The sequence below is a fragment of the Apium graveolens genome, chromosome 5, assembly GCF_009905375.1.
Source record: "Apium graveolens cultivar Ventura chromosome 5, ASM990537v1, whole genome shotgun sequence".
Lineage (NCBI taxonomy): Eukaryota > Viridiplantae > Streptophyta > Magnoliopsida > Apiales > Apiaceae > Apium > Apium graveolens.
In genome coordinates, this window is record NC_133651.1 from 42,577,420 (window position 1) to 42,649,508 (window position 72,089).

The 72,089-nt window shown below is 35.1% G+C and overlaps 1 protein-coding gene across 4 annotated transcripts; it reads left to right on the forward strand.

The window, feature by feature from the left end:
* Positions 1–34,771: 34,771 nt before the first annotated feature.
* On the forward strand, positions 34,772–37,839 carry LOC141723907 (protein IQ-domain 26-like). 4 transcript variants are annotated; one of them, XM_074525857.1, is made up of 4 exons: positions 34,772–35,217; positions 35,968–36,371; positions 36,817–37,023; positions 37,110–37,839. In XM_074525857.1, the coding sequence occupies exons 2-4, from the start codon at positions 35,973–35,975 to the stop codon at positions 37,659–37,661; spliced, it is 1,158 nt and encodes a 385-aa protein (XP_074381958.1). In that variant the 5' UTR covers positions 34,772–35,217; positions 35,968–35,972; the 3' UTR covers positions 37,662–37,839. The 4 variants fall into 4 exon arrangements, with proteins under 4 accessions (XP_074381958.1, XP_074381957.1, XP_074381956.1 ...); XM_074525856.1 differs by having other exon boundaries at positions 34,774–35,217; positions 35,973–36,371; XM_074525855.1 differs by lacking the exon at positions 34,772–35,217 and adding an exon at positions 35,241–35,765.
* The last annotated feature ends 34,250 nt before the right edge of the window (positions 37,840–72,089 follow it).

Consider the following 72,089-nt stretch of genomic DNA (forward strand, 5'->3'; position numbering starts at 1 on the left):
TATGAGTTTGAGTAGTACGGAATGAAGGACTAAGGTAATAACAACCTGTAAAGATCGGTGGGGAAAGTTTTCAGAACTATATAGACAATGATTCTGGTATTAGTAAATGGTATTTTGATATGCCCTGTATCTAGGGAATACAGAAGGAACAATTCAAGGATAACCTTAGAGGTCTTACAAGGAGAAAAGGTAATATTCAAAGTTCTCAAGAATAGAAATTTTGATAAAGGAAATATGACGTAATTATAATAATGCCAGGTGGGGCACGTGTTGAACCATAAGAAAGTATAGATCGACCCAATGAGGGTCGAGATTGGTGAAAACAAGAAGGACCCAAGATAAGAGACATCCTAAGTATGATCGAGAGTCAGTCGTGGCAATGTTCACATCTAAAGACTAAGGCAATGACTTATGGAAAAAAAATGGTGATTTTTTTCTTCTCACCAGGACTTAAGAAAAGCATTTTCACATAAGCAGTGATTGAAATGAAGTAGAAAATTTATTTGGAGGTGGTTAAAAAAAAGACATTGATTGTAAGGAAATTTTACTATCAGGAAAGGTCAAAGAGGTGACCGACACTTTAAGTGTAAGAGGACAATTATAAGCACACGTGCTAGAGGAATACAGTGATGATGGTTAAAACCGAGAAGGTTGTATTATGGTTTGAAAGATTGAAATTTCTTCTGATGATTGTACGATACTCAACCGTAATAGTAGTTTGGTAAAGATTTTATTCATGTTAGCACTGTGAGCGGGCTATCTATTTTAGAAGGTCCTATCTTGAGATAAGCCAGGACCATGTTATGAGAGGACTAAATGAACCTTTGAGCTTCATGTTTTCTAATAAGGACATATGGTTAATAATGGTATTAACCAGCTATCGTTGGTTTCATTGAAACTCTTCTGCAATTTTATCTGCTTCGTGGCATATGTACGCCAAGTTCAGGAGTGTTCTTCATGAATCATGAAATGGTGATTATGTTTCCTTCTTAGAAGAATTCTATACGACATGTATGGACTCCGTATGGTTAGCTATTAAGATTTCATGGAAAGTGAATGACGATAGTAGGTCAGTGGTGGACCATAGTAATGCATCAACGATTCTTTGAATAATGAGCTGATTACAACTGTGAGAGTTGTAGTGTAATGGATGTTGAGACTGAGTACCACTAATCGGGTCGTGGTGATGTATAAGTTATCATTGATAGACTTACTAGTGGATTATTTACATATTGTATATTTATTCCTTCGTATCGATAAAGAGTAGTATTACTATATGAAGAAGGTTGCGGTGTAGCAATGGATTTTAATAATGATGATGTCTAGAATGAAATCCCAGATTCGATTTTCGATGTCGAGGGAGTTTCAAAGGTGATTGTTTATAAGCTCGAGCAAGAGCATGGGTCCATAGAATGATGGACGGATAGCAAAAATATTTAGGCATGTGAAATGCGATGCTATAATACTTGATGTTGAGATATATACGTATATATTTTGTTCTCCTATGACAAACCTCTATAGTTCAGAGGTAGATTCCAAGCCAGATATTTTGTTGCAGTATATTTTATATATATACAATTCTCTTCAATTCGTTCTTTTCTCTCCTTTTCATTTCATATAAGCTGAGAAGAACAACCCTTCCAGAAGGGGAGGTATTGCCGAATGACTATCTATCTGTGTGATAGAAGCCTAGTAGGATACCATCTATTGTTTAATTGATTGTTAAGTACTAAAGGCTGACCACCTTCTGTACTAACTATGCGATGTAACAAGTGTTCATGATCATAGTGATCTCTCAATAAATTCTTTTACTTCTATATGAAGGACCAAGCTTTCGAAAATGGAGGCAGCTAGAGATGAAGTGGTACCAGTACGGTGGTATTCCGATTCTAACGTGTTCGTGATACTAAGGTTGACACGATTATTAAAAGGTTATGGAACGCTAACGAGCAAAAGTGTAATCAATATAAAATTTGGTACGGAAGATAGTAACAATTACGAACTAGAAAAGAGTGGGTAATGAGAAGCAAAAGCTATAGATCTAGAAGATATAATGAGAGTTTGTGCGATAGACTTGAAAGAAATTTGGAATGATCACTTAGCACGGATTGAGTTTTCTTACGACGATAGATGATATGACAGTGTCAGAATGTCGCCTTACGAGGCTCTGTACAAAAAAAACTGTTGATCTCCCTTGTATCAGAATGAAGTTGAAGAGCGCAAGATGCTCGGACCTGAATTGGTCCAAAGGACCAAAGACATAGTGGATCTAATCAGAGGACGGCTGGTAGCAACCCCAGGTTGGACAAAAGAAGTATGCTGATTTGACTCAAAAGGACAAAGAGTATGAAATAGGGGACCTAGTGTTGTTAAAGGTATCCCCTTGGGAACCCTTGGAAAGGATTGATGAGGTTCGGAAAGAAAGGAAAACTAAGTCCACGATTTGTTGGACCCTTGGATATATTATGATGTTTTGGGAAGTTATCAAATGAACTAGCCCTACCCCCGAACCTGCAGCAAGTTCATAACATGTTCTACATATCAATATTAACTTGAGAGTTAGAAAGTGCAATGCTTAGAAAGTATTCCTATTCATTTTCTATCTGATTCCGGGACGGAATCCTTTTAAGGAGGGGAGACTGTAATAACCCCAATTTTTGGAATTTTTGAAACACTGATGAATAGTAACTTTTTGCTGATGATGTTGATTAAGAAAAATTATCAGACAACACTATATAGGAGTACTGTTATGGAAATTCTAAGATCGTATTGGTATTCCATAAAGTAAATGAGTGTATGTAAAGGTCGTCAGAATTCGAATCCGAACACTTTGATTTTTTCCCGAAAATCCACCAGATACTGAAAAAATTGAGTATAAGGTAACGTGATTAAAAGGATTTATATTCAAGGATTATAAGAGAGGATCAAAAAAGGAATATAAAATATTGAGAAAGGTTTAGGGGAACCCAAGTAATAAGATCCCAAATATGATCCCTCATACGACGAACGAGAACGAAAGTTAAGCGAACCGTATAACAAATAAGCGGTCATTAGCCAAGTAATTAAGGGTTAATCAAAGAGGTTAGTGGGTGATGATGTCATCATACCACAAAGGGAAGACAAGTGTAAAAAGATGACACAAGCTTGATGACATAAGCATGACAAAGGGATTTTGTTTTGTTGGTTGATTTTGGACCATGCAAAATTAATCATGGTAAAAAAATTTAAATCATTGGCTAAGACAAAAAGAGAAGCAACCAAGCATTATTTCATAAAACAAAAAGAAGGAGAGTTGACTTTTGCTTCCAAGAACAAAGCTCTCGGCCAAAACAAACCCAACAACTTAAAACTCCCATATCTCCTTCAATACTTACTCAAATGTTGTGTTCTATAGCTCGTTCGAAAGGTATTGAGATGGCCTACAACTCTTGTTCACAAGTCTCATCCAAATAATCAAGGTAAGACCCTCATTTTTACAGTTCTTTCAATCAGACTTTTAGAAACTTCAAAGACTAACTTTGTGTTCTTGATTTCTTTGGAAAGATCAAGCTTGTAGGAGGTTCCCTAAGGCTTCCTAGCCACTTAACACCTCCCAAGGAAGGTATAAACTTCAAACCATAGCCTTTACTTTGATTATTAGTGAGTTTGATGGTTGGTTTTCTAAATGAGAAGCATGATCTTTGATTATTAGTAGTTTGATTTGAATTTGGAGTGATTTGGTGAATGAATCTTGTTATAGTTAATAGAACTTGATTGTGGTTGGTTGAGATGAAGAATCTGGATAATAAGGACTGGTATAGTATTATTTAGTTGAGGTTTTGATGTGTTAATAATTGTGGGTTGTTTGGTGAGGTTTTGGTGTTGTGAGAAACTTGGTAATCGCGTAAACATAGCCGTCGTAATGCCCATTTTATTCAACTGCTTGTACTTAGGGTTCGGGACATAAAGCTCACTGATTAATCTGTAACCTTGCCATGTTTATCTAGATCATGTCGTAAGCTTCGTTTTGGTATGTGGTTCGCTTAGATCCGATTTACGGTTTAGGAGAAACGTCTGTTTTAAGTAAAGGCGTTTCGCGACCGAACCATTACCCCTAGCCTTACTTTGAAACCTTGTTTAAGGCCCTTAAATGACTAATGGGAGTATAAAACAATTATGTAAAGTGGATTAGGCAGTTGGGAGGGTACTCGCGAAAGAATCTCCTTAAAACTCTTAATATTTAATTTATTAAAAATGGAGGAGCCGAGGGTACTCGAGCGACTTAAGTGAATCATTAAGCGCAAAGCGAGCGTTAGAGTCTAATTGGTTAAAGTATAGATTCTTAAGCGACTTTGGTTTAATTCCAACTTATATGTGGTTTATAGGTTACCAGACTCATCCCAGGACTTTTACCACCCCCAGTCGCTCAGGCAAGTTTTCTACCCGTTATACTGTTGTTGTGATGTATATATGTATATGCATTATCTTGTGATAGATGCATGTTGGTTAATTAGCAAATTTTGCGATATATTGAAGCATGCTGATATGGTATATATATGCATGTCTGTTTCGTAATCTTGATATATATCTGTTGATTCAAATGCTTATAGTTGCATAATACCTATGCTAGAGATAAGCAGTAGTTGCGTATACCCTTAGTATAGGGAACCCAAAGGTGAACATTTTCTAAAACCGGTAGTCGATGTTCCCGAGTATATTATATATATTTATATATATATATATATATATAGATATAGCTTTCAAAACTATTAATTGAATGAGGTTTATTCGATAACTTTATTTTATTTAATGAATATTATTTTGAATATTCATTCGAGGGCTTATGACTCCGTTTATTTTATTAATGAATATTATTTTGAATATTCATTCGAGGACTTAAGACTCCGTTTATTTTAATTAATGAATATTAGTTGAATATTTATTCGAGAATTTATGACTCCGTTTATTTACTAATTAATATTCTTTATTTTATTAAAGAATAATGTTTCGATAATCAAATTTATTTTCGATTATTCAAATAAAGATCATACTTTCGTATAAGTATATCTTTGGTTATTTAATATCCATTTCAAGTATGAGTTTTAAAACTTTTACTTCAATTATTTTTATAAGGATTATCCTTATGGGAATATTATTTAAATAATAATATTCAGATATTTTCTAATATATTGGGACTGATTTATTTTATTAAATCGGCATTACTCCAAACATTCTTAAAAATGTTTTCAAGTCTTCAAAATGATTTTTAAAGGTTAGAGCGGATCCCAAAACTCATTTTATATTTAAAATCTTCCTTTCAAGGGGATTTAAATACTCGCTCAAAATCTGAGGGATCCGGCTATGTGGTGTATTTTATATTCGCAACGTGGTTGCTGTTTTGAGACAACAATTTGATTACTTGCCCAATGTTCGGGAAGTAAGTCCATCTGATTGAGTCGGCATAAGCGACAGGCCGGGGTACGGTCTATGAAGGTGTAAGAGGCTGGGTGACAGTCCATCCACGCGTGAGTGGCCGGGTAATGGTCTAGTGCGAGGTCCGAATGCGGCCAGGGTGATGACCGGCGAGGAATTCATCCATCTACAGTAGAAAAGGTTACTTATTGGTATCTTTGCCTGATCAGCAAGATATCGGGTTTATGCCAAAATTCTTTTCCTTTCCAAAATTCATTGGATGTTACAAACTCTGTTCATACTTTACATAACAGAGGTTTCCAGGAAATGTATAAGAGATATATATGTGAATATATATATCGGGACTAAATAAAGTATCTCGTAACTTCATTTCTTTTGAATGATATTTCAAAGATTTAATCTATTCAAACCTTTTCTTGTAGTCTCATCTATGTGATGAACTTTTGAAACTGATTATAAATTGAACGGTGGTAGTTCAAGTAGTATTTCGAAAAGATATAAGTATATTGGGGTATCGTGTAACTTCATCTTTTCAACTTATATCTGGTTAATGATTATCTTATACACGACAAAGATTTTCAGAAAAATGTTGAGACAATGTTAGATATATGAGATCACCTTACAATGATATTTTTATACAGTTACAAACTGAAACTCTGTATATATTATGCATGGCAGAGGATTTCAAAGATTATGAAAAGTATATATACTTATATACTGAATATTTTGTGACTTGGTCGCGTTAAGATATCAACTTGGTTCATTTCTTCTTGACCAAGACTTTCATGAGTACTATGAGAATACTCATATGTTATTAATTATTATACATATTATTTCGGTGAGCTTGTTGCTCACCCTTGCTTTCTTCTTCATCACACAACAACAGATAGAAAAGATGAACAAGACCAAGCTTCCAATTCGCAAGCGGTTAGGGAACGTTCCGCAGTTTTCTGGAAGCGTTGATGTCGTCGTAGCTGAGGTAGGAACTACCAATAGGCTAGGCTTTCAACTATTGATGAACCAGACTTATGTATATTATGAATTGTAATAATGGCAAGGAATATGTAAATTATTCAGAAACCCTTTTGAGGTGTAATGACTTATAATTGTGGAATAAAATGTCTTGTGTTATTTTTGGTATTCATCTCTGAGACTATAACTTGTGGTGTGTGTGTATATTTTGTGGGGTCACAGTACGCAGTAGTTGGTTGACTGTTAAGATTAAGTATTGATAAGGGAAATGGAACTCGTGACAACCTGAATCCCCGACCCCAGATTTAGGGGTGTTACATACAGTACCTCTTGTGAAGTGATTTTCCAAAAGGAACTTTGATAAAGTGTCATACCAGGCTCTAGTTGCTTGCTTCAGTCCATAAAGTGCTTTCAGTAGATAATAGACATACTCTAGAAAATTTGGATCTTCAAAGCCAGGAGGTTGACTAACATACACTTCTTCCTCCAAATCTCCATTCAGAAAGGCACTTGATAGACCTTGAAATTGGCATAGGCTGCATAGGCTAAGAAGATTCTGATGGCTTCAAGTCTAGCAACAGGAGCAAATGTTTCATCAAAATCTATTCCTTCTTGCTGGCAATAGCGTTTAGCAACCAATCTTGCTTTGTTCCTTACTACTATGCCATTTTCATCCATCTTGTTTCTGAATACCCATTTGGTGTCTATTGAATTCTTTCCTTTAGGCTTGGGTACCAGATTCCATACTTTATTCCTTTCAAATTGGTTTAGCTCCTCCTGCATAGCTAAAATCCAATCAGGATCTAACAAAACTTCTTCTACCTTCTTTGGTTCTTCCTTTGACAGAAAGCTGTTGTATAGACATTCTTCCTGAGTTGCTCTTCTTGTTTAAACTCTAGAAGATACATCACCAATAATCAGTTCAAAGGGGTGATCTTTTGTCCATTTCCTTGGTTGAGGTAGATTAGCTCTAGATGAAGAGACCTCAATGTTGTCTTGATGTGTGATTGAGTTTTGATTGCCAGAAACTCCCATTGAGTTTGTGGATCTTTGATTTGAGAAAGGGGTACTTTCTATGGGTGATCTGCCTTGACTTCCTGCTCCTTTTGATAACCCGATGGATGGTGAATTTTGAGTACCGACGGATGAGGCAGGTTGTCTACCGACGGATAACACAGATTTCCTTCCGACGGATGAAGCATTTTGCAACTCGACGGATGTTGAGTTTTGTGCTTCATTGGTGGTAGATTTGTCTGTATTATCCTTAGACATTGTTTCTTGATCACTCTCATCATCACTTCCATCACTGACCATCTCAACATTGTCGAATTTGAGGCTCTCATGGTAATCTCCATCTTTCAGTCCTTCAATCTTTTTATCATCAAACACAACATGTATAGATTCCACAATAATATTGGTTCTTAGATTGTAGACTCTATATGCTTTACCAACAGCATATCCAACAAAAATTCCTTCATCTGCTTTAGCATCAAACTTCCCATTTTGATCAGTTTGATTTCTCAGAATATAGCATTTACAGCCAAAGACATGAAGAAAGTTTAGAGTTGGCTTCTTGTTCTTGAACAATTGATAAGGAGTCATGCATCTTGCTTGATTAATCAGAGAGATGTTCTGAGTGTAGCATGCAGTGTTTACAGCTTCAGCCCAGAAATATGTTGGTAATTTTGATTCTTCAAGCATTATCCTTGCAGCTTCAATAAGAGATCTGTTCTTTCTTTCCACTACTTCATTCTGTTGTGGAGTCCTTGCTGCTGAAAACTCATGCAAGATCTCATTTTCCTCACAAAATGCTCTCATGACATAGTTCTTGAACTCAGTTACATTGTCACTCCTGATTCTTCTAACTTTGAAATCAGGATGATTGTTAACTTGCCTTATGTGATTGATGATGATTTCACTAGCCTCATCTTTAGATTTTAGGAAATATGTCCAAGAGAACTTTGAGAAATCATCTACAATTACTAGGCAAAATCTTTTCTTTGAAATTAACAATACATTGACTGGTCCTAACAAATCCATGTGAAGCAGTTGCAGAGGCTCTTCAATTGCTAAATCAAGTTTCTTCCTGAATGATGCTTTGATCTGCTTCCCTTTTTGGCAGGCATCACACAGTCCATCATTTGTAAACTCCACTAGAGGAATGCCTCTTACTAGTTCTTTCTTTACCAGCTCATTCATGGTCTTGAAGTTTAAATGGGATAGCTTCTTTTGTTGGGAACCACGGACTTAGGGTGTTACTACGTTTTACGATAAAGATTACGAAAAGAGGATTACCTTGTTAATGGTTGATTCCACGCACTTCTATTGTATTCCCAAATTCCCTTGAGCGAAGTGTGGTCTCCGTCTTCTCAAGTTATCCTCTCTTCTTGCTCCTTGGTGGCTACAATATGTTTTCACACAATCGCCAAGCAAGAAGAGAATAAGAATATATATAGGCTACAATAGGGACCATGGATAATTAGGTTGGGCCTTCTAATTACATCTTGAGCCTAGCCCAATGTAATTAAATATTAATTCAATCCACTAAAGAATTAATATTTGCACTACCTTTCCTAATACCGTAATTTAATTAATTCGGTTCCAATATTATTTGCTTATTAAATTCCCCATGTTTAAAATATCATATGTCCATTAATTAAATAAATTACTGATAATTTATTTAATTAATATCTTTTATCCTTGATTATCCACTCAACCTTTATTTAATTATGCCAGAATAAATTCCACCTGCAGGGTTTCACATAATTAAATCTTTTTGAGCTTTCAAGGGGACATCATTAACCCGAATATTATCAGGACATGGATTTCTTCAATAAATAATATCCACCATGTATATAATTCCATCACCCAAAATATAATGATATAATTCAAAAGAATTATTTCATATATAAATCAAAGCATGTAAATAATATACACGTGTCAATTACTATTTCCGGATTAAGAACCTAAGCATTAATAATAACATAGAATCTTAGTTCTCCTTCTTAATCAGTATTAAGGGAACAATTCTAAATTTGATCATGTTCAATATACACAAAGTATACTAGTATTATTTATTAGTCAATATAAACTAATCTAAATAATACTACAGCCATACCAGTGGATTTTCCAACACCACCTGTGTTGTGAACCTTATTATATTATATAACCGTATTTAACAATCTAATATTCAGTATCCCATTTGATACTAGATTGTTCACAATATATAATATTAGACAACATGTAAACATTCAAATGATTCTCAAATAAACTGGCCAGAAATAAATGTACATACTTCAAATAAATATTTTCAGTATACACTAACAATCTCCCACTTATACTCAAAATATTCTATGTGTACATCAGTGTTTATTTAATCCACTATTACATAAAAATCTATGTGTCCATCCATCTGACTCCTATCGCTTCCACATGCTTGTCAAAAACCTTGGTTGGCAAGCTCTTTGTGAAAGGATCTGCTCGGTTGTCTTCTGATGATATGTGAGCCACAACTATATCCCCTCGCTTTACGATTCCTCGTATGAGATGATACTTACGTTCAATATGTTTAGCTGCTTTGTGGTCTCGCGGTTCCTTTGAATTTGCCACAACACCAGTGTTATCACAATACACCGTCAAGCTCCTAGGCAAATTAGGTACCACATCTAAGTCCAAAAGGAAGTTCCCGAACCATACAGCCTCCTTGGCAGCCTCAGAGGCCGCCACGTACTCGGCCTCCATGGTGGAGTCTGAAATACATTTCTGCTTTACACTCCTCCATATAACGGCTCCACCTCCCAAAGTAAAAACATATCCCGAGGTTGATTTCCTCTTATCCCTATCTGATTGGAAATCTGAATCAGTATATCCCAAAGGAAATAGATCTGAGGCCTTGTAAATTAACATATACTCCTTAGTCCTTCTCAGGTACTTGAGTATAGTTTTTACTGCACTCCAATGTTCCTGACCTGGGTTCGACTGATATCTACTAACCATGCCTACAACAAAGCAGATGTCAGGCCTCGTACATAACATAGCATACATTAAGCTTCCACATGTTGAAGCATAAGGAACTGCTTTCATGCTCTCTATATCCTTAGGTGTCGAAGGACACTGCTTCTTAGATAGAGCAACTCCATGCTTAAAAGGTAAAAAACCTTTCTTGGAGTTCTGCATGTTAAAACGAGCTAATACTTCATCAATGTAGGGCTCTTCAGATAAAGCCAACATCCTTTTCTTGCGATCCCTTATAACTTTGATCCCAAGGATGTATGCCGCTTCACCTAAGTTCTTCATGTCAAATTGTTTGAACAACCATGCATTTACTGATGATAACATCTCAACATTGTTTCCAATGAGTAAAATATCATCTACATATAGTACTAGAAAAACCACTGCATTACCTTCACTTCTCTTATACACGCACGATTCGCTTGGACTTTGATCAAATCCATATGACTGGACTGCCTGATCAAAACGAATATTCCAGTCTCTAGAAGCTTGTTTAAGTCCATAAATAGACCTCTTAAGCTTACATACCAGATGCTCTTGGCCTTCCTTAATGAATCCTTTTGGTTGCTGCATATAGATGGTTTCTTCAAGACTTCCATTAAGAAAAGTTGTCTTGACATCCATTTGCCAAATCTCATAATCGAGATGAGCTGCTATAGATAAAAGAATACGGATTGACTTAAGCATGACTACCGGTGAAAAGGTTTCCTCATAATCGATACCTTCTTTCTGAGTATACCCTTTCGCAACAAGTCTTGCTTTCCAGGCTTTCACCTTTTTATCTAATCCCCTCTTTTTCTTGTAGATCCACTTACATCCAATAGGTTTTATACCTTTGGGTGGTTCCACGAGCTCCCAGACCTGATTAGAATACATTGATTCTATCTCAGATTCCATCGCCTTTTGCCAAAGATCTACATCTTTGTCTTGTACTACCTCTTCGTATGTACGGGGATCATCATCATGTTCACCAGGGACCAAGTCTGAAGACTCTCCAAAAAACATAAATCTATCAGGCTGTTGAACAACCCTCCCACTACGACGAGGCACTGGTGCGGTATTAGTGACAGGTTGTACATTATGTTGTGGTTGTTCTACTTGTACTACAGCTTCATGGGTATTATTTGTCCCTCCCACTAGTTCCTCTAAAATGACACTACTCATGGGTTTGTGATTCATTATATAGTCCTCCTCCAAGAATCTTGCATTGGTGCTAACAATGACATCCCGATTCTTCGGACTATAAAATAAATATCCTTTCGTTCCCATGGGGTAGCCTACAAACAACCTTACTTCTGTACGAGATTCTAACTTAGTCACGTTCTTGTTCAGCACATGTGCTGGACAACCCCATATTCGAATATGTCTTAGACTCGGTTTATCCCCGGTCCACAATTCTAAGGGGGTTTTAGGAACCGACTTAGAAGGTACTAAGTTCAGAAGATAAGTTGTTGTCTCTAAGGCATGTCCCCAAAACGACTTGGGTAAATCCGAATAACTCATCATTGATCTAACACTCTCTAAAAGAGTCTGGTTCCTTCTCTCTGCTACACCGTTCTGCTGGGGTGTGCCTGGTGCAGTTAACTGGGATTCTATCCCATTATCTGATAAATATTCCCTAAATTCTCCAAGCAAGTATTCGCCACCACGATCTGATCGTAGTGACTTGATACTTTTATTAAGTCGCTTCTCCGTTTTAGCTTTGTACTCTTTGAACTTATCAAAGCACTCAGACTTACGGCGCAACAAATAAACATACTCATATCTAGAATAATCATCAATGAAAGTGACGAAATATTCATAACCACCTCTTACTTGGATATTCATGGGTCCACATAAATCAGAGTGAACCAATTCTAATACTTGTTTGGCTCTATTCCCCTTTGCCTTGAAAGGCCTATTAGTCATTTTACCTTCCAAGCAGAATTCACAAACTGGAAATGGCTCCACTGCCAATGATCTTAAAGGCCCATCTACTACCAGTCTTTGAATCCTCCTCAAGTTAATATGACATAATCTCAAGTGCCAAAGATATGTTTGGTTCAAACTAGAAGGTTCCTTTCTTTTAGTAGAGTTAGAAGATGTGTTGTTCAATTCCCTAAATTGCAGTTGCAGTGCAGGTTGACTAGGATTAATTATATACAAATTGTCTTGCAATGTACCAGAACATATAATTCGTTTATTCATCATAATAGAAACATTACGATCCAAACAAACATTATAACCATCCAAAGCAAGTTTAGAAACCGAAATTAAATTCCTTCTAAAAGAAGGTACATAAAGACAATTGTTCAAAACCAAAATCCTATCAGAACCAAAAGATAAATGAATAACTCCTACTGCAACTACTGCTACTGTCGTAGCATCTCTCATGAACACGTATATCTCACCATCTCTAAGCATTCTGGATAGTTGGAACCCCTGCATAGAATTACAAACATGATCAGTGGCTCCTGTATCTACACACCAAGTGCTCGTAGATATAGCCGCTATAAATGTTTCTGTAACTAGAGAAAGAGACATACCAGTATTGTTTATCTTCTTAGGAAGAGGACAATCCTGTTTCCAGTGACCTGACTGTTTGCATCTGAAGCACTTTCCCTTAGGCTTTTTCACACCACCCTGAACTTCCACTGCCTTCACAGCTTTCTGTGTCTGAGCCTTTTTCTTCTTCTTAATACCTTTCGGCTTAGAGGAAGAACATTTCTCAGCCACATTCACTTGAACACTCTACCGAAATAATCCTTCAGCTGCCTGAAGTTCTGTCAGCAGTTCCGCGAGACTATACTGCCTCTTGTTCATGTTGTAATTCAAGCGGAACTGCTCAAAACTCTTGGACAAGCTCATAAGGATAATGTCAATCTGGGTTTCCCGTCAAGTTCAGCACCAAGGATCTCTATCTCATTCAGATTAGACATCATCTTGAGAACATGATCCCTTACAGGTGTGCCTTCAGCCATCTGAGTGTTCATTAAAGCCTTCATGGCTACTTGCCTAGCAGCCCTATTCTGATCTCCAAAAAGTTCCTTGAGATTAAAGAGCATATCCGAAGCAGTGGCCATAGACTGATGCTGATGCTGCAAAACACCCGACATTGCTGCCAGAATGTAACATCGCGACATCTCATTAGCCTTAATCCACTGTTTATAATACTCTTTCTCATCTTCAGGAGCATCAGCAGCAGGCTGTTCAGGCTTGGGTTCATAAGTGCAAAACTTGTACTCCTCAGCAGTCAACACAATGTCCAAATTTCATTTCCATTCAATATAGTTAGGTCCGGTAAGTTTGTTATCCTTAAGTATGGTGAATAGTGGATTAAAGCCCATTTTATCCTGAGAATCATGCATAAAAACATCACATAAATAAGGGTGCATTAATTATTAAGATCTATTGATTCCTCTAACAATTATTAAAATTTAATGCACTAACATATAAACACCATAAGCTTCTGGTACGCCACGATGTGTGACATGTATACCACCTAATTTTGTTTAAATGTTACTTCGGTCCTATTGCTAAACAATATGCCACGTTGGGGTGGACTATATTATTTTTCATAGCTAAGTGTATACCATCATCAAATCTTAAATTATTCGAAATCTATGGAACTTGGTACGCCACGATGGGTGGCGTGTATACCTTCCAATATTAGTAATTTTGCCTTGAATAGAATACTTCAATTCAATATTCATCAATGGTTTGATTTCCAGGTAGTGGAGGAGTCACATCGGTCTCGCTTAAAACCCACAGCCTTACAAGTTCGATGAACCCGTTTTTGACAAAATCGCCCCAAATCAGAAATAAAGAAAATCCGTATTTATTCCTTTCAAAATTTATTAATTTAAGAAGTTTGTTCTAGTAATTTCTATAACATTCTAGACACCATAAATTAAATGTCATGATGGGTGACGTATATATAATTTATATTCGTCTTTATGTTAAATTACCTACAACCAATAATGGAGACCATGGGATTTAATTTCATATTAATTCCCTCTCCTACTTAAATTTTTTTTTATTAAAATTGAGGAATTTTAAAATTAAATGGGGCCCTATGTTGTTATAATTATGTCTAATCATGCATTCAAAATACACACATAATTTTAGCAACATATAACATTTAATTAAAGTAATAAATAAAATTTATGTCCATGTCGTCCTAATTAAGTTAAACATGCAATTTTAAAAGAATTACACACATAATTAACGACACACATAATCAATAAATTAAAGCAATAATTAAAATTTAATGGAAAAAATTAAAATAAATTTTCCACTATTATGGCCCTTGAAAAAAAAATCCAGCTCTCAAAAAAAAATCTGCCTCAAGCGCGCCCTGACGCCCCCAGCAGCCCCAGCAGTCCCAGCTGCCGCAGCGGCCCCAGCTGCCGCAGCGGCCGCAGCACGCGCGCCTGTTGCTTTTCTATGAGTTTTGTTTTGATTTTGTTCGATCCAAACATCAACAGCAGCCCCTTGTAATCGCACAGCGGAACAAAAAACTACCGGAATTGATTTCCGATCGCACATAACTATTACAAAATACCCGGAACAATTACAAAAAAATAGATCTAATACAAAACTAATTTTGTAAAATCTATTCTAACACGATCAACCCTCGTGTAAATTACAACCACGATTAAACTACGTGGAAACCAAAACAAAAATTAACCACGATTAAACCACGTGAGATCCAAACACATAATTAAAATATACATGGCCATAATAGTGGATTAACAACATGCATCAAAACCAATACAAGCAAAACACTATATACACGCATATATAATTACGACATGGACATTATATCATAAAACGTAGAACCCATTACCAGGCTCTCGATACCAATTGTTAGGAACCACAGACTTAGGGTGTTACTACGTTTTACGATAAAGATTACGAAAAGAGGATTACCTTGTTAATGGTTGATTCCACGCTCTTCTATTGTATTCCCAAATTCCCTTGAGCGAAGTGTGGCCTCCGTCTTCTCAAGTTATCCTCTCTTCTTGCTCCTTGGTGGCTACAATATGTTTTCACACAATCGCCAAGCAAGAAGAGAATAAGAATATATATAGGCTACAATAGGGACCATGGATAATTAGGTTGGGCTTTCTAATTACATCTTGAGCCTAGCCCAATGTAATTAAATATTAATTTAATCCACTAAAGAATTAATATTTGCACTACCTTTCCTAATACCGTAATTTAATTAATTCGGTTTCAATATTATTTGCTTATTAAATTCCCCATGTTTAAAATATCATATGTCCATTAATTAAATAAATTACTGATAATTTATTTAATTAATATCTTTTATCCTTGATCATCCACTCAACCTTTATTTAATTATACCAGAATAAATTCCACCTGCAGGGTTTCACATAATTAAATCTTTTTGAGCTTTCAAGGGGACATCATTAACCCGAATATCATCAGGACATGGATTCCTTCAATAAATAATATCCACCATGTATATAATTCCATCACCCAAAATATAATGATATAATTCAAAAGAATTATTTCATATATAAATCAAAGCATGTAAATAATATACACGTGTCAATTACTATTTCCGGATTAAGAACCTAAGCATTAATAATAACATAGAATCTTAGTTCTCCTTCTTAATCAGTATTAAAGGAACAATTCTAAATTTGATCATGTTCAATATACACAAAGTATACTAGTATTATTTATTAGTCAATATAAACTAATCTAAATAATACTACAGCCATACCAGTGGATTGTCCAACACCACCTGTGCTCTGAACCTTATTATATTATATAACCGTATTTAACAATCTAATATTCTGTATCCCATTTGATACTAGATTGTTCACAATATATAATATTAGACAACATGTAAACATTCAAATGATTCTCAAATAAACTGGCCAGAAATAAATGTACATACTTCAAATAAATATTTTCAGTATACACTAACATCTTGTGCCATAGCCAACTTTCATCTTGACTTGCTTTACTGAGAAGACAAGTTACAGATTCTGCTTTAGTCGAGTTGAAGTCAGCTAGGTACACATTTCCTCTTCTCACACCAATGAGAACCACTTTGTTGTTTTGATTATTAGTAACAACACAGGCTTCTTTGTTGAAGGTTACTGAGTTGCCTTTGTCACAAAGCTGGCTGATACTCAACAGATTGTGTTTGAGACCATCCACTAACGCAACCTCTTCAATGATGATATTGTCCTTTGTAATCAAGCCATATCCCACAGTATAACCTTTGTTGTCATCTCCAAAAGTGATACTTGGGCCAGCTCTCTCCTTAAACTCTGTGAGTAGGGTAGAATCACCAGTCATGTGTCTTGAGCAGCAACTATCCAAGTACCAAAGATTCTTTCTGTTTCCCTGCACACATCAAAATCAAATCAAGTTGATTTTGGTACCCAAGTTTCCTTGGGTCCTGCCTTGTTAGCTTTCTTCTTCTGTTTCTTAGGTCTTAACTCATTTGACTTAGGAATTTCAGATTCTTCCTTAGTCATTTGGGTTGGGCCTTTGAAACCATTTCATGCAACAGAGTTATCATGTATATTATGGCTAACAGGAAATGACATGCTTGGTGCAAACATGTTATTCCAGTAAGGCATGTTAAATGGCATTTGAGGCATATTGTATGCATCATAATATGGATTAGGTGCAAATGGCATATAAGCAAACTGTGCATTCATGTTCTATGTAGGCATAGCATTAACAGGCATGGGAGGCATGGCATTCATGTTAGGAAATTGAGGCTGAACAGACTTGGGAGTAGGCATGGAAGATTTGCAATTAACAGACAAATGATTTATACTACCACACTTGACACAGATTTTTCTAGGGGCATATTTATCAGGTGTGTAGTTATTGTGTTTGTTAATCCCTACTTTACCATTCCTATTATTTTTCTTTTTAGTATCTGTTTTTACCTCTATTTTCTCAAGTCTGTCACTTAACTGTTTGACAGTCATGTGACCAACATTTGCCTTTTTCCCTTTCTTTGCTTGACTTGACTCTCCTGAAACAAAGTTCTTGGAAACAGACCAATACTTATCATTTAGCTTGATTAATTTGGCTTTGCTAATGGGTTTGCTTACAGCCGACGGATGAGGATTTTTATCATTCGACGGATAACACTTTTTGTTATCCGACGGATAGTCCTCATCATCCGTCGAGTCTACATCTGTTAGCAACCCATCTACCAAAAATAGGTTCTAGTTTCTCTTTATTCTTTTTCCAGGCTTCATCACAAAAAGACTCAATTCCTTGAACTTTGGTGATTTGAGCATGAACATCCCTGGATGTTTTCCATGCTTTAATCACCTCTTGTTCACGCTCGAGCTGCTTCTTCAAAATTTCTTCCTTTTTCAAGGACTCAGTTAATTCCTCCTTGGCAATCTTACACTCAATTTTTAGTTTCTCAAACTCAACAAACTGAGACTCAAGCACATTATTCCTCTCACTTAAAAACAAGTTGGTTTCTTTGATTTTAGCATTTTCTTTAGTGAGAGACTTAAGTGTAACACGCAAATGATACAATTCTGTAGACATGTCATTTATTGCATCATTACACAGCTTTAGATAAATGTGCAAGGTTTGTAGTGATTACCTGATTGCTTGAGGAACTTGTCTCTGTTTCATTAGACTTGGCCATAAGGGCTAGATTGACATAGTTGACATCTTCATCTTCATCCAAACCATCAGCTGCCCAGTCATTCTCTTGTGTAATAAAAGCCCTTTCCTTTTGTTTGAGTAGATCAAAGTATTTTTGCTTATAATCCACAGACTCAAACCTTTTCTTACTGGAATCTGACTTTCTACACTCATTTGCAAAATGCCCTGCCAAGCCACATTTGAAACATTTGAATTTTGACTTATCCACCATGTTTCTATTTGGCTTGGCTGCTCCAAAGTTCTTCTTGAACTTGAGCTTGGCAAATCTTCTTGAAAGAAATGCTAGGTGCTCATCAATGTCCTCCATATCATCATGGCTCAATGAATCTTCACTTTCTGCAGCTAGCCCCTTACCCTTATTCTCACAGACCTTTGAAGTTGATTCTACAGCTTCCATCTTCACTTCCTTCTCCTTTTCCAGATCAGCAACTAGTGCAATGGATCCTCCTTTCTTCTTTCCTCTCTCCATTCTTTCATCCGGCTCTATCTCAAGCTCATAGGTCTTCAGAATGCCATACAGTCTCTCCAAAGTAAACTCCTTATAATCTTGTGAGTTTCTCAATGAGACTGTCATTGGTTTCCATTCCTTTGAAAGAGATCTGAGAAATTTCAGATTGGAGTCTTTAGTCTGATAGACTCTTTCATGCAACTTAAGAGCATTTAGTAGTTTTTGGAATCTACTAAAAATGTCAGTGAGTGACTCACTTTCTTCATTGTGAAAATGCTCATATTGCTGAATCAGGAGCTGCATTTTATTTTCTCTTACTTGCTCAGTGCCATCACAAATTATCTGTATTGTGTCCCAAACTTCCTTGGCAGTTTTACAGTTGATGATGTTATCAAACATGTCTGCATCAACACCATTGAACAGAATGTTCATGGCCTTTTTATCTTTCCTGACTTGTTCAATGTCAGGATCAGACCATTCATGCCTTGGCTTTGGAACAGATGGCTCATTTCCTGTTGCAGCTCTCATTGGAATATGAGGGCCTCTTTCTATGCAGTCCACATAGGCCTCATCTTGAGAAAGCATATGAAGATGCATCTTTACCTTCCAATGATGGTAATTATCTTTATCAAGAAAAGGAATCTTGACTCCAACATCTTTCTTGTTCATCTTGCTGAATTGTTTTGATCTTTAAACTCTTTGTAGATTAAGAGCTTGCTCTGATACCAATTGTTAGTCCCTTAACAATATAGCAAGAATTACAGAAGGGGGGTTGAATGGAATTCTTGAACCTTTTTCTTGAAATAAAAATGTTCAACTCGATTATAGATATATTTGTTTTGATTAGCACAATGCGGAATGTAAACTTAATTGAATCAAAACATAAGTAATTAAAAACAAGAGTCTTTAAAAACTTTCTGGTGGATTTAAACAATTCCACCAGAGATATATATAATATATCGAGGGGACTCTGTGTGCAGAAATGCTCACAGCTGCTTACAAATGAAACTACTGAGAATACATGAAATGCTAATGATTCTGCTTACAAAGATTTCTCTGTTTTGTGTTTCTCAGCTATCTCGGTTATTTTTCTATTTTCTAACTTGGTTTATATAATACCAAGATTACAAAGTCAAAAAGACTGAACAAATATAAAATCTAACAGTCTTAAGCTTTGCTGCTTTTCGTCCTCTATTACCCAGTTAATGGGCTTCCACAGTGTGTTTGTATACATCTCGACGGCTGTGTGTCAGCTTTCACTGTTCAACTGCTGTTTGAATTTTTCATATGATCATCCGTCGACTTTCAGAACATCCGTTGATGATTTAATTGATCATCCGTCGACTGCTATATTAAACATCTGTTGATAGTCATTTGATCATCCGTCGATGGCTTTGTTAATCATCCGTCGGTAGCTATTTTGGCACTTGACTCTATATCACTTATGCAGAATTACAAGACATCATTTATGTATAATTGATCAACCTATTCTGCATATCTAGTTAAAGTCAACATGACTTATATGCTACTACAGATTCTATACAAAGGTGCATACATAACTATGCTACAAACTTATTATTACATAAGCTACTCACTCGATGGATAATAAGTTAATCATCCGTCGGGACTATAATGAGTTATCCGTCGGGACTATAATTCTTATCCGTCGAGTGCTACATAATTTCACTAAGTAAAATCTACTTAGATGTTTTCTTTATGAAATCATCAAGTACACAACATATGCACAACATAACTCTTCCTTCTCATATGATTTGAATATAGAGAGGAAATTATTGATGCCATGATAAAGTAGTGAATCTCTATAGTGATTGTGATAAACCCTGATATTACTCCCTGTGATAACTTGATATCGATCCCTATTCTAACCTTTATAGTAACCTTGTTGATTCATACCCTGATTACCTTACTTATTTCCTTTGTTATGATCTCGTAAACCCCAAGAGAACCTTTATAAACTTTCCTACTTATTATTTTGATTAACCCAGATTCTTCGATAACCCGTGAACCTTATTATGTATTGATCTTTGGAACTGTTCTAATTTGGAACTAGTATACTCTGTTGACCATTTGATCAAGATCTTTTATATTGATCCCTGTTTACTTCCGATTCGTTAACTTTCCTTGAATTCTTGAATTAAACTTAGTTCATACCCTGAGAAGGATCCATCTGAGAACAGTGAGGCCCCTATGCATGTTTCTCCCCTGTGATCAGATCCGGAGACCCCAACCATTGAGCAAGAGTCTGCTATGCATGTGCATGTGCCTTTCAGTGTTGGTGGCAAGTTGGGCCAAAATTGAGATTTTATTTACTCTTGTATTCCTGAGTTGAGAGCTTTGGTGGATAGGCTAGCTCGTGAGTCTAGGCAGTAGATGTCGGTGCTGGAGGATGAGTGGAGAGTTTGTATTCAGATGGTGGAGCAGATTGCCCAGAAGAGGTTGGATGAGGGACCATCTTCTAGTGATTCTGATGCTGAGACCCGGAGAGTGCATAAGATCATTCGTTGGATGCTGACAATGTTGAGGGAGATTCTTGATGGTTAGTGAGGTTGTGAGTTCAGACGGGACATCTGGTGGAGCCCGTGGTTGTTATGTTGTGATTTCTTTTCAGCACCGGTAGGCTTTAAGATACTTGGTCAGATGTTGGGATCCCTTTTTCTTTTCATGTTGTATTGTATATCAGAACTTATTAATGGTAGTAGTAGTTAGGTAAAAGTTGGGGGTAGATAAGGGGATATTTTCCAGTTTTTCCTCTTTTTAACCCTGTTTTATTATTGTACCTTATGACAGTACATGTTCTACTTGAACCTTTTTGTCTATGTACCTTTGAATCATTAAATAAACCATGCATCTTATTTTACATTGTGGACCTTGGAATTTTCATAAACTATTCTGCATACCATGTTTCCAAGTAACCGTACTTAATATCCTGTGAAAACGTACTTTGTATCATGTGATAACTTTAACCGATGAGTGAATTATGTAGTAATAGGATTACATGCGCAACTGGGTAAAACTTAAAACCTGCAAAGCTATTTTTAAAAGAGTCTCTATTAATATGTATGTCATGCTATCGTATTGCTAAATAATTGCTTAATCAGGTTTGTAAAAAATGGTCACTTCACCAAATCACCAAGAAGAAGAAACTCAAACCCAAGGTCAAGAACAAAACCAAGATACTCCTATGACGAACCGACTCTTTCAACTTTTGTAACAACCCTCAGCCCCTAAAGTCGGTAATTTCAAGCATTTTCAATCCATACATCCCCCAAAGTTTGTTGGATTTCCAGATCCGATCAAAGCTCAGTCTTGGTTGAGAGAAATGGAGAAGGCTTTTGAGTTAGCGGAAGTCAGGAATGATACGAAGGCGCAGTACGTAAGTTATTATCTTAAGGATGAGGCTAGTTACGGGTTAAATATCAAATTGGCCACTCAATAAACTTCGATATCTCAAATTCACCACTAAAAAATTTGGGGTCTCATTTAAAATACATTAAAAGACACAAATATCATCCGTACCACTACGTCCTGAAACTAACGGATAGTTTACTGACGCCGTTTTCCACGTCAACATAACGGCTAGTTGAGACAAATCAGCACCCAGCTGGCTCCTACATGTCTCCAAGTCAGATATAACGGGCATATTCCCCCTCACCCCAGCTATATATATGTGTGCAAAAAGGATGAGGGGGAATATATATATATATATATATATATATAGCTGGGGTGAGGGGGAATATGCCCGTTATATCTGACTTGGAGACATGTAGGAGCCAGCTGGGTGCTGATTTGTCTCAACTAGCCGTTATGCTGATGTGGCAAACGGCGTCAGTAAACTGTCCGTTCGTTTCAGGACGTAGTGGTACGGATGATATTTATGTATTTTAATGTGTTTTAAATGAGACCCCGAATTTTTCAGTGGTGAATTTGAGATATCGAAGTTTATTGAGTGGCCAATTTGATATTTAACCCGGCTAGTTACTGGTGGGAATCTTCCAAGGCATTGCTTGAAAAATAAGTTGTAATCTGGGAAAAGTTTACAGAGATGCTTTTAGAGAAGTATTTGCCAAGTTATATGCAAGACTAGTTGGAAATGAGGTTTCTGAATCTTAGACAAGAAGACATGACAGTGGAATATGAAGTGAAGTTTTCAGAGTTGGCCAGATTTGTGCCTGAGTACGTGAATACGGAAGCTAAGAAGGCCAAAACATTTCAACAAGGACTTAGGCCTTGGATTCGGAGTCAAGTGGATCTTTTGGAGATAAGGACTTACGTTGATTTGGTACAGAAAGCGTTGATTGTAGAAGGAGAAAGAGAAGCAACTAAGAGGAAAAATGAAGGGAAGAAGAGAAAGTCTGAGGAATCTGAATAAGATCAAGGAAGTCTCAAGTTTGGAGGAAAGTTTGGGAGGAAGTTGGAAATCAGAACCAGAAGTTTCATAAGTTCAAGCCCGGGAATGGAAATCAGAAGAATCGTTTCCAGAAGACGGGACAATCAATGAAGGATAATAGACCCCAGATTCAGGAATGTAAGATTTGTGGAAAGCGACATCCGGGGAGGTGCAATAAGCTAAATGTGACGTGCTTCAAGTGTAACCAGAAAGGAAACTACTCAAGGGAATGTCCAAGATGTGCAGGAAATCCAGAGATGACTTGTTTCAAGTGTGGGAAGGTAGGCCATATGGCAAGGAACCGTAAGGAGCCTGTTCAGAAGGCGAATGTGTTTAGGATTGCTGGACCACCACCGGCACCAGCAACCCAATCAAGGGCAAGGAAATTCAACATGACTATGAAAGATGCAGTGCAGAATGCGAATGTGGTAGCATGTTCGCTTGTCATAAATTCAGTAGAAGTCAAAGTTTTAATGGATTCTGGAGCTACTAGATCTTTTATTGCTGAAAGTGTTATTGACATATTAAAGTGCATTGCGTACCCACTTAAACCCAATTTGATTATAGAAGTAGCAAATTAAAAAAGAGTTACTGCCAATAGAATTTGTCCCAATTGCGATATGGTTATGACTTAATACCTTTTAGGTTAGGAGAAATTGACGTTATATTAGGGATGGATTGGTTGTCAAACCACGATGCGCAAATCGAATGTAAAAGCAAGAAAGTGAAATTAAATTCCAAGGATGGAGTTGAGGTGATATTCAGAGGAAAGAGGCAAGAGAGGAAGTTTCTAACGGCTATCCAAACGAAGAGATTGTTACGTCAGGGATGCAAACTGTATTTGGCTCATGTAAAAGATGTAGAGGCGGAATCCTTAAGAATTAAAGATATTCCAGTAGTTAAAGATTTTCCCGATGTGTTTCCAGATGAATTACCTGGACTACCTCTGGATCAAGAGATTGAGTACATGATCCATTTAGCTCCTGGAATGGAACCAGTTTGGAAAGCTCCATATCGAATGGCACATGTCGAGATGAAGGAATTAGCGACACAATTGCAAGAGTTGTTTAACAAAGAAGTATTTCGCCTGAGTGTATCCCCGTGGGGTGCACTAGTGCTATTCGTAAAGAAGAAAGATGGAAGCATGAGATTATGTATCGATTACCGCGAATTGAATAAGGTAACTATTAAAAATAAGTACCCTCTACCGCGAATCAACAATTTATTTGATCAGCTGAAAAGAGCTACCTATTTCTCGAAGATTGATTTAAGATATGGGTATCATCGACTAAAGATCAAGGTGGAAGATATACCCACGACCGGATTTCGAACGAGATATGAACACTATGAATTCTTGGTAATGGATTTTGGTTTGACGAATGCACCAGCTGCATTTATGGAACTCATGATCGAGTGTTCAAGCAATATTTGGACAAATTCGTAATAGTGTTTATTGATGATATCTTGATATACTCCAAGACGGAGGCAGAACATATGGAACATTTGAGGATTTCCTTAGAGATATTAAGAAAAGAGAAGTTATACACGAAGTTTTCAAAATGTGAATTTTAGCTAAAAGAAGTTCAGTTTCTCAGAAATGTAGTCAATAGTGAAGGTATCAAAATAGATCCTGCAAAGATAGAAGTTGTGATGAATTGGGATAGGCCAAAGACTCCCACGGAAGTAAGAAGTTTTCTCAGATTAGCAGGATATTATAAAAAGATTTTTCTAAAATTGTTGTTCCACTGATTAAGTTGACAAGAAAGAATGAGAAGTTTGTTTGGACGGATAAGTGTGAGGAAAATTTTCAAGAACTAAATAGGAGGTTAGTAACGGCACCAGTATTAGTTCTACCCGATGAGAAGGGTGAATTTGTCATCTACAGCGATGCGTCTTATAAAGGACTAGATTGTGTGCTAATACAACACGGAAAGGTAATAGCTTATGCATAAAGGCAGTTAAAGCCGCATGAGCAGAAGTATCCTACGCATGATTTGAAATTGACAGTAATTGTATTTGCTCTTAAGATTTGGAGGCACTATTTATACAGGAAAAAGTGTGAGATCTCACAAGAGCTTAAAGTATATATTTACGCATAAATAATTGAACATGAGGCAAAGGAGATGGTTGGAATTGATCAAAGATTATGACTATACGATAAGTTATCATCCCAGAAAGACGGATGTTGTAGCGGATGCGTTGAGCCACAAGGAAAGGTTTAATGTGTTGACTTTGTCCGAAGAGTTGATCAAGGAATTTGAGAAGTTGGAAATTGAAGTACGAGTTCCAGAACTTGGAAATGAACTAGTGTATGAAATGACATTTCAGTCAGAGATTTTGGAAAAGATTCGATGTTGTCAAGAACAAGTGATGAATCACGAAAAGGACAAATTGACAGGAGAAAAGGTTAGAGCTTAAAAGGATAAGAAAAGAATATACCGTGTTGGATCACGTATTTGGATTCCTAACGTTGTGGAACTAAAGCACGAGATTTTGCATGAAGCGCATAACTCAAGGTTTTCGGTTCACCCTGGAAGTACGAAAATGTACAAGGATTTGAAAGAGTGTTATTGGTGGCCAAACATGAAAAAGAAAATTGCGGAATGGATAAGTAAATGTTATATGTGTCAAAGAGTAAAAGCGGAATATAAGCGGCCGAGTGGATTGCTTTAGCCACTGGAGATACCCTAATGGAAATGGGAGCATATCGCAATGGATTTCGTGATAGGATTGCCAAAGACCAAGTTTAATCATGATGCGATTTGGGTAATAGTCGATCGACTGACAATGTTAACGCATTTCTTGCCTATCAACGAAAGATTCTCATTGGAAAGGTAGGTCAAGATGTACCTGGATGAAATCGTGATGCGTCATGGAGTACCGGTGTCTATCGTATCCGATAGAGATCCGAGATTTAACTCAAGATTTTGGCGACAATTTTATGATCATTTGGGAACTAAGTTGAAAATGAGTACGGTGTATCATCCGCAGACTGACAGACAAAGCGAAAGGACTATTCAAACGATAGAGGATATGTTGACAACCTTTGCATTGGATTTCAAAGGGAATTACGACGATTATTTGCCATTGATTGAGTTTTCCTACAATAATAGTTATCACGCGAGTATTGGCATGCCGCCTTACGAGGCATTGTGTGGAAGGAAATGTATATCTCCTACGTATTGGGATGAGGTTGGCGAGCGCAAACTAATTGGTCCAGAACTAGTGCAATAAACGAGCGAAAAGGTGGAAATAATTCGTAAAAGGTTGGTATATGCTCAAGATCGACAAACAAAGTATGCAGACTAGAGTCGAAAGGAGGTACTATTCGAACCCGGAGACAAAGTGTTGTTACAGATATCTCCATGGAAAGGTTTCTATATTCAGGAAGAAAGGAAAGCTAAGTCTCAGATATATTGGGCCATTCAAATTAGTAAAGTAAGTCAGAAAAGTGGCATACGAGTTATCGTTACCTCCGCAAATACAACATCTTCATAACGTGTTTCACGTCTCTCTTCTTAAGAAGTATAATGATGATGCTAGTCATGTGATCGAGTTAGAGCCAGTGGAAATTCAACAAGATCTTTCATATGTGGAACAACCAGTGTGAATCTTAGATCGAAAAGAGAAAGCGCTTAGAAATAAAGTGGTGCCTTTAGTTAGAGTTTTGCGGAGAAATCCTAAGATAGAGGAATCAACTTGGGAATTCGAAAGTGAAATACGAGAGAAGTATCCTCATCTATTTGCTTAGACTAGATTCTGAGGATAGAATCCTTTTAAGGGGGTAGATTGTAGCGACTGAGAATTTCGCGACGTCATTAAGTGAATAAAGTATAGTTTTGTATAGTAATTGTGCATTTATGTAGATAAATAAAAGGTTAAATGATTTTGTGATTAAATGTTATTGTTGTATAATAGTAACTGGGAACGTAAAGTAACTCGTTCCAGTTTGATGAGTCAGCTAAGGGATTAAGATGTGTTGTCGGGCCGTCAAGTTGAACGGGACCCATATTAAAAGGGATTAAAGTGTTTAAGAGTGTGAATGTGAATTATATTTGATGATCTTGTGTTTCTGCATGATATTTGAAGTATATGTGTTCAAATTGGCGTTCAGTGGTATTTTAACTGATTTTAACTGATTTTATTGATCTTTAATCATTTTTATAAAGTTATATAAATGTGATTAAGGTGTAAAATTTGTTTTATTGCCTTTAAAATAGTCCAAGGGACTTTTTAAAATTATTAATGGGATTTATGTGGATGCTTTGATATTTTAAATGATTTTATAAAGTTTAAATTCTATTATTTGGGGTTATTTGTGAAAATCTATATCAAATAATCTATTCGCTCAAAAATTTATTTAAAAATATGGGGAAAGAGCTAAATGCATATTATTTAATTTAAAAATAGTATTGGTACCGTTGATAAGTGGAATTTATATCCACTTAGAACGCTTCGTAAAGGCTCGAATTGGTGATTTGTACTCAAGTTATTTGTGTTTTTGATGTGTTTTGTAGTGTTTTGCATTTCAGGGTATATTTGGAAGAAGGAATAGATTTTACATTGTTTCTATGCTAAGGGTGTTAGGATGGAGCCTCGGGAGTTAGCATGAAAGAAATCAGCAATTGAAGTCAAGGAAACAAGAAAAATTAGAATTTCCAGAAGGTCAGGGCGGCCGCGCTAGGTTTGGGCGTGGTCGCGCTCATTTGTCAGAAACTCAGGGCGGCCGCACTTGATTTGAGGGCGGCCGCGCTATGTTGAATTTCAGGAATCCTGATTCTACTATAAGATTGATTTGTTGGACTCCTGATCTGTTGGGATGGTATTTAAAGACTTTTAAAAGACGTTTTTCATATAGAAGAAGAAGAAGAAGAAGGAGAGAGCAGTAAGAAGACCTAATAGCACAATACAACGAAGGAGAAGAATATCATATTTTTACTTGTGATTTTTTGCTTAAGTTGTAACGTTGGATGCTTGTTTTTTTATTCGTTTGAACCTTAGACTCTTGTTAACATACTTTTGATTATTATTCAGTTTATAAAGATCTAGTTTTTATACCATGCTTTCATTGGAACCCATGGTTACGATGAGTTCGGTTATGAACTAATCGTTATCGTGGGGTTCTAACGGATTTACTTATGGATTTCTATTGTTAATTTGTTTCGATATCTTGGTGTGTGGTGATTGATTGATATCCTAGTATTAGTTGTACTTATTCATCTTATGTGCGTAGCTAACATATAAGATAGCGTGTTAATCTCTATTCAAACGAAAGTGAATATAGAGGTTTAGAACTTGCCATGCTAGCATAGGTTCATGTATAATTGTTATGCATGATTCGTAGGTAATTTTAACCATCTTACTTTTCCTATGTAATCACGATAGATAACTTATTCATTAAACCTTTATGTTGTCAAATTCTATAGACATATAGGATCTCAACATAATTGGTGTCTATTCAGCTTCTATCTCTTTTGTGGATGTCTGGTTGTAGGGTATTCGTACAACAAAAGTTGGCGTTTATTAGTTTCGTGTTATCTAATTAGTTGTCATCACCATTGCATGCTAAGGTTAAGAACAATGACTTTGAATGAAGTAGTAATGAAGTTAGAATCCCATGTTTGTCTCATATAGTTAAATCAACATTTTAATCTCTTAGTTATTTGCATGTTAGTTAATATTTTAGTTAATCAACAACCCTAAGTGTTAATTGTCTCAGCAGTGAAGTATAATCACACATTGATGCATAGGTGGACATTCTGAAATTAACCTAATCAAGTCTCTGTGGGAACGAACTAGAAAGTATTCTATATTACTTGCGAACGCGTATACTTGCGTGTAATTTTAGCGCGTGTTTTCGCCCTAACAACCATTTTAATATATATAAAGCCATTCTATTTGATTATTTGGAGTTTATTGGATAATGAGAATAAAAGAGGAAAATGGAAATAAAATTATAAATTGATTGGAGTTTGCAAATGTCCAAAATACCCCTGCCAAGTGTGGCTATATAAAGCCACTTCCTCCCCCTCTCTTTTCTTTTCACCCGGCCACTCCTTCTTTCTTCTTTCTTTTTCTTTCTTTCTCTCCCTCTCTCTCTCCCGGCTTTTTCTCTCTCGGTATAAACTCTCTCTCTCTCTCTCTCTCTCTCTCTCTCTCTCTCTCTCTCTCTTATTTTCTTCCAAATCCTCCATTAAAATTCAATCTTATTCTAAGATTTGAGTTCCTTGTACTCTAAAGATGCATATACATATTTGCATGTGTGTGTTGTGTGTGTGTGTTGTTCGATTTTATCAAAAACCATTCGATTCTTAAGTTTGTAGTTGTTTTTGAGTTTGATTCTTTGCAAGGAAGTGATGAAAGGTTATGCATGTTAGTTATCTTGAGTAATTGATGGATAATCAGTGGTTTTTGGTTGGACACCCTCGAATGAGGAAACCTCCGAGAAGCCACCGCCACCGGCGATAAACTCCGGTGAGTCGGTGGTGAGCTATGATGCCTTGCTGAGCTCTAATAGATTAAAAGAAATCAGTTAGATGGATGCATGTTGAGTTTTGAAAGGAACCGAATGTTATTTTTGGTTTATAAATAATTGGGTTGAATTATTTATTAAATTAGATGATCATTTATGTTTAAGTTCTAAGTTATGTGCTTAAATGGAGTATATTGTTGATTTGAGTTTGTTTTTGAGTTATATATCACATGCATGTCAAGATTTAGCTTTGCATGTAACTAATTTAGACTCAAAAGGATTAAAAAGATTGGTTATATCTAGAATAATGGATTAGTACTTTTAAAAGATGAGTTTGGTTATAGAGTTTGAGTTTCTAAGGATTTTTTGTTCGAAATTTTGATGGTGAGGTTCGGTTTTTTTTAAAAAAAATGGTTTGAATGGGTGGTTTTGACTAGAAATAAAGTTTATGCTTGATTCTTGAACTTGCATGTTGATTGTTGCTAATTGAGATATGATTTTTGAACTTGCATGTTGGTTTTGTTACTTGCATGTCGATTATCCGAAAAGAACTTACTTGGTATGCTTTATTTTGGTTCGAATTTTGATAAGCAAAAAGAGAAAGAGATGTTTTCATGTCGTAATGTTCGAATCAATGATTAATTGCTAAATGTTAAGTATAGTTATGATATTAAGGGTGTATGAGTATATCGTATTATGTGTTACGTGATTATACTCGAGTACATAAGTTAAGTGATATCGCGACTTTGGGTAATTGTTAGAAGTTCTAAGAAACGTCGAGAGTGGATTAAGTAGCTAATTAGGGGTTCTGTTTTGGATTGTAGATTCGGATAGCGGAGGCATTCAGGCTAGGAAAGGGAAGGATATTTTAGGTGGCAGTAGCTCAGTTCTGTCAAGCAGGAAAGCAATTTAAGGCAAGTAACTCTTCCTTCTCATATGATTTTAATATAGAGAGGAAATTATTGATGCCATGATAAAGTAGTGAATCTCTATAGCGATTGTGATAAACCCTGATATTACTCTCTGTGATAACTTGATATCGATTCTTATTCTAACCTTTATAGTAACCTTGTCAATTCATACCCTGATTACCTTACTTATTTCCTTTGTTATCTTATGATCTCGTAAACCCGAAGAGAACCTTTGTAAACTTTCCTACGTATTGTTTTGATTAACCCAGATTCTTCGATAACCCGTGAACCTTATTATGTATTGATCTTTGGAACTGTTCTAATTCGGAACTAGTATACTATGTTGATCATTTGATCAAGATATTTTATATTGATCCATGTTTACTTCCGATTCGTTCACTTTCCTTGAATTCTTGAATTGAACTTAAGAATAATTTTCGACTTGAATGAGTTCGAATGATTTCATATTCTTGGTAATATGAACTTACTCAACTTTTCTTACTTCCAACACAAAGGTTGTCCAAATGAATTTATGATGGATTGGATTGAGACTTAAGAGACTAATGGGACTAGTCCAATCACATAAGAGGCTAGCGGGGCTAGTCCAACATAAGGCTGAAATAATGTAATAGGTACCATAACGACCAGATGGAAGTCAGTACGGGCTGATCACCCGTATTATTTTAAAAGATGGATATTCCAATCAAGGGTTCCTTTATGTTTTGTAAAAGAGTAAATATCATAATTTCTTAAGCAGTTTGCTTCTTTTAATGAGAGGAAATGAAATGATTTGTATTTTTAATAAAGTTATGAAATCTGCAAACCCTGTCAACTTAATTAGTTATTGAATCTCGAAACTTGATTAACAGTTTCTTTCATTTGAGAAACTCTTTTATAATTCTTCTAATGATTTGTGATGAATGTCGGCTTTCTCCCAATCTTGAGCCTTAAATCCTGAAAGCCTGAAACCTTTTTTTATAACCTTTGCTTAGCCAATCGCAGAAAACTGCCACCTAGATAATGTAGAATGCCTCAGATATTGATATTAGTATTGTGATATAGAACTGTTTATATAGTTACTTGTTGAGCTTCTTTGCTCATATATTTGTTTTAATCTAACCATGGCAGTTAAGCAAGAATATGGTCAGACTTAGGCGTACCGCTTGCAAGAGCGTTCCTGGCGGTATCTACCGTGTTTTCCAGATGCCAGAGCAGGTAGCTGTTGTGTGTGTGAGAGAGCAAGCGTGTTAGTTGGAATGGTTTTTCTAGTCGGTTCAGATACAATAGGTTATCTATCGTTTCCATGTCGGAATCAAATAAATTTGATCTTAATTACATTTTGGGTTGTAATATATTTATTCTGGTTGGTAGTTGTAATCTTATCTCATACTTAATCATGTTTATATCATGTTATTATTTAATCGGAGTTTATTATATCTGCTATTGTATATTAGTTTAATGGTGTGTGGGTCCTCATTTTTTAACCCCGAGATTGAGGGCGTCACAAAAACCATATGGATATATTTTCACGAGTTATAGAGCTAGTTTTCTTTTAAATTAGAAAATATACTCTTTATTAATAAGCGCTGCCATATATTATTTAAACAAAAAGAATATCAGATTAACAAATTTTGGTGCTTAATAGATAATAATAATATAATTATTTCAATAATTTTGTTTTAACACGAATTAACTTATGTAAACTTTGTTTTATATTAGCTAGTGTTCATCCAAACCTCGATTTATTTTATATCGAAAAACATACTTTTTATTTATAAGTAAAATCATGTTTTATAAGACCATAAAAATACCAAGTTTTTCAAATTTTGTTACTCACTAGATAATTATATAATTATTTTTATTATTTTATATTATTATATCCAAACTATTAATAATTGACTTATATTCTATGTATAATTTATTTTCTAGTAGCTACTTAGTGTTTATTTAAGAATCGATTTACCCTTAAGTTGAATTTTTTTAAACAATAATAAAGTTATAGTGAATAGTTTTCTTGATATTTGTTTAATTTCAAACTGAAAATTATACGTTTAGCAATTGTATTTGTTAGTATTCATCCCATTGTCAATTTAATTTTAGCTTGCAAAATATTTTTTATCAATAATTATAAACAATATTGAAAAAAAATATTTATCAAGTCATATTAAATTATAGTAAATTATCTAAAATAACAAATATATTTGGTTACCGCCCTTTTAACAAAAAAATCCTATTAATAATATAGTTAATCTGTTAGATTTTTATTACAAATGAAACCCCTATTTATAGTGAAATTTGATAACTACACATGACACGATTACTTTTAACTAAATAATTTAATAATATTTATTTATTATATATTATCATTATTTTAAATTCCTTACAAGTATTAATTTTTTATGTTATATTAAAATTTTAGTTTCAATTCGTGTTTCGCACGGATTAGGAAATTTAATTTTTTATAAATAATAGTTTGAAATTTTAATTTCGATCAAGTACTTCACCTAGGTTATCAACTGCTATTTAATTTTAAGTGGGACTTGGTAAACTTCAGGACCTGACCCCTTATTTTAATTGTTAACATCCATCCCATGTATACATCAAAAAATCATGCTCCATGTAGTCCGAAACAATATTAAATGGATTTAGGATTCTCATGCGATGTCTATCCATTCAGTCAAAAGTTTGGGTCCTGAGCAGCTGATAATCGTGTAAGATTGTCAAGCTGATAATCTTATAGTCAAAGACTCGGTTACTTGATTGTGCATATCAAAAACATGGATTCATTAACATCCACCAAGTCACAAGTCAATGCAGAGTTTAGAAAAGTTTGAGATTTTGGACCACCAAGTCGGTGTAAACACTAGTACAGAATATTTCCGATTACATTCTCAGATCTCAATATGTACTGCAGTATATTGTTCATGACATCCCAAGATTTTAAGTCTGATTTTCCGCCCTTCCCATTAGAAAGGATCCAAATTTTCTTTCCAAAAATTTAAAAATTTCTCGCCCGTGAAAGTGATAAAAAAAAGGTTTAGAGACTTGGTACCACCCAAAATCATTTCCAAAAAGTTATTGCCAAGGTGTACAACAAGGTCAAAAAATAAGGGATTTTGTTAAGAATTATGTAAAAAAAAACATGAAGAGAATAAGGATCCTAACTTAAAAAAACTTAGTCCTCATTTATTTCGTCGATTTTAAAGTTTCATGTAACTTGAATTTTTTTTAAAACTAAGTTATTGTTATAAGTTATATAGTAATAAAAAAATTGTGTTTGGTTTATTATCACGTACCTAATGATTATGTAGTTAATTTTTGGTAAATATTAAATGATTTCGTATTTACTATCTATTTAACTTGTAGTGATCATGATTGAGCTTGATAACCAAATTCCTATATTTGGTAGGAACTACAAATATAATGGAACTTCAAGTTTTTTTGTCCAATTTAAAATATATTAAACCAAACCGTGTAAGTTTTTATATAATCCATGAACTTTAAGTTACAACGAAACAAACATGAAATTTAAAATTCCTTTATCCAATTTAAAATATATTAAACCTAAGATTTTTATAATCTAAGTAACTCCAAGTTACACAACTGAGTTACAACAAAATAAACTAGGCCTTAGGATACTTTTCTTAAGATCACCACGAATACATGTAAATAAGTAATCCTAATAATTTATTATTAAATATTTATTTACCATATATTTTGCATGTCTTTGAATTAGGAAATTAAACAATTTGATAACAAATATAATATATTTAAGTCAATCATTACCTTCGAAAATTTTCCTTAAAGAAAAATTTATCAGCAAATTACTTACTTTTCTAATTCCAAAACAGGCAAAATATATGATAAATAAATAGTTAATAATAAATTATTAGAATTACTTATATACATGTATTTGATCCTTATTTTTATTTAAAAATGAGGAAATTGCACATAAAGAAATTTAAAAACGAATCAATATGATGAAGGTCATTATCTATTTGTATGAGTACATATTTATTGACAATTCCACATCGGAGCAAGACTTTAAGAAAGTAGGCAGGCACATTTTGAAAATGGTCCATTTAACTGTGAATATTGATTGAATATATTCCATTCGTAGAATCATTTATCATTATCAAGATTTGGTAAGCTGGTGCCAGCTTTCGATGAAATTAACACTCAGACTACTGTACTATTGTAAAGATGCTACTACTACTAAATTTGGTCAAAGAGTTTGAAAAAGAAGAAAGAAGGTTCTCAAGATTGGACCATGTTATAAGGCCACTCTCATTTCCAAAACATTTGTACGCACTAATATGCATATGCTAATCCCGAATTTTTTTCCAGAGAGAACGCAAGTATATTGAGATGATCCTTATTAGATCCGTCCTCGAAACTAAAAACATTAGTAGGGTGGATATAATGAACTGTATCAATACGTTAGTCACTTGAATTATTTGTATCGTGTTAAATACGAATTATTCAAAAAAATTATAAAGTTAAACTCCATTATCGTACTCAAATTTTTTAGTTGAGTTCGAACTCGAGAATAACCCGATCATAATCGTAATAGTGGCTAACCGTGTTAAAACTGTGTCATCCGTACACACACATATACATGAGAACCCAAATCAGACTCTAACCAGTGGTTTGATACTAACCATTGGTTTGGTGAAATGCATTAAATGGTGAGCTCAGAAACGGTGTACAGTGAACAATCATAAGCTTTGTTAGAGACCCACATTTTCAGTTGTCGCATTCTTATCTTTAATTGAGTTTGATAGAGATAGCTGAGATTATATGTAAGTCTTGCAGGTCCCAAATTCTACTATACTTTTGTATCAACAAACTTTTGTAAGTAGTAAAGTTTCCGGTGATAGCAGAACTCAACTACCTTTTTTTGAATTTGAAAAAGGTGAGCACAAAAACTGTTTCAACTAGTGTTTATTTCTCTGTTATCATTGCCTTTCCTGATAACATTTACTTCCCTAGATTCTTGACTGTTAGTGCAGTACTAGTACTGTAGTTTGCATGTTCTTGTGATAGAAAATGTAACTGATTTACATGAATGTGCTTTAGTTTTTAGGGTCCGGGTCCCTGACAAACACATGTTTAATAAGCGTGGTATGGTTGAACAGTAGTTTTTGTACGTGCAGATAGGGGATCCACTTTAAAGTCCTTATTTTCGTGCCTGAGTTTGTGTCTGGATTTGGGTATGTATTCAAATTGTGTGTCATCATGATACCTGCTGTGTTTTGTTTGGTAAAATTTTGAAATTCTTAAGTTTGTTGATTGGAAAACTTGAGAGGGCGTGAAATAAAATATTGGTGGAGGAGTTGTTTAATCTGTTTCTTTATATGACACAAGTTTGTCTTGTAACTAATTTCTCTACGAGGTAGTGTCAGAATAAAAGAGAGAGATTCAAACTTGGAGAAGTGAAAAAACTCAATCTTTAGCTATAAGGTATTATTCTAAGATTCGATGCCTTATGTTAACCTTTTACACCACACCTTGTACTTATTCTCATCACCTCTTTGCTCATAACATGTAAATATTCCAAGTGTCCTCTTCACTTCTCTTTTGCTCCATTTTCTCCGCTACTTATAACTTGTAAATTATTCTCTGTTAATCCATTTTTTTTTTGTGGTGGTTTTTGCTTCGAAAGTGAAGATGGGAAGAGCTACTAGATGGTTGAGAGGCTTGTTGGGGAAGAAGGAGATGGAAAATGTGGATGATTCCAATTTGAGTGACAAGAAAGAAAAGAAGAGGAGGCAGCGTTCTGTGAGGGCTGCTAAAGATTGCGGTGTTGCGGATCAAAGTCGAGTAAAGAATAATGCAAGTGATTCGAATAGGTTGAGATCTTATGCATTTGAGACGGAGAAAGAGCAGACTAGACATGCAATTGCTGTTGCTGCAGCCACAGCAGCTGCGGCTGATGCTGCTGTAGCTGCAGCTCAGGCGGCAATGACTGTTGTAAGACTTACTAGCCAAGGGAGAGGAGCTCTATCTGCTAGTAGCAGGGACAAGTGTGCTGCAATCAAGATTCAGTCTGTGTTTCGAGGTTATCTGGTAATTGAGCTTCATCTCTTTGGTCGATTGTTTCAATACCATCATCTTGATTTAAAACATCTGATGGTTTTAGACAGTAACTAATGTATGATCAATGATCATCCTAGTGTAAAATTATAATTAAACTTTAGAAAAATTTATGAGCTCACTTCAATATCGAAATGTCCAGCATTACTAGTTTAGTCATGCCATTATTTGTTACGACAACGAGTACTCAGATTGTTTATATGATCATATTTTAGTTAGAAATCTCTGAAATTTGGAAGTTCATCCAAAAAAAGTTTTGAATTTTTAAAATGGATCCTCTTTATGTTAGTCTTGGAGGAATCACCTGTTATAGTAGTTAATCGTTCTCTAGTTTTGTTTGTTCCAGTACATTTTCTACCTGTTTAGTTAATTTTGTGTTTTTTTAACTTGCGGCTATCTAATTTTAATGAACTGCCAGTCACGGAAAGCTCTCCGGGCTCTTAAAGGTCTGGTAAAACTACAAGCTCTTGTTCGAGGTTACCTTGTTAGAAAGCGAGCTGCTGCCACTCTTTATAGTATGCAAGCTCTGGTCAGAGCTCAGGCCTCTATGAGATCTCAGAGGGCTCGTCGTTCTTTCATCCAAGATCAGCATTGTCAACCAGTAACTCGACATAGAAAGTCTACCGTAAGCATCAATTAGTATTTAGCCAGTTTTTACTTTTTTTTTCAAACTTGTTGTGCTAATATGTCAATGATTATTATGTTTCTTAGGAGAAATTTGAGGAGAGAAATGAATTTCATAGCAAGAGGTCTTTGGCTTCTTTTGAGACAAAGTATACTGCTTTTGAAGAGAGCCCCAAAAATGTTGAAATCGACACATTCAAGACAAGATCAAGATCCCGCAGGATTGTCACATCTTCATCAGATTCCGGGGAAGACACATATTTCGCAAGTAGCACTTCGCCTGTTCCAAATGCAATTCCTGCTCGTATCTGCATCCCTGATCATCAACATTCTGAAGAATTTGATTGGAATTTCATGGGTGATAAATATAAACTGTCAACTGCTCATAGCACTCCGCGATTTGCTAACTCTGGCTACTTAAACATACCGGCAACACCACCCAAAAGCCTATACGCAGATAGCTTCTTTAGGCCATACTCAAACCACCCTGGTTACATGGCAAACACGCAGTCTTTCAGAGCGAAATTGAGGTCTCACAGTGCTCCTAAGCAAAGGCCGGAACAGGGTCAAAAAAGGATGTCACTCAGTGAAATAATGGCATCAAGATCCAGCTTCAGCGGTGTTAAAATGCAGCGATAGCCAACTTATTGGTTGGATATATACTAGTAGATTTATTTAATAGAGAAGTTGCATTCTCATGAACTTCTTGATTGCTTGGTTCTCCAACTAGTAATAGTGTTGAAAGCAACAGAATATAAGCTTAATGCTTGGTGTAGTTGTACATTATTTGTCAAATTTGTCAAATGTTTGTTTGAAACAGCCCTTCTCAAGAGACGAAAACAAAGTATTCTAGACTTATTTTCATATTTGACACTTTGTTGCATGAAAAAAATTACGACCTCAGTTCTCTTTTTAGGGATATTAAGAAATTGTTAGTTCCATAAATGTTTATATGAATACCCCTCGTTAATACCTTAAAATTAAGAATCCTCGTAAAATATATCTCTTCTATTTTTAATAGCACAGACTGAACTACCCCTATTTTTAATATATGTTTTGTGGAATTGAACTCGAGTTGCTTCATTCTTCTATACTACCACTACACCATATTTTCACATGTGCTTTTTATCAAACACATAATATGTAAGTGTGCTAAAGTAATATTTTATTTAATTTAAAGATAGCTATTTGAGTTCCGCAAAAAAAATGATAGTTACTTAAATATTTGTACAATTAATTTTAAAGAACTGAATTCCAGATATAAAGTTAGGCATAGTACATAAATGAATTATTATCTTATTTATTATTATTTTTTAGTTTGAAAATATATCTCATATATTTTTAACATATTTTTTATTATAAAAAGTAATTAAAATGTACATATATAATTTTTAAAGAAAATATTGAAAATATAATCGCCTATATATAAATAATCTAGATTGATATTAAATATTTAGATAATTTCGAATTATAATGAGTCAATGAATTTTAGTTTATTTTGAATTTGAAATCAGAATTTGGCTCATTGTTCAAAAAATACTCGAAATTTGACTACGTGACTAGCCGAAAAACATTGTCACATTCTACGTTGAGTAAATTAAAATTACTTGTTCGACAAGAATATCTTAACAATAATGTGAATTTTTTTGATATCTTATATTAATATAAATTAATGTTTTTGAGGTATTTATGGGATTAAGTCAATTGATTATTTGTATTAAAATTACTAACTTCACTGGTAGCGCAATAGTGTTTTGGGACTTGTCCCGATTTTAAAAATATTTGAAATTTGATATGAGATCTCACGAGATTTGTTAAAACTACGATGATATATTAAATAGATTTATTTTTCATTTTTCAATTTAAAAAAACTAGCATTTTAAAAAGAATTCTTTTAGATAACCAATATTTATTGATCAAGATAATATTTTACAAATATTTTGAATTATTTTAATATTTTGAATTAATTAAATAAAAGTTATATATATACTATATTGTATATTTCATTCAATACATTTTATATTATTTAAAAAAAATATTGTTTAATAATTTGAAGGAAATTAACCAGTTCAACTAATATTTATAAAACTTTATCAAATTGAAAAATATTTAATTTTAGGAGAATAATATACAATATTATCAAATTATTATATGAAGAAATATTAGAGTTGTAATGAAAGAAACTTAAAAATAGTTTAAATAACAATATAATTAAAAAATTTCCTTCAAATTCTTGAAAAAAATCATGAACATCAATAATAAGTCTTACAATATATAATTTATTTTTATGTTACATGATTGATACTCGGTCGCGTAAAAAACAGATATGGATTGTTTGTGAGTGATAATGTGAATACCATATATAAATTATTGCAATTTATTTATTACATAATTTTAATTTTGAATAATTATAATTACATGTTATTTAAGCAATCAATTGCCTCACTAGATATTAATATTGATTATACATGTACATAAATCAGATATTTAGCATATAAATAATTGAAATCATCGTAATTTCCTAAGAAATGTAACATACAATAATTCGCATGCTAACATAGACACATATAACTTAATCTTATTTTGTTAAGAGTGGTGTAAAAAAATTAACTTTTTTTCAAACATACATACGTTAAATTTCAAAAACTAACATTTTTCATTTAAATCAACTTTTATATTAGCAGTAGTGTAAATTTTATATTATTTTATATTATGATTGCAAGTAATTCTGAATTTAGTTAATCATTTTTTATCTTTCTAAATTGAGTAAGTTAATTGTAAGTTAGTAGAGAACTCATTAATAATATAGACCAGTTATATAGTTTATTTAAATAAAACTCAAAATTTTTGGTCAACTCTATATTCAACATATATGTTAGTTTTTAACTTTTTCTTTGTAAACATACTAACGACATTCTACATATTAATATTAAGTTTATTTGTTTCATTTCAAACGTACACTAACTACCCTGTTTATATTCATTCATTAAATACAATTATACAACACAAACACGAATATATATATATATATATATATTTTTCTTAATGAGCTATATTGGAAACGTTGTGTCATTTAGTAATGTCTTGTATGAAAATGATATACAGATAAATACGTTAGACATAATACAACATTTACAAATAAGAATATAACTAAAAACATTATAATTGCATGCATAAAAAAACTCTAGAAAATAACATGTGCCTCGCACGGGTTATTATGCTAGTTTATATTATAATAATCGGAATAGGATATAATTTGATTCAACGGTTATTCCCTATTTTTGGTTATTAAAAAAATAAATAAATAATATTATATATCCATTAAACTACTAAATTATTAAACTATTATACACATAGTCTATTTATCCTACTAAACTACAACCACAACTTATCAAATTATTAAAAAAATAGTGTTATATATCCGCTAAACTACTAAATTATTAAATTACTAGATATCATATATTTATCCTACTAAATTATGACCACATGTTATTCAATTATTTTTATTATAAATTTATAATTATTATATATTTATATAAATATTTTAAAATTATAATATGATGGGATAAATAATTTTTTTTAAATATTAACGGAAACCCGTGCATCGCACGGGATCTAAGCTAGTAAGAATCAAATCTTGAAAATAGGAATTATAGGTATATTTTAAAAAAAATTAGGTTTGAAATTTGTTTTGAAAGTTGAAATGAAAATGAAAATAAATATAAAATATTTTTAATGGAGATATAAAAGGTGAAGGAGAGTATTACATAACGTATATAAAAATTGAGTAATTAATTTGAGACAGAAAAAATTATTGATCAAGCAAAAAAAAATGAATAAACACAATTTTTGAAGGATAATAAAAATTAAATATATGTACAATTACTTGGGAGCAATGATTAAGGGTATTGCTATGATTCATCACCCTTAGATTCCATAGAAATTTGGAGTCATCAGGAGTCATTCAGCACCCTGTCATTTCTCATGTCTTTACTAGAAAGGCTATCACAAGGGTACATTGGGTACTAAAAGTAGGTTGGACTGGATTATTTTTTGACTTAATTGCACTATGATGGCCTGAGTTATAATTTTTTAACACAAAAATGGCTAAAATATAAAGTTAAGCGCCCACATGACACAACTTAAAATTTTTTTAACCATCGATTGCATTCCGTCAGAATTCACTAACAGACGTTAACTCGCCAGGAGTATAACAGGATTAAAATATTGTAACGGCTACTTTCTGCACTATGGACCTGTGTCTATATATTACACATACAGTGAATTTCTAAACTTGAAGAAGATAAAAAATACTCAAACTCTTACAAATTACTAGCTTTCAGCAGAAAATCATGGCATATAAGTGTTATTGTGGAAATTGGGCCGTGGAAAGGATTGCTCGCACGGATGCAAATGCAGGTCGTAAGTTTGCTGGGTGTGGTCTAGGCAGTCGTGGCTGTGGTTTTTTCAGGTGGGTGGATGGGTGCGTAAGGTGTAGGAATCTAGTTATGGAAGTGGAGAGGGTGAAACTGGAGGCTAGAAGATGGAAGATTAGCTTTCTGTTTTTATTCTTGTTATTATGCTTTATGTTAGTTTGTAATATTCCTCCTGTTGAAGATGTAAAACCAGATGTTTGATTAATGTTATTGCAGATGTGAATACTTGCAATTGTTAACTTGTAGTTATGTGCACTAAAAGAAAAACATACAAACTTTTTATGAACACAGAAAAAGCTTGATTGATATCATTACATTAGCATCATTCACAATTTCGGTCATAGTACATGTTGGCCACAAAATAGCATATAGTAGCATCTAGTGACAAGTTTGTAAGGCTTGGAGCCATTAATTCTAGCTATTACATACGCCAACAACCATATGACTTGCAAATATAGTGTCTTAAAACTGCACACCTATATCCCCAACAAAAAAGATCAAGTGCCATAAATATAGTCACCAATATTAGATCTAAAAACAAAGTTTCTTGTCAAGGCCAATAAAAAAACACAGAACAAAGATCACATCTCCAATTAATTCATCTCTTTCTCTTTGGAGTTTCCTTCCTGGCCAGGTGAGCAAAGGCAGATGTTGAACTTGCTTGAGTGTCACCAGCTTGTCTATCATTCTCATGTTGATGCATCATCTCGGGGATGGTATTTTGATGTTGTTGCTGTTTCTACATAGGAAAATGCATTATAAGTAGGTCTGTGTTTAAACCTAATGTATTTAAGTTGATTTTAAGTAAGCCTTACCTTCTGCGCACAGGTCCTTGAATTATGCTCTGGCTGGTTGCATGTTTTGCACACACAAGTAGTCTTAGCAATGTTAGGCATTGTCCCCTGTTCTGCAGCTTTTTTAATGGCATCATTTTTCTATAATTAGAAGATAACAGACCATTAGGGTTGTTGACTTATAACCATATAAGTATCATATATATGAATTACAAGATAAGTACCTTGGCAGGACAAGTCCTAGTGTTATGACCCCTTGCCTTACAGTAGGTATAATTAACAATTGTCCCAGCCTTGCTGAGTTTAGTGGCATCTTCAGGAATATCATTTCTGGTGTTTCTCTTTTTTTTGGTCTTCCTGCTGGTGTCTTCACAGCTGGAGGCAAAGGCCTTGGCTCAGAGGCTTGTTCCCAAAATTCAGGACTCACAATTGGCTCCAACAAACAGCTGTATAACTGTTTGAAAGAAACCAGTTTAATTTGGTTGTTAGAGTGTAAAAAGCAAATTCTATATGTAGCAAAAATAAATGAAACTATATGCAAGAAAATCTATCAATTACCTTCATGTACATGTCCTTGCTGTAGCATTCATGCATGTGATTCTCCCAAGGATCATTCCTAATGGCTATGCATGCACAAGCATGATAGCAAGGAATCCCAGTCAGATTCCATTTTCTGCAAGTGCAACTTTTTTTCTCCAAATCAACAACTAACTCATGGCCACCATCTGTACAAGTGACTAAGTATGTAGTGCCTCCAGACCAGGACACAACACAATTACCAGCATACTGTATTGACCTAGGACATTTAAAGATAGGACAACAGTTATACTTAACATTAATTTTAAATTTTAAATAAGCATAAAATTCTCATTTTCATCCCATCTATAGATTATGGTCTACATTGAGTGCATTCCATAATTGTAATCTTAATTTTGATGCAGGAAAGATACAAGATAGAGCCACATACTTGTCAAGTTTTTTTAGTGCACTAGGGCATATCACAGTGTCCCTGGCTGCTAATTTGTCTCTTCTAACTTGAATCCTCTTCATAACTGATTTATGCAGCTCCCTAAACATAGTGATGATAGGTAAGTCTCTGTACTTCCTGATACTGCTATTAAATACTTCACAGTGATTGTTAACAAACATATCACTGTGAACACTTGTTCTGAAAGCAGCTCTTGTCCACTGTATTTTGGGTTTTGCAATGAGCCAGTCATGACATTTTGGTGCAATCTGTGAACATAATTGAACAAGTTACAAGCAACTAAAACTGAACATAATTGAACTTAATTGAACTTAATTGAACTTAACTGAAAAATGTATAAGGTACCTCCTTCATCCTGTTCATGTGGAGATTAAACTCCCAATCTGTTGATGCCCTAGCAGCTTTCCAGAGAAGTTGTCTTAATGTTATGCCCTCAAACTCCTTATGCATATTTTGGTACAAATGCATAACACAGAATCTGTGTTCTGCATTTGGTACTATGGCCTCCAAAGCATTTATAAGCCCCTATCAAATAAGTAAAAACATATTAATATAGACATTTTTATAGAAGTGCAAGGTAATAAACTTGCATATTTATGCACACACCTTCTGTCTGTCAGAGATGAAGGTCCACTCAGCATCAACTTGGATCTTCAAGTCATGAGTCAGTAATTCCAAGAACCATGTCCAAGATTCAGTGCTTTCTGATTCAACCACAGCCCATGCAATGGGGTACATGCCATCATTGGCATCTACCCCAACTGCAGCTAATAACTGGCCACCATAGGGTCCCTTGAGATGGCACCCATCTAGTCCAACAAGGTGCCTACAGAACTGGGTGAATGCCTTTTTTAGTGGGCCCAAACATACATACAATCTCATGAACCTACCCCTATCTGTCCCAGATACTGGATCTTCAATAAGAACTTTAACTATTGTATCAGGAAGCACCCTTTTTAATTCATAAGCATAGTCCCACACCTGAGCATATTGTGCTGCAGCAGTCCCATTGATCTTGATCAGAGCTCTTTTTTTGGCTCTATACACTGCATACTTTGACACCTCACACTTCAAGTCATTAAAAATCTTCTTGTGGAATGCAGAAACAGGCCAACTGGGATTCATTCTGATTTCCTTTTCATAATGTGCAGCCAACCAGGTAGAGTTAATTTGTTTTTGCTTAAAAGTGGGCATGCAGGTATGCCTCTTGATTATGGACCTTATCTGGTATGTTGATGTCTTGTTAAAGGGGGAAGCATAAACTGTCCAGGGACAAGGTTTCTGGCAAACATACTTAACTTTCCTACCATAATTAACCACCAATTCCACTGGCCTCCTTTCCATTATAGCATGATTTCTCACAGCCTTTCTGAATATTGCAGAGCTCTTAAACAACATACCAAACAAAAAACTGGTTTTTTTATGTCAACCTCTTCATTAAAAACTGGGAAACTAGGCTCATCCTCATCAGTTGAATTTTGTGCCATCCTTTCTTCATCACTCCCTGCATAAACAGAATCATCATCACTCTGTGTGTTGTCATCTTTCTGAGGGTCCTCATGGATGTCTTCATCCTCATCTTCATACACAGTCTTGTCAACATGTTGATCAAACAATAGGTCATCATCACTGTCATCTTTGTTGCTAGCATCTGAGTGAAAACTTTCATCATCACTATCTGATTGATCACCACCATACTCATATTCCTCATCACAGTTATCTTGATCAGAGAAATCCGTATACAGACCCTCAAGTTCAAGCATTTGCTGTTCCAGCTCATAGTCATCCTGTGTTGAATTGGGAAATGGGTTCTCCACAAAAATTTCTTCTTCATATGCAGTCTTCGATGTAGTACCATCACGGTCTTGCCTTAGTGTAACATATGATTTAGTAACTGTAATATACGAGATATTTAATAATAATAATAATAATAATAATAATAAGTTTTATATTAGATTTTGAATAAGAATAAGTTATTAAATATATTGATTAAATTAGAAAAGATAAAGGAGGGATAATAATGTGCAGTTATTTATTAAAGTTCTAATTCTAGTATTTAGAGGATATCTTGTGCTATATATATATTGATTAAATTAGAAAAGATAAAGGAGGGATAATAATGTGCAGTTATTTATTAAAGTTCTAATTCTAGTATTTAGAGGATATCTTGTGCTATATATATATATATAAAATAATATATGTGGTATTGTATTAACAAACGGGAGCTAATAAAAAGAAAAACCCTATCAGAATAATTAGGAGAGTAGGAAAGAAAGTCATAAGCTGGAGAAGAGTAAGCGGCCGAGAAGGAGTTGAGAGGGTGTGCTATACAACTTGAAAGCCTTAAATAATCAGGTAGTCTTTTCAAAACACAAGTGAGTTCTAATACTTTATTTATAATATTCATGTCCATTTGAATTGATCTTACGTCGTCGTACATGATTAAAATATGTTGTGCTAGTTACCGAAATTGTCTTTGAAGCGGATGATCAAATTTCGATTATTGATATACAAGGTCAATGTCGGATATATGAGTAATTGTGGTAGGCTATCGACTTTTAACTTGATAATAGTTTATAATATTATTTACAATTTTATAAATTGCTAGTACAAGTAACTTAATAATTATGTATATTAAGTTAGTTAAATTACTTATCGCGCGTGTTAAGATTAGTAATGTTAATATAGGTTTAATAATGGATTGATAATAGTTTTGGTGTTTGTATAATTCATTTAAAATCCTACTGCATTAGTTGTTAGTTTTCACTAAATGTAAGCCAAGTCTAAGTCAAGTACGTATATGTTAACATGTATATAATCTGTTAAAATATTGGAATGCATGTGTAGGATCACATATGTTGATTTAAGATTATTTTAAATTATTAAATTCAAGGTTTATAAGTTAGATTCTGGTAATAGTGGAATGCATATATAATAGTCATATGTTAAGTTAACAAGCACATATTGGTGTCAAGCAAAAGTCAGGGACGTACAAATAGCAATAATTTGTATTTATTAGTGTTCAAGGCTAGTGAGCTGCTTATAGGTCGTAGATGTGCTTGACAGTTTACGAGTAATATCTAAGTAAATAAATAGGAAAAAAAATTGTAAGTGAATGTATGCTAATAAATTATAAATTTTCTATTTAGATCGTGGGTCGGGAATTTAGTGACGCAATTGCAGATTTCGTTAGTACTAGAGTTTGTGATATTCGAGGTACGGATTCTGTCCCCTTTTTATTCAGCGCTACTCCTCTTATAAATTAAATATCAATGATCTGTTCAATTTCTTATTTCCTTCATTCCGTTAATATTATTTGATCGTTTTGACTTCCAAAAATTATTTTAAAAAATTGATTTGGAAAGTTTTAAATATCGCTTTATGCGGTTTTCAAAAATTATTTATGACACCCTCTGTTTTGGAAATATGAATTACTTGTGATAGGTGATTTTAAATTTGCGAGAATATTTTTATTTGAACCCTTAGAGTGATTTAGGGTATACCGAGTTAACCAGCTGTAGGGGTACTACAGTCATGTCATTGCGGCACCAGTGACATGACACTTCCGTGACAGTGTGATTGGTCACGGCATATCCTTCTGTTAGCTCTTGGGAGGAGCTTTTGCGCATTTGATATTTGTTCAGGATACGTGGGTGCACCCAGAGTTTGATTTGTGATTTGATTTATGGTGACGTCGTATATGCCGTACACGTTATCCATTCTGTTGCACACATTAGGTACCCTATGATGTGTGTATTTGTATCTGTTCTGATCTCGGTATGAAATATCCTAACCCCTCATTGTTTCAACCTTACTTATTTTAAAATTGTTGATTTATTATAAATTACAGATTATTTATTTCTGATCTCTTTGTTTTGTAAACTGTATTCCAAATCCGTACTGGGCATTTGGCTCATGCCGTATTCTTTATCTGGCAGGTGTTTAGGGGGATCTGGGACTGTGTGATGGAGAGCTACCCCAATTCGTTGATTAGAATTTCAGAATTTTATCTTTAATTAGACTTAATTATTTATTTACAGATTTCACATTTATATTATTGGTTTAGACTGTTTGGAGATTTAATATTATTTTGGAGATTTCGGTTTGTTTAATTATTGTTTAGAAATATATTAGTACTCTGTTTGCAGGTTTTTGGATTTTAAGTAATATCTCCCTTCTATTTAAAAAATGGGGGTGTTACATAGATGGCATCAGAGCTTAGGTTCTTTCTTGTAGAAAACCTATTTAGGTTGACCAGTGAGTTTGGGTAGACGATAGGATGGGTATTCTATTTAATTTTGTTTCATTCTGCTTTATCATTTGAAATCTGTTTGTAACTGCTTCATCATATTTATTCTCGTACTCTTCATTCGTTCGTTATCTTATATTGTAGATGCCTCCTAGACGTGATCCTTTTCATATTGACCCCGCTCAGCTTACTGAGATGATAGGGCAAGCAGTGGCTCAGGCTATACAGCAGGCTTTGGCAAACCAAGGAAATCAGAATGGCGAGGAAAATCAGAATGGACAAGGAAATCAGAATGGCGATGGAAACCAGAATGGACAAGGAAATCAGAATGGCAATGGGAATCAGAATCAGAATGGTCAGGGCCATCAGCTGGAGCTGTTTGTATGGTTGGAGAGGTTTGTGAAGCAGAAACCAGACTCTTTTAGTGCAGCACCGACTCCTATTGATGCTGAAAATTGGATTGTTCATCTCGAAAAGATTTTTGATGCACTGGGTTGTGATGAGATTCAGAAGGTAAGGTTAGCTGTATATAAGTTGGAGGGTGATGCTCAGAGATGGTGGAGAGGAGTGAAAGCTACTAGAGAGGAGCAGTATGCAGAGGCTTTGGAATAGCAGGGATTCAAGGAAGTATTCTATGAGCAGTACTTCTCTAATGCGGATAGGGAGGCTTATTTGAGGGAGTTTCATTCTATTATGCAGCACCAGGATGAGAGCATTACTGATTATATGGCGAGGTTTATAAGGCTGGCTGGATTTGCTGGGACAGTTGCAGGGACTGCTGCGCAGCAGGCTGATAAATTTAAATGGGGGTTGAAGTCTCATCTGAGGGGTTCCATAATTTCTTTTAAATTTGGTAATGTGGCAGAGGCGGCTGATGCAGCAAAGGATGTTGAGAAGGAGCGCATAGATTTCAGGACTTCCAGGTCTAACAGTGGTAGTAAGAGGACTAGGGATGATCAGGGTTTTGCACAGGGTAGACAGTGGTATGGAGGTCAGAATGGTCAGCAGGGACAGTGGCGCGGACAGAATCAGAATAGGGGTGGTTAGTCATTCCACGGCCGGAATCAGTATGTTGGTCAGAATCAGCAGTTTCAACGACAGAAGCAGCCTAGGCAGTGGCAGAATCGTCAGCAGGGGCAAAGCCGTTACTCAGTATATGGGGGAAACCCCAATATGATTCCAGTGGCTCCTTGTGCTACATGTGGTGGACATCATCCAGGTAGAGCTTGTTACAGACAGATAGGGGCTTGTTTCTTGTGTGGTAGCATGTCCCATAGGGTAAAGGATTGCACAGTATCACGCAACCCTGGTAGAGGAGGAGCTGGCGGTGGTAGTGGCAGTGGAAGTCAGCAGAATCCTACAACCAGAGTGTTTGCATTGACTGCAAATCAAGCAGCAGCTAATTCAGGTACCATTTCAGGAATACTTCTTAACGGTAGACGTGATGCTTATGTGTTATTTGATACTGGTTCGACCCATTCTGTTGTGTCTTTATCGTTTGTTCGTCATCTAGGCGTTGCACCTTCATTATTATATCCTCATATGTCTATTTCTACCCCGATAGGGAATTCTGTTATTATTTATGATGTGTATCGAGAGTGTCCGATAGCTCTTGGAGATAGAAGTTGTAAAGTTAACTTGCTTCCCATGGAGATGCATGACTTTGACATTATTTTGGGCATGGATTGGTTGAGTGAACATCGTGCCATAATTGATTGTCAAGGAAAAAGGGTGATCTTTGGGGATGCAGATAAACCAGAATTTGTATACCAAGGGTCTCAGCCGAAGGGGGATGTTAAGTTAATTTCTGCTCTAAAGGCGAGTAAATTGTTGTCTAAGGGCTGTGATGGCTACCTTGCTTTCGTGAAGGATACATCAAAGGATGAACCTCGCATCGAGGATTATCCAGTTGTGAGGGAGTATGAAGATGTATTCCCCGATGAGCTACCAGGTTTGCCACCACATAGAGAGGTGGAGTTTACTATTGAACTTGTTCCAGGTGCCGAGCCTATTTCTAAGGCGCCTTATCGAATGGCACCACTTGAGTTGCAAGAATTGAAGGAGCAGTTGCAAGAGTTGTTGGATAGAGGATTTATTAGGCCAAGTGTGTCCCCATGGGGCGCTCATGTGCTATTTATGAAGAAGAAGGATGGTTCCATGAGGTTGTGCATTGACTACAGGGAGTTGAATAAGGTGACTGTCAGAAACAGGTATCCTTTGCCACACATTGATGATTTGTTTGATCAGTTACAAGGGGCGAAGTATTTTTCGAAGATAGATTTGAGATCTGGTTACCATCAGTTACGAGTTAGAGAGGGGGATATTCCGAAGACTGCATTTCGCACTCGTTATGGTCATTATGAGTTTCTCGTGATGTCCTTTGGGTTGACGAATGCACCAGCGGTATTTATGGATTTGATGAATCGGGTATTTGATGATTATCTGGATAAATTTGTGGTGGTCTTCATCGATGATATCTTGATATACTCTAGGAGCAGAGAGGAGCATGAGGAGCATTTACGTACTGTACTTAAAATTTTGAGGGAGAAGAAGTTGTTTGCGAAATTTTCCAAGTGTGAATTCTGGTTGGAGGAAGTGGCATTCTTGGGGCATGTTGTATCTGGTAGGGGCATTGAGTTAGATCCTGCGAAAGTCGAGGCTATTACTAATTGGCCCAGACCTAGCAATGTGACGGAGGTAAGGAGTTTCTTGGGTTTGGCAGGCTACTACAGGCGTTTTGTGGAAGGTTTCTCTTCCATAGCTTTACCATTGACTCAGCTAATGAGGAAGGGAATTAAGTTCGAGTGGAATGATGATCGTGAGAAGAGCTTTCAAGAGTTAAAGAAGAGGTTGGTGTCAGCTCCAATACTTGTGTTGCCATCAGGGAGTGGAGGTTTTCAGGTGTATAGTGATGCTTCTAAGAGAGGATTGGGGTGTGTTCTTATGCAACATGGGAAAGTGATTTCTTACGCTTCTAGGCAGCTTAAACCCTATGAGGTGAATTATCCTACCCATGACTTGGAGTTAGCAGCAGTGGTCTTTGCTTTGAAGATCTGGAGACACTATCTTTATGGAGAGACTTGTGACATCTTTACTGATCACAAGAGTCTCAAATACATCTTTACTCAGAAGGAGCTTAACATGAGGCAGCGAAGGTGGCTTGAACTTCTTAAGAATTATGATGCAAATATTCAGTACCATCCAGGGAAGGCGAATGTAGTGGCAGACGCTCTTAGTAGGAAGAACTTGGGGAGTGTTGCATCTCTCATTACTCAGCCGCACCTTATTTCAGATTTGGAGCGCTTGGGTGTTGAGTTGTATGTTAGAGGATCAAGTGGTAGCATTGCAAATTTGAAAGTTGAACCGAATCTTGTTTCAAGTGTTAAGGAAGCTCAAAAGAGTGATACAGGTTTGGAAGCTATTAGATCCGAGGTGGCAGGTGGAAAGCAAACACAATTTCATGTCGATGATGAGGGTGTGATATGGTTGGGTAGTAAATTGTGCGTGCCCGCAGACCCGACGATTCGTGAGGAAATTTTGAAGGAGGCTCATAGTTCTTCATTTTCTATTCATCCAGGTTCTACCAAGATGTATGGAGATTTGAAGAAGCACTTCTGGTGGAGTGGAATGAAGGGAGATATAGCAGAATTTGTGGGAAAATGTCTTACATGTCAACAAGTGAAGATAGACCATCAGAGGCCTAGTGGATTGTTGCAGCAGCTAGATATTCCAGTTTGGAAGTGGGAAAACATTACTATGGATTTTGTGACTCATTTGCCGAGGACTTTCAAGAAGAACGATGTCATATCTATGGGTGGTGGTTGATAGACTTACTAAGTCCGCTCACTTCTTGCCTATTAGAGAGACTACTCATATTCATGAGTTGACAGAGATTTTTCAGCGAGATATTGTTAGACTGCATGGTGTGCATGTGTCGATAGTTTCTGATAGAGATACGAGGTTTACATCGCGTTTTTGGAAGGGATTCCAGCAAGCTTGGGGTACGAGGCTTAATTTCAGTACAGCTTATCATCCGCAGATCGATGGACAGTCAGAGAGGACGATTCAGACATTGGAGGATATGTTGAGGGCTTGTGCGTTAGAGTGGACAGGTGATTGGGATAAATATTTGTATCTTGTTGAGTTTGCGTACAATAATAGTTGGCACGCGAGTATTGGTATGCCACCATTTGAGGCTTTGTATGGTAGGAGGTGTAGGGCACAATCTTGTTGGGATGAGGTTGGTGAGAGAGTCATCGAAGGGCCGGAGTTAGTTAGAATTACTAATGAGAAGGTAGAGAAAGTTAAAGAAAGTCTGAAGGAAGCTCAATCTCGTCAAAAGAGTTACGCGGACCAACATAGGAAGTTTGGGGGATTTGAGCCAGGTGATCATGTGTTCTTAAAGGTGTCGCCTTGTAAGGGTGTGAAGCGTTTTGGTATGAAGGGAAAGCTTAGTCTGAGATATGTTGGCCCTTTTGATGTTATGGAGAAAGTAGGGGAAGTATCTTATAGAGTTGCGTTGCCACCACAACTATCTCATGTGCATAATGTGTTTCATGTGTCGGTTTTGAGGGGCTACAAATATCATCCATTACATGTAGTTCAGTATCCATTACATAAGATTAGAGAGGATCTTTCTTGTGAGGAGGAAGCTGAGGTTATCTTAGCTCGAGAGGAGCGATTTTTAAGGAAGAACACCATTCCGTTAGTGAAAGTTTTGTGGAAAAATCATTCGGAGAGAGAGGCTACTTGGGAATTAGAAGAATCTATTCGTGAGAAATATCCGTATTTATTCGATTCAGGTACGACTATTTAGTTTCGTTTGATTCGTGGGACGGAATCCTTTTTAAGGGGGTATATATGTAATATACGAGATATTTAATTATAATAATAATAATAATAATAATAATAATAATAAGTTTTATATTAGATTTTGAATAAGAATAAGTTATTAAATATATTGATTAAATTAGAAAAGATAAAGGAGGGATAATAATGTGCAGTTATTTATTAAAGTTCTAATTCTAGTATTTAGAGGATATCTTGTGCTATATATATATTGATTAAATTAGAAAAGATAAAGGAGGGATAATAATGTGCAGTTATTTATTAAAGTTCTAATTCTAGTATTTAGAGGATATCTTGTGCTATATATATATAAAATAATATATGTGGTATTGTATTAACAAACGGGAGCTAATAAAAAGAAAAACCCTATCGGAATAATTAGGAGAGTAGGAAAGAAAGTCATAAGCAGGATAAGAGTAAGCGGCCGAGAAGGAGTTGAGAGGGTGTGCTATACAACTTGAAAGCCTTAAATAATCAGGTAGTCTTTTCAAACACAAGTGAGTTCTAATACTTTATTTATAATATTCATGTCCATTTGAATTGATCTTACGTCGTCGTACATGATTAAAATATGTTGTGCTAGTTACTGAAATTGTCTTTGAAGCGGATGATCAAATTTCGATTATTGATATACAAGGTCAATGTCGGATATATGAGTAATTATGGTAGGCTATGGACTTTTAACTTGATAATAGGTTATAATATTATTTACAATTTTATAATTTGCTAGTACAAGTAACTTAATAATTATGTATATTAAGTTAGTTAAATTACTTATCGCGCGTGTTAAGATTAGTAATGTTAATATAGGTTTAATAATTGATTGATAATAGTTTTGGTGTTGGTATAATTCATTTAAAATCCTACTGCATTAGTTGTTAGTTTTCACTAAATGTAAGCCAAGTCTAAGTCAAGTACGTATATGTTAACATGTATATAATCTGTTAAAATATTGGAATGCATGTGTAGGATCACATATGTTGATTTAAGATTATTTTAAATTGTTAAATTCAAGGTTTATAAGTTAGATTCTGGTAATAGTGGAATTTATATATAATAGTCATATGTTAAGTTAACAAGCACATATTGGTGTCAAGCAAAAGTCAGGGATGTACAGATAACAATAATTTGTATTTATTAGTGTTCAAGGCTAGTGAGCTGCTTATAGGTCGTAGATGTGCTTGACAATTTACGAGTAATATCTAAGTAAATAAATAGGAAAAAAAATTGTAAGTGAATGTATGCTAATAAATTATAAATTTTCTATTTAGATCGCGGGTCGGGAATTTAGTGACGCAATTGCAGATTTCGTTAGTACTAGAGTTTGCGATATTCGAGATACGGATTATGTCCCCTTTTTATTCAGCGCTACTCCTCTTATAAATTAAATATCAATGATCTGTTTAATTCCATATTTCCTTCGTTCCGTTAATATTATTTGATCGTTTTGACTTCCAAAAATTATTTTAAAAAATTGATTTGGAAAGTTTTAAATATCGCTTTATGCGGTTTTCAGAAATTATTTATGACACCCTCTGTTTTGGAAATATGAATTACTTGTGATAGGTGATTTTAAATTTGCGAGAATATTTTTATTTGAACCCTTAGAGTGATTTAGGGTATACCGAGTTAACCAGCTGTAGGGGTACTACAGTCATGTCATTGCGGCACCAGTGACATGACACTTCCGTGACAGTGTGATTGGTCACGGCGTATCCTTCTGTTAGCTCTTGGGAGGAGCTTTTGCGCATTTGATATTTGTTCAGGATACGTGGGTGCACCCAGAGTTTGATTTGTGATTTGATTTATGGTGACGTCGTATATGCCGTACACGTTATCCATTCTGTTGCACACATTAGGTACCCTATGATGTGTGTATTTGTATCTGTTCTGATCTCGGTATGAAATATCCTAACCCCTCGTTGTTTCAGCCTTACTTATTTTAAAATTGTTGATTTATTATAAATTATAGATTATTTATTTCTGATCTCTTTGTTTTGTAAACTGTATTCCAAATCCGTACTGGGCATTTGGCTCATGCCGTATTCTTTTTCTGGCAGGTGCTTAGGGGGATCTGAGACTGTGTGATGGAGAGGTACCCCAATTCGTTGATTAGGATTTCAGAATGTTATCTTTAATTAGACTTAATTATTTATTTATAGATTTCACATTTATATTATTGGTTTAGACTGTTTGGAGATTTAATATTATTTTGGAGATTTCGGTTTGTTTAATTATTGTTTAGAAATATATTAGTGCTCTGTTTGCAGGTTTTTGGATTTTAAGTAATATATCCCTTCTATTTAAAAAATGGGGGTGTTACAGTAACAAACCATTCTACATACTTATTAGTCCTTGGCCTATCTTTGTTATTTATCAATGTGCACGTTACCATGAGATCATCATCACTTTGTAACTCAAATAAACCGTGCTCCATTGTAGTTCTTGGAATCCTATACCATAACTGATAAAAACCTCCGCTCGATCCACTTTCAATCAACATACTATTGATCTCTATAAGACTAATAGCATCAGAATCACAGAAGTCGACATAAACCACAGAACCTCCATTATATCTCTTAGGATTTTCCTCCATTTTACCATCATAAAACATTTTAATTGTAAAAAGCTCAGCATCTGAGAAATAAACCCATTTACTTAAATTAACTAGCTAATTTGGGATAACTAAATTACACTTTAAAAATACGAATAACTAACAATAAATCATAAATTACACTTTACAACACTAGCAAACAAGATAATCAACACAGCATCAACATAATTCATAGTTATACAGTAAACAAAAAAGGGCACTATAAAACACTAGGAAAATAACTAACAAAAAAGACATTGGTATCTTATTAAGCAAAACCCTCAAATTATACATAAACATTACAAATCTTATTAAGCAAAACCCCCCCACTATGATGACATCTTGTTAAAAACCCCCTAATTATACATAAACATCGCATGCAAATAGAGAAACAATACATACCTATATATTGTGGACATTGGTAGGGTTTGAATGCTTCTTCATCTTGCTTGGGCCTCAGTTTTCACGACATCTTGCTCCAATTTCGTCTTCACGGTTTCTACAGTTTAGTTAGTTTTAGGGTTTTGTGTGATCGATTTTTGGGGGGAATTAAAGGTTAGTTTAGGAGGGAGAGACAATAATAGAGGAGTTATATGAGTACAACGTTCAATTTTACATTTTTACCCTCAGTCAGTACTTTAAACTGTGAAGTTATATAACGTTCGTTAATGAGATTGACGGAATGCAATCGATGGTTAAAAAAATTTAAGTTGTGTCGTGCGGGCGTTTAACTTTATATTTTAGCCATTTTTGTGCTAAAAAATTATAACCCAGGCCATCATAGTGCAATTAAGTCATTATTTTTTAGGGCGAGCTTACATCACCCTTAGGGTGTACACACCCCTTTTAGGCACTTGAATATTGCCTAACTGCTCTGGTGCATTTACAGTTATTGCTTCAGTGAACATAGTAGCTAAATAATCCCAACGTGTTACATAAGGTAAATATTGTATAATGGTTCGGTTTTCCGCAATTTTTTCCATTCCTCTATGTAAAAGTCGAACTAAACCGCGAAAAGCGGTTTAAGAAAATTGTCATCCGCAACCGCATATCGTCATTTGCGGTTATGAATTTGTGGTTATTGCGGATCGATTTGCGGTTTAACCACTTATTTTAAAATAATTAATAATTTGCGAAAAAATAAATTCGGAATATTAATAAATTCAAATTTAAGTTATATGATAAATTTACATTGAAAAATAAAATACAAATTAATGCTCCATGTGGAGCAAGAATATTAAAAACATGCAAAAATATGGAGGCGAGAGAAAAGAAAAAAGAAAAGGATAAAAGAAATTACGTGTTGATTACATTTTCCATTTATTTGGTTATATATGTTATAATAATTGTGAATCTTATGAACGAAATCTTAACGGTAACTCAAGATTAGTTAATAAATGTGTATACTTATTAATTTATATGATATCAATTACATTTTTGGAAATATATTTTATTATAAATATATGTTGCGAGTTGCGGCTGCTGTTGCGGTTGCGATTTTCAAAAATTTAATACTGCATCCAAACCGCGAATGAGCGGTTTTAAAAATTAAAATCCACAATCAACCTGTAGTTCGCGATTATCCGTAAAATACGGTGCGATTGCAAGTTATTGAGCGGTTAGATGCGGTTCATCTATACACCCCTAATCACCCATTTTAAGTTTTGGGGAGTCAGGAGTGCATAGATAAATAGTGCATACATAATTGGATAAAAGCAAGTTCAAGATTATCATAAAATATTGTGCGAAGTTAAAATTTGAGGTACTTTCGACAAATAGTTCTCCAACCTTGTGCCTTAAAACACTACTCCTTATGGGCCATTAGAATCTACCGGAACTTGACTGTGTTTTAATACTTTTTTAAAATAAAGTTTCATTAATTATTTTAATTATTATTTTATTCTAAATAAAAATTTGATATATAAAATTTAATTTAGAAAAGGAAAATTTAAAAATTAAATTAAGAAATTATATATTATATTTACCTTAAAATATGTGTCAATTATCGAAAAAAACTGTATATAAATTAATTAGATATGAAAAAAGCTGTATAGAAATCAATGAAATACAGGGAGTAACAATAATCATGTGCCTCATTTGTAAGTCATCACTATACATACCCTTATTTTTAAGGAATCATTATACATGCCCTATTTTTTTTCTTTCACTAAAAAATTTATATCTCTCCATTTTTACACATCTCTCTCGACTCATTATTTACTTTTCACCTAAGTATACTTCAAATATGTTTTTATTTTAATAATAAAATTCAAATATAAAATAGTTGATAACAAAAACATGGACTTGCTAAATAAATTTCTCTTTTCGACACTAACTTTTGTTTTCAAATTTACCCTCATGCATGCATTATATTCCCTTTTGAAAAAGTTACACATATTAAGAAAAAAATTACACATATTAAAAAAAAGATTAGTTAGATAAGGTTTTTAATCAAATATCCTTATTTAATACATTGAAACATAATAATTGAGTTAAGTTTTAAAAAGTCAAATTTTGAAAATAATAAATAAAAAGATAATTTTAAAAAATTACACTTAAATTTGTATTGAAATAAAAGATAAAGAAGTAATTTGATAAAAAAAATTGTGGGATATCTATGCTGGGACCGAGAGAGGGAAGCACACCCCATCTTAGATTTGCAGTTTGAACATAAACATATGAAAATTAATGAACAAATCACATGATTAAACACTAAAGTGGTCTGTCTCTTCTGTTTAGAACATGAAATAATGTCATTAGATTATGAAAACGCTCTTGGTTCGAGGTAAAGTGAGCTTGTTAGTGGGTGGGTAAACGTCATCAAGATCTTAATTTGAAATTAGCACCATGATATTCTTTATTATAATAACTGTACGAACTTGGTTCGAGGTTAGTTAATGCAGTAATCACAGGTCTAGACTTTGAATTTGAAGGTACATTTCGATTTTGTTTTTGAAAGTTAACGGCCCTTTAATCGTAGTTGAATACTATTCCATTAACATTTTGGAATTTTTTAAGATATGGACAGGCGACAACTTCTGCATAAGCAAGCTTGATTAGGGTTAAGTGGTTCGAATGGGACCAGTTTTGATATAAAAGTCGAATCAAATCATAAAATTTAATTAAAAAAAATTCCATCCGCAATTATAAATGCGGTTGCGGTTAATCGCATAATTTTTGGTTATTGTGATTCAACCACTTATTATAAAATATTAAGAATCATAAAAAAATATTAAAAAATAAATAAATTCGAGTTGCTTGATAAATTAACATTCATAAATAAAAAATATGAAGTTCGTGGCTATTCAGTACTAATTGTAATATAGATTACAAGACGACTTCAAAATTCGGTGTGTTTGGCTACCTGACCCTACTGCTAATAACAAAATATTAAAAATAATGGACTAATGAGCTTGAAACTTGGTCATTAATGTAACGAATTAAAATTGAAGAAATAACAAAATAAGTGTTAATTTATTAATCTAACAATATTGATTAATAATGATTTAAATAAAATAAATATGTTCACTTATTAGTTTATATACTATATAATATATATTTTATTATAAATATATTTTATGATTTGCGACTTGTGGTTGCGGTTTTGCGAGATTTAGATATTTAAAATCGCATCCAAATCGTATATAAGCGATTATTAAAATTTTTATTCGCAATTAATTCACGTTTTATAATAATTTACAAAATGTGGTTCGATTGTGTTAACGGAGGAATTTTGTTAACAAAAATTTGAGGTTCGCGGCCGGAATCAAGATCTGCAGCGGTGGTCGGTGATCGGAGAAATCACCGGAGTGCGTTGATTTGTACCCAAGAAATGGCTGAGATTGCTAGGGTTTATGTTTGCCTTCTCAGAGCTCTCAAATACGTTCCCTCACAATGTGCCTACTGATGGGTTCCGAAGGCATAAAACGCAGCGGATAAACGTAAATAAAACAAAAAAATTCGAAATCCAAAAACAGGATCCATGTATAATTATGGGCAAATTATGGAGATAACGAATCATACCTATCAAGAGCTTAATTTTCACGAACTCAACGGAGATCCTAGCTATCACGCTTTATGTCTACCTCTCGGAGAAACACCTCTATGGTATCCACACGAGCACCTTCAAGAACGTCTCACGAACTTGACTACGGAATGGATGTACTAGCCTCCTTCTTGACGATCTGAATTGCCTCTGCCTCTCTTTGCTGCTAGGGTTTTCTCAAAAACGTAGAAGCCTCTTTAACCTATCATTATGTATTTATAATAGCTGATTAAAAAGGCCCATTAAAGCAAAGCCCAACCCTAGTAGGTATTGGATTAAATAATAAAAACGAATTTCTATTATTTAATTAATAACTAAGTCATACTTAATTATTATGGGCAAAAACATTCCTTTTAATTCGAATTTATATTATCTCAATTAAGTCTTACTTAATTATAATAAAATTCGAATTATCATCAATTAATTTAAATCCATAATTTAAAAAAAACTATACCATTAAGTGCTCTATTTGTGCGACCCTATAGGCTATTATTTAATTGGCAATAATTTTATTCTCTAATAAAATTATAAACAATGAGCGGTATCTAGTAATACATCATTGTTACCCAATTAAACAATAATTAAATCATGATTAGATAAAACCTTTCGTGATTAATGTTTTTCATGTAATATAATCCCTTTAACCAAACATATTATAGATTAAACTCGAGGCATGTATTTAGTCATCCTCTTCAACATTTAATCCGGGTTTACTTGATCCATGAGTAGATTATCAAGACAAATCATTATTTGAGCATGACCATGCTTTTATAATCTCACTCAATCAAGAGGCCAATAATATCTCTCCTAATTATAGGAGGGTTAAATCTTTTATCTATCATTCATATTTCTCATACGACTCATGATATACCCGATGTCCACTTTTATCATCACCCGATCAAAAGTAACTTTTAATGTAGTCAAAGTATATTAATCCTCGTATAGAAATATAATGATTTCAAGTCAAAGGATCGTTACACCATTATCACTGTGAGTCTTTCTTATGACTTTATTAAACATGAAGAATCTCACTGTGGGTCTGTCCAGTACCATGTACTCTCACATGTACCTATGTATTGACTTTAGCATTCCCATACTTATAACCAATGAGATGTGGTTATCTTGTCAAACAACATACTAGTCTATCTATGTATTATTATTGTCCTATATAATAATACTCGACTAGGGACCTTTAAAAATATGATATATTATATAATCTCAAGTTCAAGTCATGTACTTAAAGTATACAATGTGTACATTTATTATGCTAACAAAATATCGCAGTAATTAAGGTCATAATAAATACATTTATTGAATGATCAACTGACATAAAGATTTAAAAGAATAATGTATTGCCTCTAGGGCACCTACACTAACAATCTCCCACTTGCACTAGAGCCAATCACCCATATATCTAATACCTATGGAACTAGTGTGACCATCGTGCTTCTGCTGCGACACGCCTTTGGTCAGTGGGTCTGCAATGTTATCATTTGTGTGCACTTTACATATGTGTATATCACCCATTTCATTAATCTCTCGAATAAGGTGAAATCTCCTGAGTATATGTTTAGCCCGGGAGTGTGATCTAGGTTCTTTAGCCTGTGCAATGGCTCCATTATTATCGCAGTGTAGATCGATGGGATCTGCGATCGATGGAACCACTCCCAAATCAGAAATGAACTTTCGAATCCAAACGGCCTCCTTAGCTGCTTCACAAGCTGCAATGTACTCAGCCTCCATTGTAGAATCAGCTACTGTTTCTTGCTTTGAACTCTTCCAGCTTACAGCACCTCCGTTTAGACAAAACACAAAACCAGACTGTGATACAGTATCATCTCTATATGTTTGGAAACTTGCATCAGTGTAACCTTTTACAACGAGTTTCTCTTCTCCTCCATACACCAAGAATGAATCTTTAGTTCTTTTCAGGTACTTAAGAATATTTTTAACTGTCGTCTACTGACCTTCACCCGGATTAGACTGGTATCTACTCGTCATGCTCAAAGCATACGAGACATCTGGGCGAGTACATACCATTGCATACATGATAGATCCAATTGCTGAAGCATATGGAACTTTATTCATGTGGTCCTTCTCATCCAATGATTTCGGACACTGGTCCTTAGAGATCGTTATACCTTGAGACATGGGGACATATCCCCTTTTTGCATTTTGCATTCCAAAACGATGCAAAACCTTATCAATGTATATGCTCTGACTTAGACCGATCATCCTTCTAGATCTTTCTCTATGGATCCTCATTCCTAGAATGTAGGATGCCTCTCCTAAGTCTTTAATGGAGAAATTGCTCCCTAACCAAGTCTTAACAACCTTTAGAGAAGGTATGTCATTCCCCATTAGTAGTATATCATCAACATATAGTACTATGAATGCCACATAGCTCCCACTAACCTTCTTGTAAACACACGGTTCATCTTCGTTTTGAACAAAGCCATACTCTGTGACTATTTCATCAAAACGGATATTCCATCTCCTAGAGGATTGCTTCAATCCATAAATGGATCGACGCAATTTACATACCTTGCCAGCATTCCTTGGATCGATAAAACCCTCAGGTTGTGTCATGTACACATCCTCTTCAAGGTTTCCATTAAGGAAGGCTGTTTTGACATCCATTTTCCAGATTTCATAATCATGGAATGCTGCAATGGCAAGTAAAATCCTTATAGACTTGACCATAGCCACTGGTGAGAAAGTTTCATCATAGTCAATACCATGAATTTGTTTGAAACCTTTTGCAACCAGCCTAGCTTTATAGGTCTGAACATTTCCATCCATGCCCTTTTTCTTCTTAAAAACCCATTTGCACCCTATGGGTTTTACCCCTTCGGGTGGATCAACCAAAGTCCATACTTGGTTTTCGTACATGGAATCTATCTCGGATTTCATGGCTTCAAGCCATCTCTTAGAGTCTGGACTGTTCATAGCATCTTGGTATGTGAGAGGCTCATCTTCATCTATGAGCATCAAATCACCACACTGAGTCATGAGAAATCCATATCTCTCTGGCTCATGGTGAAATCTACCAGATCTACGAACAACATGTGTTTGTTGAGCATTATCATTATTCTGCTCTTGTTCCACTTCAGGTTCAATGCTATTTTGCGGTTCTCGATCTTCATCGAGATCTATAGTTCTCCCACTGTTTCTTTTGGAAACAAAATCTCTTTCCATGAAGACAGCATCTCGAGCAATAAACACTTTCTGCTCAGAAGGACTATAAAAATAATACGCCTTTGTTTCATTAGGGTATCCTACAAAAATGCACTCTTCGGATTTAGGTCCAAACTTGTCAGATTCTTGACGTTTCACAAACGCCTTACATCCCCAAACTTTCATAAAGTTCATGCCTGACCGTTTCTCCTTCCATATCTCATATGGAGTCTTTTGAACCTTCTTAGTAGGAACACGGTTAAGTGTGAAAGCCGCTGTTTCTAGAGCGTAACCCCAGAAACTAATTGGAAGATCTGCATGACTCATCATCGATCGCACCATGTCCAACAAGGTGCGATTTCTCCTTTCTGAAACTCCATTCCATTGAGGTGTTCCTGGCGGAGTGAGTTGTGATACAATACCACACTCTTTCAAATACTCTCTAAATTCGGTGCTTAAGTGTTCACCCCCACGATCGGATCGTAAGATCTTAATACTTGCATCTCCGCCAATTTGCTTCTCTACTTCATCCTTGTATTCTTTAAATTTTTCAAAAGAATCGGATTTGTTCTTCATAAGATATACATATCCATATCTACTGAAATCATCAGTAAATGTTATGAAGTAGTAGTAGCCTCATCTAGCCATTACACGCATTGGGTCACATACATCACTATGTATTAGCTCCAGACGTTTAGTGGCCCTTTGATCCTTACCAGTGAAAGGGGCTTTAGTCATCTTACCAAGCAAACAAGATTCGCATTCTTGGTATGATTCAAAATCAAACTTATCCAAGTATCCATCCTTATGTAATTTCGATATGCGTTTCTCATTTATGTGGCCTAGACGACAATGCCAGAGGTATGTTTGATTTGAGTCATTCATTTTAAGTCGTTTGTTTTCTATATTACAGACAGGATTATCTAAATCAAGAACATATAAACCATTAAATAAACGCGCAACACCATAGGTTAAATCATTCATAGCAAAAGAGCAACTGTTGTTCTTTATTGTAAATGAAAAACCTTTCTTGTCCAAACAAGAAACAGAAATAATGTTTCTGCAAATCACAGGCACTTAAAAACAGTCTTCTAGTTCTAAAACAAGCACATAGGGCATAGATAAATAATAAGTCCCTACAGCTAAAGCAGCAACTTTTGCTCCATTGCCTACTCTTAGGTCCACTTCTCCCTTAGCCAAAGTTCTACTTCTCTGCAGGCCCTGCACATTTATACAAATATGAGAAGCACATCCAGTATCAAATACCCAAGATGTAGAAATAGACAAATTGACTTCTATAACATAAATACCTGATCCAGAAATCTGAACTGCTTTCTTTTTCTTCAGATCCTCCAAGTAAATTGGACAGTTTCTCTTCCAGTGGCCATCTTTCTTACAATAGTGATATTCACCCTTGGCCACACCACCTTTAGGCTTTAAAGCCTGTTTGGGACCTGGCTTTGGCTTGGATGTAGAATCAGATCCAATATTCTTCTTACCCTTCCATTTGCCCTTCCCTTTGGCCTTACCTTTATTTCCCACCATCAGTATGGGAGCAGGTTCAGCTGTCTTCATGTTGGTCTCATATGTTCTCAACATATGCAACAATTCAGTAGGTGTTTTGTCAAATTCCTTCATATTGTAGTTCACAACAACTGAGTGAATTTGTTGTTCAAAGAATTCATGATTAGGTCAATACCAGTTTCCGGACCAAACGGGAAACCCAAAGTTTCAAGGTACTCAATGTAACCAATCATCTTCAGAACATGTAGGCCAACTAGTTCACTCACCCCTTGTTTGCAATTAAAAAGTGACTTACTCGTGTTGAACCTTTCTTGACGAGTTTGGCTTGCAAACATGCTTTGCAAGTGCTCATTGATAGTATATGCATCCATATGCACATGCTGTCTTTGAAGCTCAGCACTCATAGTTGCCAACATAAGACATGCAACATCATTTGCATCATTCTCATCCCTTGTGCGTGCTGCTCGTTCATCAGCAGTAGCACCCTCAGGAAGGGGGGGCCTGGAGGAGGAATATCAATGACATGAAGCTTGCGCTCCTACCTGAGGACAATCCTCAAATTCCTCTGCCAGTCTAGGAAGTTGTTTCCTCCTGTCAGCTTGTCCTTCTCAAGGACTGAACGTACGGATAGTGTGTTTGTGTTGTTTGCCATTACTCAGTATCTACAATAATAAAAGCGCAAAATAAACATTAGATTGTCTGAGTTAAAATTTTATGTTCATATGATTATGATATATTCATAATATATCTCCCACTATTTTTTTATCAAATTAATAGCCCTAACTATTAATTCGGAAAGTATATCCCATAAATCTTTCTAGTGAGCCAAGATCCATATTTCGTCATGTTCTAAGTCAACAACTGGTATCCTTAAAACATGATTATTTTGGTAGACAACAGTTGTCAATTATATCATATATAATTCTTGGATAATTTGGTGAACAACAATTGATCTTATCTATCTAATAGATTTTTAACCAAACTCTATGCTTCTAAGTTCATAATAGTTGAATATAACCGTTTATATTCACCTTATTATGATGACTCAGTTAAGTTATACCCAATGATACAACGTCTGAATATAACCGTTTATATTCACCGCATTTCACCACGATAGATAGGAGTCCCCTGACACTGACAGCCCTTCCCCTTATCGATCTAGGATTTAATGAGTGTTCATTCATTGGAAACCATCTGATTAAAACTTAATAGTTTTACTTAGGGATTTTTAATTTCAAACGATCATGATCCCATCATAAAGAGATTCCCAATTTTTCCTTGAATAAAATACTTCAAAATAATACTCGTCAATGGTTTGATTTCCAGGTAGTGGAGGAGTCACATCGGTCTCGCTTAAAACCCACAGCCTTACAAGTTCTATGAACCCGTTGTTGACAAAATCGCCCCATGTCAGAAATAAAGAAAAATCATATTTTATTCTGTGTTTCATAAACACGAGAATCTCATGATCGCTTGTTAATTTTAAATCTTGAGTCGTTACACATTTTATCTTGTTTAAAGGCATGGCATGGGTGATGTATCTAATACATACATGCATCATTAATCTAATAAAAACATGCATTTTCTACTCTACACATACTATTTATACATCATATGAAAAGTGCGTAAAGTTAACGTGCAATAGTTATGGCCCAATCCTATGTGATCTTTTCAGGCTAATGAAAAGATCAAGGTTAATCTATGGTGTAAAAATAACTATTACATATGTCTTCTCTATTGCTTCCATTGTCTCCTTGGCCTCCATAGTTGTGAATATGTTGTGTACCTGATGATCACTTAAACAAAACATCTAAGTAGATTTTACCTAGTGAAATAATGTAGCACTCGACGGATAAGAATTATAGTCCCGACGGATAACTCCTTATAGTCCCGACGGATGATTAACTTATTATCCATCGAGTGAGTAGCTTATATAATAATAAGTTTGTAGCACAGTGATGTATGCACCTTTGTATAGAATCTGTAGTAGCATATAAGTCATGTTGACTTTAACTAGATATGCAGAATAGGTTGATTAATTGTACATAAGTAATGTCTTGTAATTCTGTATAAGTGAAATGAAGTCAAGTGCCAAAATAGCTACCGACGGATGATTAACAAAGCCTTCGACGGACGATCAAATGACTATCAACGGATGTTTAACATAGCAGTCGACGGATGATCAATTAAGTCATCGACGGATGATCTGAAAGTCGACGGATGATCATATCAAGAATTCAAACATCAGTTGAACAGTGAAAGCTGACACACAGCCGTCGAGTTGTATACAAACACATTGTGGAAGCCCATTAAATGGGTAATAGAGGACGAAAAGCAGCAAAGATTAAGACTGTTAGATTTTATATTTGTTCAGCCTTTTTGACTTTGTAATCTTGGTATTATATAAACCAAGAGAGTAGCAAATAGAAATATAACTGAGATAACTGAGAGAAACTCAAAAATAGAGAAATCTTTGTAAGCATAATCTTTAGCATTTCCTGTATTCTCAGCAGTTCTATTTTATAAGCAGCTGTGAGCATTTCTACACACAGAGTCCTCTCGATATATTATATATATCTCTGGTGGAATTATTTAAATCCATCAGAAAGTTTTTAAAGACTCTTGTTTTTATTTACTTGTGTTTTGATTCATTTAAGTTTATATTCCGCATTGTGCTAATCAAAACAAATATATCAATAATCGAGTTGAACATTTTTATTTCAAGAAAAAGGATCAAGAATTCCATTCAACCCCCCTTCTGTAATTCTTGCTACATTATTAAGGGACTAACAATTGGTATCAGAGCAAGCTCTTAATCTATAAAGAGTTTAAAGATCAAAACAATTCAGCAAGATGAACAAGAAAGATGTTGGAGTCAAGATTCCTTTTCTTGATAAAGATAATTACCATCATTGGAAGGTAAAGATGCATCTTCATATGCTTTCTCAAGATGAGGCCTATGTGGACTGCATAGAAAGAGGCCCTCATGTTCCAATGAGAGCTGCAACAGGAAATGAACCATCTGTTCCAAAGCCAAGGCATGAATGGTCTGATCCTGATATTGAACAAGTCAGGAAAGATAAAAAGGCCATAAACATTCTGTTCAATGGTGTTGATACAGACATGTTTGATAACATCATCAACTGCAGGACTACCAAGGAAGTTTGGGACACAATACAGATAATCTGTGATGGTACTGAGCAAGTAAGAGAAAATAAAATGCAGCTCCTGATTCAACAATATGAGCATTTTCACAATGAAGAAAGTGAGTTACTCACTGACATTTTTAGTAGATTCCAAAAACTACTAAATGCTCTTAAGTTGCATGGAAGAGTCTATCAGACTAAAGACTCCAATCTGAAATTTTTCAGATCTCTTCCAAAGGAATGGAAACCAATGACAGTCTCATTGAGAAACTCACAAGATTATAAGGAGTTTACTTTAGAGAGACTGTATGGCATTCTAAAAACCTATGAGCTTGAGATAGAGCAGGATGAAAGAATGGAGAGAGGAAAGAAGAAAGGAGGATCCATTGCACTAGTTGCTAATCTGGAAAAGGAGAAAGAACTGAAGATGGAAGCTGTGGAATCAACTTCAAAAGTCTGTGAAAGCAAGGGTAAGGGGCTAGCTGCAGAAAGTGAAGAATCATTGAGCCAAGATGACATGGAGGACTTTGATGAGCACCTAGCATTCCTTTCAAGAAGATTTGCCAAGCTCAAGTTCAAAAAGAACTTTGGAGCAGCCAAGCCAAATAGAAACATGGTGGATAAGTCAAAATTCAAATGTTTCAAATGTGGCTTGGCAGGGCATTTTGCAAATGAGTGTCGAAAGTCAGATTCCAGTAAGAAAAGGTTTGAGTCTGTAGATTACAAGCAAAAATACTTTGATCTACTCAAACAAAAGGAAAGGGCTTTTATTACACAAGAGAATGACTGGGCAGCTGATGGTTTGGATGAAGATGAAGATGTCAGTTATGTCAATCTAGCCCTAATAGCCAAGTCTGATGAAACAGAGACAAGCTCCTCAAGCAATCAGGTAATCACTACAAACCTTGCACATTTATCTAAAGCTGAGTGTAATGATGCCATAAATGACATGTCTACAGAATTGTATCATTTGCGTGTTACACTTAAGTCTCTCACTAAAGAAAATGCTAAAATCAAAGAAAACAATTTGTTTTTAAGTGAGAGGAACAATGTGCTTGAGTCTCAGTTTGTTGAGTTTGAGAAACTAAAAATTGAGTGTAAGATTGCCAAGGAGGAATTAACAGAGTCCTTGAAAAAGGAAGAAATTTTGAAGAAGCAGCCCGAGCGTGAACAAGAGGTGATTAAAGCATGGAAAACATCTAGGGATGTTCATGCTCAAATCACCAAGGTTCAAGGAATTGAGTCTTTTTGTGATGAAGCCTGAAAAAAGAATAAGGAGAAACTAGAAGCTATTTTGGTAGATGGGTTGCTGACAGATGTAGACTCGACGGATGATGAGGACTATCCGTCGGATAACAAAAAGTGTTATCCGTCGAATGATAAAAATCCTCATCCGTCGGCTGTAAGCAAACCCATTAGCAAAGCCAAATTGATCAAGCTAAATGAAAAGTATGGGTCTGTTTCCAAGAACTTTGTTTCAGGAGAGTCAAGTCAAGCTAAGAAAGGGAAAAAGGCTAATGTTGGTCACATGACTGTCAAACAGTTAAGTGACAAACTTGAGAAGATAGAGGTAAAAACAGAGACTAAAAAGAAAAACAATAGGAATGGTAAAGTAGGGATTAAAAAACACAATAACTACACACTTGATAAATATGCTCCTAGAAAAATCTGTGTCAAGTGTGGTAGTGTAAATCATTTGTCTGTTAATTGCAAATCTGCCATGCTTACTCCCATGCCTGTTAATGCTATGCCTACACAGAACATGAATGCACAGTTTGCTAATATGCCATTTGCACCTAATCCATATTATGCTGCATACAATATGCCTCAAATGCCATTTAGCATGCCTTACTGGAATAACATGTTTGCACCAAGCATGCCATTTCCTGTTAGCCATAACATGCATGATAATTCTGTTGCATTTAGTGGTTTCAAAGGTACAACCCAATTGACTAAGGAAGAATCTGAAATTCCTAAGTCAAATGAGATAAGGCCTAAGAAACAGAAGAAAAAAGCTAACAAGGCAGGACCCAAGGAAACTTGGGTACCAAAATCAACTTGATTTGATTTTGATATGTGCAGGGAAACAGAAAGAATCTTTGGTACTTGGATAGTGGTTGTTCAAGACACATGACTGGTGATTCTACCCTGCTCACAGAGTTTAAGGAGAGAGTTGTCCCAAGTATCACTTTTGGAGATGACAGCAAAGGTTATACTGTGGGATATGGCTTGATTTTAAAGGACAATGTCATCATTGAAGAGGTTTCCTTAGTGGATGGTCTCAAACACAATCTGTTGAGTATCAGCCAGCTTTGTGACAAAGGCAACTCAGTAACTTTCAACAAAGAAGCCTGTGTTGTGACTAACAATCAAAACAACAAAGTGATTCTCACTGGGGTGAGAAGAGGAAATGTGTATCTAGCTGACTTCAACTCAACTAAAGCAGAATCTGTAACTTGTCTTCTCAGTAAAGCAAGTCAAGATGAAAGTTGGCTATGGCATAAGAAGCTATCCCATTTAAACTTCAAGACCATGAATGAGCCGGTAAAGAAAGAGCTAGTTAGAGGCATTCCTCTAGTGGAGTTTACAAAGGATGGACTGTGTGATGCCTGCCAAAAAGGGAAGCAGATCAAAGCATCATTCAGGAAGAAACTTGATTCAGCAATTGAAGAGCCTCTGCAACTCCTTCACATGGATTTATTTGGACCAGTCAATGTATTGTCAATTTCAAAGAAAAGATGTTGCCTAGTAATTCTAGATGATTTCTCAAAGTTCTCTTGGACATATTTCCTAAAGTCTAAAGATGAGGCTAGTGAAATCATCATCAATCACATAAGGCAAGTTAACAATCATCCTGATTTCAAAGTTAGAAGAATCAGGAGTGATAATGGAACTGAGTTCAAGAACTATGTCATGAGAGCATTTTGTGAGGAAAATGGGATCTTGCATGAGTTTTCAGCAGCAAGGACTCCACAACAGAATGGAGTAGTGGAAAGAAAGAATAGATCTCTTATTGAAGCTGCAACGACAATGCTTGAAGAATCAAAATTACCAACATATTTTTGGGCTGAAGCTATAAACACCGCATGCTATACTCAGAACATCTCTTTGATTAATCAAGCAAGATGCATGACACCTTATCAATTGTTCAAGAACAAGAAGCCAACTCTAAACTTTCTTCATGTCTTTGGTTGTAAATGCTATATTCTGAGAAATCAAACTGATCAAAATGGGAAGTTTGATGATAAAGCAGATGAAGGAATTTTTGTTGGATATGCTGTTGGTAAAGCATATAGAGTCTACAATCTAAGAACTAACATTTTTGTGGAATCTATACATATTGTGTTTGATGATAAAAAGATTGAAGGACTAAAAGATGGAGATTACCATGAGAGTCTCAAATTCGACAATGTTGAGATGGTTAGTGATGAAAGTGATGATGAGAGTGATCAAGAAACAGTGTCTAAGGATAATGCAGACAAATCTACCACCAATGAAGCACAAAACTCAACATCCGTCGAGTTGTAAAATGCTTCATCCGTCGGAAGGCAATCTGTGTTATCCGTCGGTAGACAACCTGCCTCATCCGTCGGTACTCAAGATTCACCATCCGTCGGGTTATCAAAAGATGCAGGAAGTCAAGGCAGATCACCCATAGAAAGTACCCCTTTCTCAAATCATAGATCCACAAACTCAGGGGGAGTTTCTAGCAATCATAACTCAATCACACATCAAGACAACATTGAGGTCTATTCATCTGGAGCTAATCTACCTCAACCAAGGAAATGGACAAAAGATCACCCCTTTGAACTGATTATTGGTGATATTTCTTCTAGAGTTCAAACCAGGAGAGCAACTCAAGAAGAATGTCTATACAGCAGCTTTCTGTCAAAGGAAGAACCAAAGAAGGTAGAAGAAGCCTTGTTAGATCCTGATTGGATTTTAGCTATGCAGGAGGAGCTAAACCAATTTGAAAGGAATAAAGTATGGAAGCTGGTACCCAAGCCTAAAGGAAAGAATCCAATAGACACCAAATGGGTATTCAGAAACAAGATGGATGAAAATGGCATAGTAGTAAGGAACAAAGCCAGATTGGTTGCTAAAGGCTATTGCCAGCAAGAAGGAATAGATTTTGATGAAACATTTGCTCCTGTTGCAAGACTTGAAGCCATCAGAATCTTCTTAGCCTATGCAGCCCATGCCAATTTCAAGGTCTATCAAATGGATGTCAAAAGTGCCTTTCTGAATGGAGATTTGGAGGAAGAAGTGTATGTTAGTCAACCTCCTGGCTTTGAAGATCCAAATTTTCCAGAGTATGTCTATTATCTACTGAAAGCACTTTATGGACTGAAGCAAGCACCTAGAGCCTGGTATGACACTTTATCAAAGTTCCTTTTGGAAAATCACTTCACAAGAGGTACTGTAGATAAAACTTTATTTTTCAGAAATGTTAATGGCTCTAGCATACTTGTTCAAATTTATGTAGATGATATTATTTTTGGCTCTACAGATGAGAAACTTTGTAAAAAGTTTGCCAAACTGATGCAAAGTAAGTATGAAATGAGTATGATGGGAGAACTAACTTACTTTCTTGGTTTACAAGTTAAGCAAGTTAGTGATGGAATATTTATTAGTCAAACTAAATATATTTTTGATCTTTTAAAGAAGTTTGATCTAATGGATTGCACATCTGCAAAAACTCCCATGACCACTGCAACTAAGCTTGAACTAAACACTACTGAAAAGTCTGTGGATATTTCAAGCTATAGAGGCATGGTTGGCTCACTTCTGTACTTAACAGCTAGTAGGCCAGATATAATGTTTGATACATGTTTATGTGCTAGATTTCAGGCTGATCCTAGAGAGTCTCACTTAATAGCTATTAAGAGAATTTTCAGATATCTCAAGGGAACACCAAAACTTGGCATTTGGTATCCTAGAGATTCTGGTTTTGATCTAACTGGTTATTCAGATGCAGACTATGCAGGTTGCAAAATTGACAGAAAAAGCACAACAGGAACTTGCCAATTTCTAGGAAACAAGCTTGTGTCCAGGTTCAGTAAAAAGCAAAATTTAGTTTCTACCTCTACAACTGAAGCTGAATATATTGCTGCTGGCAGTTGTTGTGCACATATTTTATAGATGAAAAATCAATTGCTAGACTACGGTTTGCAAGTTGAGAGGATTCCTATTTTTTGTGATAACACAAGTGCAATTGCCATCACTGAAAATCCAGTGCAACATTCAAGGACAAAGCACATAGATAT

Excerpts from the sequence above, each read along its gene's own strand:
- LOC141723907 (XM_074525857.1), top strand. The coding sequence starts at position 35,973 with ATGGGAAGAGCTACTAGATGGTTGAGAGGCTTGTTGGGGAAGAAGGAG. Across the intron at positions 36,372-36,816 it reads CTGTGTTTCGAGGTTATCTG|TCACGGAAAGCTCTCCGGGC; the intron begins GTAATTGAGCTT and ends ATGAACTGCCAG. Across the intron at positions 37,024-37,109 it reads CTCGACATAGAAAGTCTACC|GAGAAATTTGAGGAGAGAAA; the intron begins GTAAGCATCAAT and ends TATGTTTCTTAG.